The 72,089-nt window shown below is 46.8% G+C and overlaps 1 protein-coding gene across 1 annotated transcript; it reads left to right on the plus strand.

Annotated features, from left to right (window-relative positions):
• The first annotated feature begins 25,789 nt into the window (after positions 1-25,789).
• Positions 25,790-26,164, plus strand: LOC147975581 (protein FAR1-RELATED SEQUENCE 3-like). The gene has a single exon (XM_087520495.1). The coding sequence runs from the start codon at positions 25,790-25,792 to the stop codon at positions 26,162-26,164; it is 375 nt and encodes a 124-aa protein (XP_087376621.1).
• The last annotated feature ends 45,925 nt before the right edge of the window (positions 26,165-72,089 follow it).

Consider the following 72,089-nt stretch of genomic DNA (forward strand, 5'->3'; position numbering starts at 1 on the left):
CACATAAGGGAAAGTCTCAATGAATTCAACCCATTTAGCATGTCGACGGTTCAGTTTTGCTTGACTTTTAATGTGTTTCAAAGATTCATGATCAGAATGTATAACAAATTCCTTGGGCCATAAATAATGTTGCCATGTTTCTAAGGTCCGAACAAGAGCATATAATTCTTTATCATAAGTAGAATAGTTCAGACTAGGCCCACTCAATTTTTCAGAAAAGTATGCAACAGGTTTTCCATCTTGTAATAACACACCTCCTAATCCAATTCCACTAGCATCACATTCAAGCTCAAAAGTCTTATTGAAATTAGGAAGTTGGAGTAAAGGAGCATGTGTCAACTTATCTTTCAATACCGTGAAGGCTTCTTCCTGTGCGGTACCCCAAACAAAAGGTACATCCTTCTTTGTAAGCTCGTTGAGAGGTGCAGCAATGGTGCTGAAATCTCTCACAAAACGCCTATAAAAACCAGCGAGGCCAAGGAAACTCCTCACTTGTGTGACCGTTTTGGGCTGCGGCCAACTCTCAATAGCTTCAATCTTGGCTTTATCAACTTCAATTCCCTGTGGAGTAACAACATAGCCAAGAAAAGATACTCGGTCGGTGCAAAAGGTGCACTTTCCAAGGTTACCAAACAAACGTGCATCACGTAGAGCAATAAAAACAGCACGTAAATGTTCCAAATGTTCCCCCAAAGATTTGCTATAAATCAATATGTCATCAAAGTAAACTACCACAAATCGTCCAATGAAAGCACGTAAAACTTCGTTCATTAACCTCATGAAAGTACTAGGTGCATTAGTTAACCCAAAAGGCATGACTAACCACTCATATAATCCAAACTTAGTTTTAAATGCTGTTTTCCATTCATCTCCCAATTTCATACGAATTTGATGGTAACCACTACGCAAATCAACTTTGGAGAATATTGTAGAGCCACTCAATTCATCAAGCATATCATCTAGCCTAGGAATAGGATGACGATAACGAATAGTAATATTATTAATGCCTCTACAATCAACGCACATACGCGACGTACCATCCTTTTTCGGCACTAAAATGATAGGAACAGCACAAGGACTAAGGGATTCGCGTATATAACCTTTGTCGAGCAGTTCTTGTACTTGACGCATAATCTCCTTCGTCTCCTCTGGATTGGTACGGTATGGTGCCCGGTTGGGTAATGATGCACCGGGAATTAAGTCAATTTGATGCTCAATCCCGCGAATAGGTGCTAATCCCGGTGGCACGTCTTGTGGAAAGACGTCGGCGAACTCCTGCAAAATGTTAGTGACAGCAGGAGGCAAAGAGGAAGGCACGTCCTCGAATGAAAATAATGCCTCTTTGCACACAAAAGCATAGCAAACAGATTTGCTAAAATCTAGATCATCAATATCAGATTTGGTGGCAAGTAAACATGCACTTTTCAATTTAATTTCAGAAGCAACACTAGATTGTTTATTATTAGTAGGCTGCATTTGTTGCTCAAATTCTTTTGCCACAATCTGATTTTCACTCTTAGTTTTCTCCTGTTTTGCTTTATTAGCTCTATTAATATCATCTTTCAAAATGGAATCAGGAGTCATAGGAAGCAAAGTAATATTTTTATCCTTATGAACAAGAGTATACTGATTGTTTCTACCATGGTGAATAGAATTTTTATCAAATTGCCATGGTCTACCAAGTAATAAGGAACATGCTTGCATCGGTACCACATCACAATCAACATAATCAGCATATGTAGAGATATTAAAATGCACACGAACAGTACGTGTTACCTTAACCTTGCCGCTGTTGTTGAACCATTGGATGTAGTAAGGATGTGGATGTGGTCTTGTGGTGAGAGATAGCTTCTCCACCATCTCGATGCTAGCCAAGTTGTTGCAACTCCCTCCATCTATGATCACGCGAACAGAACGTTCCTTCACAACTCCCTTTGTATGGAACAAATTATGCCTCTGATTTTGCTCAGCTTGTGTAACCTGCACACTCAAAACACGTTGAGCAACTAAACATTCATACCTGTCAGCATCTTCAGGAGCCATGTATTGCGTCTCATGATCAGAATCGTCTCCACCGTGTTCGTCATGTGTAATAAGAGCCAAAGTCTCCTCATCATAGTCACTAGCGGACTCATACCCACCATCCTCAGTAACAATCATCACACGCTTAGATGGGCATTCTCTCGCATAATGACCTCCACCCTTGCAACGTCGACAAATAATATCATGTGTTTGCCCTGTTGATGCCATGGATGAAGAAGAGCTCTTTGCAGGCCCAGAAGGTGTGCTCTTGGCAGATAGTGGTGATTGTGCCCGCTTTATTGTATCACGGTTGGAGGTGGCAGCCGACGGAGGCGCCGGTGAAGCAGAACGTGTGGAAGTAGATGATGCACGTGGTGTCCATGAAGAAGGTCGACCTGCAGAAAAGTTAGTCCGCGCCAATGCCTGTCGATCCTGCACTTCACGTTCAGCTTTACAAGCAAGATGGAATAAACGAGTGATATTAGTATGCTCCTTATACTCTAGAATCGTCTGAATCTCTCTATTTAATCCACCCATAAAACGTGCAAGCATAGCTTCATTCTCCTCAACAATACCACATCTAATCATGCCAGTTTGTAATTCCTGATAATATTCTTCTACAGAATTTTTTCCCTGTCTTAAGCGCTGCAATTTTTGAAGTAATTCACGTTGATAATATGGTGGAACCCAACGAGTACGCATAGCAGTTTTCAAAGCAGCCCAAGTAGCAGGAATGGGATATAATCTACAATGCTCAGACCACCAAACACATGCAAAACTAGTGAATGCACAAACAGCAGCAGGAACACGTCTCTCCTCGGGATATTGTAAACATGTAAATCGTTGTTCAGTTTCTAACTCCCAAGTAAGATATATATCAGGAACATATCTACCCTCAAATGGTGGAATATTCAATTTTAGTTTAGGGAGATGGTCATGATCTCGTACCTGAGGGTGAGCCCTACCATTGCCATTATTTGCATGTGGACGACCTGATGGTTGCTGTGCTGGTGGTGGCACGTAGTTCTGATTTTGATCAACCTCATCCTCGTAATCGCCAGCAAAATCATCCTCCTCCGCATCAGCAGCAGGAGCCACAGAAGTAGCAACAGCAGCACCAACAGTTTGGCCAGGTGCAAGAGGGAGACGGCTCGCTCGGCGGAGGGCTGTTTCACGATGTGTAGGTAGTCGTCGTTGTTGTTGTTGTAGAGGTGCGTTAGGTGCAGCCGGTGGTGGTGGTGGAAGACGCGTGAGCAATTCATTAAACCTGTCATCGAGCTTTGTTTCGAACGTCTTCTCCATGTCATCTATCTTCTCCATGGCCTCTTCAAATCTGTTTAGCACATCCTGCACCTGTCCATTCATCATTTGCTGAAATTTATCATGCAACTCCTAATTCGTCATGTTCTCCCAGTCAGTCTCGTCGGCTTGTGATCCTGCCATGGTTAGCAACAATAGAAAACACACAAGAATATGATCCTACAAAATACTAACAAGAGGTGGTGGTGGCGGGTGTCACAAATCCGTCAAGCAAATCTCAAATTCTTACCAGTTCTTACCCAGCAGCAGGCGGTGATCGGCAATCGTTGTAGTCAAAACTCTCAAAAGCTTGGATAGAGCGATTGCCAGGGAGAGTCAAACGCACGACGTAGAGGTATGTGGAGCTGGGAAGGCTTATAGTATGGTAGCAAAAAGGGTCAGCAATAATCAATTCAGAGATGCAAAGTTGAATAAACGCTCAACGACGGTACTGTGCTGGTCCTAGGCTAGACCGTGCTAGAGACGCGAGCCTAGAACACTAACAAAATCACGGCGCTGCACGTAAATAAGGGAAAAGCACACTCTGGATCTTTTTTTTTCGCTTTTTTTGCGCTCCTCTTTTTTTTTGCGCTCTTTTTTTTTTGCGAAAAATTACTATAATGGCGAGTGTCTCAAAACTCTTCCCTCGTCAAACTGATAGGATGGGCACGAAAAATTTTTTTTCACTTTTTTTTTCGGAAATCAGGGCAGCGACGACGAAAAAGTGCGACAAAAAATCACTATGATGGCACGTGGCTCAAAAGACTCAGAAAAGCCTAAAAATAGGATAGGGAAAAAATATTTTTGCCCGTGAAATTTTTTGCCTAAAAACTGCCCGGGGGTCTCCAGACTCTTTTTTTTTCCGAGACCTACGCAGGCAAGGAAACACGAATCGGAATTGAGATTGATCTCAAGAACAAACCTAATATGAGAAGAACTCGGATTGGTGGTGGATATATGGTTGTGGTATATGACAGCGGTGGTGGTATATGGTAGCGGTGGTGGTATATGGATAGAGATTGATGGTGGTATATGGATACGGATTGGTAGTGGTATATGGATAAGGATTCAGAGTGGTGGCGGATAAGCAAAAGTGATAGATGGGCGATGATGATGGTGCGGCGGCGGCGTGACAACTTATGACCAGAACTCGAAACTCTAAAAGACTAGACTCTAAGACCAGCAACTTGACACGACGATGCAACCGCAAATTCAACAAAGCAAAAACCCTAAAAAGATTATGCAAAGGCTCAGATTGGTTCGGATATGATGAACTAACCCTAATTTTTTTTGTGTGGCTTTTTCGTGGACTGTAGGTATGAAGAACAGACTCGATCTAATCTACGAAAAACTGTAAAATCTCACCGAGCAACCTGAAAACTGATACCACTTGATAGAGGCAAAGGTGTCCCGATGTTTCGATGAGATGGTGGCTATCGTTTTCTGTGGGAGTCGACCTTGACGATCCGACTACGAACGTGTGAGACGTCGCGCCTTAGCAATCGCTAAACCAACTTCCGAGGGGTTATTGACCACGCCGGAGCACGATCAACCTGACCACGAGGGCCTGTTTCCTGCGAGCAAACGAAGAACAGGCAAGAAACTAAGATTGCAATCTGGATATTGCGAATATAAGATGAAAGCTTTATTGATCAAGGTGGGGTTCTGTGACGTCTTGATAGAGGCTAAGGTGTCCCGATGTTTCGATGAGATGGTGGCTATCGTTTTCTGTGGGAGTCGACCTTGACGATCCGACTACGAACGTGCGAGACGTCGCGCCTTAGCAATCGCTAAACCAACTTCCGAGGGGTTATTGACCACGCCGGAGCACGATCAACCTGCCCACGAGGGCCTGTTTCCTGCGAGCAAACGAAGAACAAGCAAGAAACTGAGATTGCAATCGGGATATTGCGAATATAAGATGAAAGCTTTATTGATCAAGGTGGGGTTCTGTGACGTCTTGGTCTGGTCGTTGGACACAAACGAAGTACGCGAAGTTGCAGCTATGGCGAACTTTTAATCTAAACAAAACCCAAAGTCTAAACGACGCCCTAAGGGCTGTATATATGGAGGAAGAGAGGGGAATTTCGTGGCCCTTGAGGGTGGGGTCCGAAACCAACCCTAACTCTTGTTTCCCCACACATACGGACTCTAAAAATAGCCTATACTTAAGTATTTCGAAATTACATGGGCCTGGCCCATTAATAAGGTGACGCAGCACCTAGAATAGCCTATGGACGAATATTATGAAGTGGCATCTTGTATATTTCGTCCATGGCTTCATGCACTCCTTATGGCGGCTTCAAAGTCCTGAAATCATCACTTGTAACTCCGTTCTTGATCCCCTTGCGCATGCCATCAACTTCATGCGTGTTCTTGCTCCAATGTTCATCCTTCTCCAAGCTAGGCCCTTCATTTGAAAGCAAAACAAATGTATCCAATTTAGGCAGCATCATAATCTCATGAACATTAGAATCATTACCAAGAAACGAAAGTACCTGGTAATTTAATTGGCGTGCGCGAGCTCTAGTAATTGGTCCAGTATATGTAACAGTAGGGGCTGTGGGTGTAACAATGGTATTGATGTCCTCATCATCCTCCCCATCTTGAAATGAAGTCGTCCTCGACGGAAGCTCATCTTCCTCACCCAAATAAGGCTTCAAATCTGCAATATTAAAAGTGGGACTAACCCCAAAATCTGCAGGTAGCTCAAGTTTATATGCACTATCATTTATTTTCTCTAAAACCTTAAAAGGACCATCAGCACGTGGCATTAGCTTTGATTTGCGCAGATTAGGAAATCTATCTTTACGCAAATGTAACCAAACAAGATCTCCAGGTGCAAACACAACATGTTTTCTACCCTTATCTCCAGCAAGTTTATATTTAGCATTCATACGCTCAATGTTTTCCTTAGTTAACTCATGCATTTTTAAAATCAATTCAGAACGTTCTTTAGCATCAAAATTAACCTTCTCCGAAGATGGAAGAGGCAACAAATCAATAGGTGCACGAGGTAGGAAACCATACACAATTTCAAAAGGGCACATCTTAGTAGTAGAATGCAATGAACGATTATAAGCAAATTCAATATGAGGCAAGCATTCTTCCCACATTTTCTTGTTATTCTTCAAAACAGCCCTAAGCATAGTAGACAATGTTCTATTGACTACTTCAGTTTGTCCATCAGTTTGGGGGTGACAAGTAGTACTAAAAAGCAGCTTAGTCCCCAACTTAGCCCATAAACATCTCCAAAAGTGGCTAAGAAATTTAGTATCACGATCTGAAACAATAGTATTTGGCACACCATGTAAGCGAATAATTTCACGAAAGAACAAATCAGCAACATTAACAGCATCATCGCTTTTATGACATGGTATAAAGTGTGCCATTTTCGAGAACCTATCCACGACAACAAATATGCTATCCCTCCCCTTCTTTGTTCTAGGTAAACCTAAAACAAAGTCCATAGATATATCCTCCCAAGGAACACTAGGTACAGGCAAAGGCATATATAAACCATGAGGATTGAGTCGTGACTTAGCTCTTTGACATGTAGTGCAGCGAGCAACAAAACGCTCAACATCCCGTCTCATCTTTGGCCAAAAGAAATGTGTAGCAAGTATATCCTCCGTCTTCTTGACGCCAAAGTGTCCCATTAATCCTCCTCCATGCGCCTCCTGCAACAACAAAAGACGAACGGAGCTAGCTGGAATGCATAGCTTGTTAGGACGAAACACAAATCCATCGTTAAGAACGAACTTGTTCCAAGTTCTCCCTTCCTTACAATTCTGCAATACATCTTTAAATTCAGCATCATTAACATATTGATCCTTGATGGTCTCCAAACCAAATATTTTAAAGTCAAGTTGTGAAAGCATAGTATAACGACGAGACAAGGCATCAGCAATAACATTTTCTTTACCCTTCTTGTGTTTAATCACATAAGGGAAAGTCTCAATGAATTCAACCCATTTAGCATGTCGACGGTTCAGTTTTGCTTGACTTTTAATGTGTTTCAAAGATTCATGATCAGAATGTATAACAAATTCCTTGGGCCATAAATAATGTTGCCATGTTTCTAAGGTCCGAACAAGAGCATATAATTCTTTATCATAAGTAGAATAGTTCAGACTAGGCCCACTCAATTTTTCAGAAAAGTATGCAACAGGTTTTCCATCTTGTAATAACACACCTCCTAATCCAATTCCACTAGCATCACATTCAAGCTCAAAAGTCTTATTGAAATTAGGAAGTTGGAGTAAAGGAGCATGTGTCAACTTATCTTTCAATACCGTGAAGGCTTCTTCCTGTGCGGTACCCCAAACAAAAGGTACATCCTTCTTTGTAAGCTCATTGAGAGGTGCAGCAATGGTGCTGAAATCTCTCACAAAACGCCTATAAAAACCAGCGAGGCCAAGGAAACTCCTCACTTGTGTGACCGTTTTGGGCTGCGGCCAACTCTCAATAGCTTCAATCTTGGCTTTATCAACTTCAATTCCCTGTGGAGTAACAACATAGCCAAGAAAAGATACTCGGTCGGTGCAAAAGGTGCACTTTCCAAGGTTACCAAACAAACGTGCATCACGTAGAGCAATAAAAACAGCACGTAAATGTTCCAAATGTTCCCCCAAAGATTTGCTATAAATCAATATGTCATCAAAGTAAACTACCACAAATCGTCCAATGAAAGCACGTAAAACTTCGTTCATTAACCTCATGAAAGTACTAGGTGCATTAGTTAACCCAAAAGGCATGACTAACCACTCATATAATCCAAACTTAGTTTTAAATGCTATTTTCCATTCATCTCCCAATTTCATACGAATTTGATGGTAACCACTACGCAAATCAACTTTGGAGAATATTGTAGAGCCACTCAATTCATCAAGCATATCATCTAGCCTAGGAATAGGATGACGATAACGAATAGTAATATTATTAATGCCTCTACAATCAACGCACATACGCGACGTACCATCCTTTTTCGGCACTAAAATGATAGGAACAGCACAAGGACTAAGGGATTCGCGTATATAACCTTTGTCGAGCAGTTCTTGTACTTGACGCATAATCTCCTTCGTCTCCTCTGGATTGGTACGGTATGGTGCCCGGTTGGGTAATGATGCACCGGGAATTAAGTCAATTTGATGCTCAATCCCGCGAATAGGTGGTAATCCCGGTGGCACGTCTTGTGGAAAGACGTCGGCGAACTCCTGCAAAATGTTAGTGACAGCAGGAGGCAAAGAGGAAGGCACGTCCTCGAATGAAAATAATGCCTCTTTGCACACAAAAGCATAGCAAACAGATTTGCTAAAATCTAGATCATCAATATCAGATTTGGTGGCAAGTAAACATGCACTTTTCAATTTAATTTCAGAAGCAACACTAGATTGTTTATTATTAGTAGGCTGCATTTGTTGCTCAAATTCTTTTGCCACAATCTGATTTTCACTCTTAGTTTTCTCCTGTTTTGCTTTATTAGCTCTATTAATATCATCTTTCAAAATGGAATCAGGAGTCATAGGAAGCAAAGTAATATTTTTATCCTTATGAACAAGAGTATACTGATTGTTTCTACCATGGTGAATAGAATTTTTATCAAATTGCCATGGTCTACCAAGTAATAAGGAACATGCTTGCATCGGTACCACATCACAATCAACATAATCAGCATATGTAGAGATACTAAAATGCACACGAACAGTACGTGTTACCTTAACCTTGCCGCTGTTGTTGAACCATTGGATGTAGTAAGGATGTGGATGTGGTCTTGTGGTGAGAGATAGCTTCTCCACCATCTCGATGCTAGCCAAGTTGTTGCAACTCCCTCCATCTATGATCACGCGAACAGAACGTTCCTTCACAACTCCCTTTGTATGGAACAAATTATGCCTCTGATTTTGCTCAGCTTGTGTAACCTGCACACTCAAAACACGTTGAGCAACTAAACATTCATACCTGTCAGCATCTTCAGGAGCCATGTATTGCGTCTCATGATCAGAATCGTCTCCACCGTGTTCGTCACGTGTAATAAGAGCCAAAGTCTCCTCATCATAGTCACTAGCGGACTCATACCCACCATCCTCAGTAACAATCATCACACGCTTAGATGGGAATTCTCTCGCATAATGACCTCCACCCTTGCAACGTCGACAAATAATATCATGTGTTTGCCCTGTTGATGCCATGGATGAAGAAGAGCTCTTTGCAGGCCCAGAAGGTGTGCTCTTGGCAGATAGTGGTGATTGTGCCCGCTTTATTGTATCACGGTTGGAGGTGGCAGCCGACGGAGGCGCCGGTGAAGCAGAACGTGTGGAAGTAGATGATGCACGTGGTGTCCATGAAGAAGATCGACCTGCAGAAAAGTTAGTCCGCGCCAATGCCTGTCGATCCTGCACTTCACGTTCAGCTTTACAAGCAAGATGGAATAAACGAGTGATATTAGTATGCTCCTTATACTCTAGAATCGTCTGAATCTCTCTATTTAATCCACCCATAAAACGTGCAAGCTTAGCTTCATTCTCCTCAACAATACCACATCTAATCATGCCAGTTTGTAATTCCTGATAATATTCTTCTACAGAATTTTTTCCCTGTCTTAAGCGCTGCAATTTTTGAAGTAATTCACGTTGATAATATGGTGGAACCCAACGAGTACGCATAGCAGTTTTCAAAGCAGCCCAAGTAGCAGGAATGGGATATAATCTACAATGCTCAGACCACCAAACACATGCAAAACTAGTGAATGCACAAACAGCAGCAGGAACACGTCTCTCCTCGGGATATTGTAAACATGTAAATCGTTGTTCATTTTCTAACTCCCAAGTAAGATATATATCAGGGAACATATCTACCCTCAAATGGTGGAATATTCAATTTTAGTTTAGGGAGATGGTCGTGATCTCGTACCTGAGGGTGAGCCCTACCATTGCCATTATTTGCATGTGGACGACCTGATGGTTGCTGTGCTGGTGGTGGCACGTAGTTCTGATTTTGATCAACCTCATCCTCGTAATCGCCAGCAAAATCATCCTCCTCCGCATCAGCAGCAGGAGCCACAGAAGTAGCAACAGCAGTACCAACAGTTTGGCCAGGTGCAAGAGGGAGACGGCTCGCTCGGCGGAGGGCTGTTTCATGATGTGTAGGTAGTCGTCGTTGTTGTTGTTGTAGAGGTGCGTTAGGTGCAGCCGGTGGTGGTGGTGGAAGACGCGCGAGCAATTCATTAAACCTGTTATCGAGCTTTGTTTCGAACGTCTTCTCCATGTCATCTATCTTCTCCATGGCCTCTTCAAATCTGTTTAGCACATCCTGCACCTGTCCATTCATCATTTGCTGAAATTTATCATGCAACTCCTGATTCGTCATGTTCTCCCAGTCAGTCTCGTCGGCTTGTGATCCTGCCATGGTTAGCAACAATAGAAAAACACACAAGAATATGATCCTACAGAATACTAACAAGAGGTGGTGGTGGCGGGTGTCACAAATCCGTCAAGCAAATCTCAAATTCTTACCAGTTCTTACCCAGCAGCAGGCGGTGATCGGCAACCGTTGTAGTCAAAACTCTCAAAAGCTTGGATAGAGCGATTGCCAGGGAGAGTCAAACGCACGACGTAGAGGTATGTGGAGCTGGGAAGGCTTATAGTATGGTAGCAAAAAGGGTCAGCAATAATCAATTCAGAGATGCAAAGTTGAATAAACGCTCAACGACGGTACTGTGCTGGTCCTAGGCTAGACCGTGCTAGAGACGCGAGCCTAGAACACTAACAAAATCACGGCGCTGCACGTAAATAAGGGAAAAGCACACTCTGGAACTTCTTTTTTTTCGCTTTTTTTTTGCGCTCCACTTTTTTTTGGCGCTCCTCTTTTTTTTTTCTGGAACTTTTTTTTTCGCTTTTTTTTGCGAAAAATTACTATAATGGCGAGTGTCTCAAAACTCTTCCCTCGTCAAACTGATAGGATGGGCACGAAAAAAAAATTCACTTTTTTTTTCGAAAATCAGGGCAGCGACGACGAAAAAGTGCGACAAAAAATCACTATGATGGCACGTGGCTCAAAAGACTCAGAAAAGCCTAAAAATAGGTTAGGGAAAAAAAATTTTGCCCGTGAAAATTTTGGCCTAAAAACTGCCCGGGGGTCTCCAGACTCTTTTTTTTCCGAGACCTACGCAGGCAAGGAAACACGACTCGGAATTTAGATTGATCTCAAGAACAAACCTAATATGAGAAGAACTCGGATTGGTGGTGGATATATAGTTGTGGTATATGGCAGCGGTGGTGGTATATGGTAGTGGTGGTGGTATATGGATACGGATTGGTGGTGGTATATGGATATGGATTCAGAGCGATGGCGGATAAGAAAAAGTGGTAGATGGGCGATGATGATGGTGCGGCGGCGGCGTGACAACTTATGACCAGAACTCGAAACTCTAAAAGACTAGACTCTAAGACCAGCAACTTGACACGACGATGCAACCGCAAATTCAACAAAGCAAAAACCCTAAAAAGATTATGCAAAGGCTCAGATTGGTTCGGATATGATGAACTAACCCTAATTTTTTTGTGGCTTTTTCGTGGACTGTAGGTATGAAGAACAGACTCGATCTAATCTACGAAAAACTGTAAAATCTCACCGAGCAACCTGGAAATCTGATACCACTTGATAGAGGCAAAGGTGTCCCGATGTTTCGATGAGATGGTGGCTATCGTTTTCTGTGGGAGTCGACCTTGACGATCTGACTACGAACGTGCGAGACGTCGCGCCTTAGCAATCGCTAAACCAACTTCCGAGGGGTTATTGACCACGCCGGAGCACGATCAACCTGACCACGAAGGCTTGTTTCCTGCGAGCAAACGAAGAACAAGCAAGAAACTGAGATTGCAATCGGGATATTGCGAATATAAGATGAAAGCTTTATTGATCAAGGTGGGGTTCTGTGACGTCTTGGTCTGGTCGTTGGACACAAACGAAGTACGCGAAGTTGCAGCTATGGCGAACTTTTAATCTAAACAAAACCCAAAGTCTAAACGACGCCCTAAGGGCTGTATATATGGAGGAAGAGAGGGGAATTTCGTGGCCCTTGAGGGTGGGGTCCGAAACCAACCCTAACTCTTATTTCCCCACACATACGGACTCTAAAAATAGCCTATACTTAAGTATTTCGAAATTACATGGGCCTGGCCCATTAATAAGGTGACACAGCACCTAGAATAGCCTATGGACGAATATTATGAAGTGGCATCTTGTATATTTCGTCCATGGCTTCATGCACTCCTTATGGCGGCTTCAAAGTCCTGAAATCATCACTTGTAACTCCGTTCTTGATCCCCTTGCGCATGCCATCAACTTCATGCGTGTTCTTGCTCCAATGTTCATCCTTCTCCAAGCTAGGCCCTTCATTTGAAAGCAAAACAAATGTATCCAATTTAGGCAGCATCATAATCTCATGAACATTAGAATCATTACCAAGAAACGAAAGTACCTGGTAATTTAATTGGCGTGCGCGAGCTCTAGTAATTGGTCCAGTATATGTAACAGTAGGGGCTGTGGGTGTAACAATGGTATTGATGTCCTCATCACCTTCCAAACTCCAACACAGTCTTCGGACGTACCGATGTGTCCGGACCTGTAACTCACACCACACACAACCATGGAGAGAATATAATTTTTCATGAATCCAGTCCGCTGACAACTTTTTACAACATGACATCACGTCTGCCAGGTCACTATATCAAACCGTTTTGTCTGCCATCCCGTGTTTCGAGATGCGATTTCCATTGGCACATCTTGTCAAAGCAGAGATCGTGTCCCCTTATTACGGGATTCTCATCAATATAGGCGTGGGTAACCCAACCGTGCCGTTTACACAGCCCTTGGGAATAGGTGAGTGCTAAGGCGAGTAGGGAGGCGTTCGACATTCGCAGTCTTTATAAGGGAATAAGGATTCGTTCTCAGTCACCCATGCCTCCTTCTTCCTCTGTCCATCCATTCTTGAGCTCCAGCACCCAAGCTCTAGCTTCCCATGCTGGAGAAAGCACTCCAACCATGTCTGGATCCAGAGCTGGTGGCAAGTGGATGCCTCCACTGTTAAGAGGAAAGACATCAAGGAGCTCCGAGAGGCCGGATACTTGGCCAAGGAGATCGTTCACCGTCTCCTGGCCGAGGGACAGACCATCCCTACCCCAGAGCCCCATGAGAGGGTTGTGTTTCTCGCACATTTCGTCCACGGGCTGGGATTCCCTCTCCACCCATTGGTCCGCGGACTGATGTTTTACTACGGGCTGGACTTCCATGATCTAGCCCCCAACTTTATCCTCAATATCTCGGCATTTATTGTTGTGTGTGAGGCCTTTCTCCGCATCCCGCCTCACTTCGGCCTATGCCTAAAGACTTTCAATGTAAGGCTGAAGGTGGTGAGAGGCCAACAAGCAGAGTGCAGAGGCGCCATGGTGGGCAATATACCCAACGTTACATGGCCCGAAGGCTCCTTTGTGGAGATGGTGAAGGGGTGGCAGTTGGGGTGGTTCTACATCACCGAGCCGCTCGACACCAATTGGGCGGCGGCCCCCGAATTTCAATCCGGAGCTCCGCTATGGCTTACCTCCTGGAAAGAGAAGGGCCTTGCCTGGGGCTCTTCGAGCGAGCTGACTGGGCTCTAGACGTGCGTTTAGAACATGATAACCTAGAGGATCAAACTCGTCAACGTGATCCAGGTTATGCTCATTCGCCGGATCCTTCCGTGGCAACACCGGACTTGCTATTTGTGTGAGTTCGATCCGGCCAAGCACCAGACGCTACTAGAGCGCTTCGGCACAATGCATGAACTTACCTGGAAAGTGCTCTTCAAGGCCGGCGAGACACCACCGCCCATGACCGAATATCATGGGCTCAGCTTAAAATGCCATGCCAATTCGGTAAGTTCTTTCATGTATGCAAGATATAGCCTTTACTGGCATATTTTGAGAAGGAGCCTAAGCCTTCCTATCAATTTGTAGGCCTAGATCGACATAGTGGGACGGATTAATTGTCCAGCTCCACTACCCGAAGATGAGGAAACCCCAGTCCTAACGAAGATTCTATTTCCGGCGCCTTATGATGTGCCGGAGAAGAAGGCCAAGAAGACGGCGAAAGGAAGTAGGAGTGGCCTTCGCCGAAAGGGTACTTCGGACATGTCGTCCGAAGACGAGACTGACTCTTCGGCCGCCGAAGACGATGGCAAGGAGGAGGAAGAAGGCAGCTTCCCCCCCCCCAGAGGGGGAAGAAAAGAGAGGCCTCCATGAATCTGGAGGCGAAGGCGCCCAAGAGGGGGAAGGGCTCCCTTGCGGATAACTCCGCATGGGATGTCGAAAGCAGTTCGGAGTGAATGCCCCGGACCAAGCCTCGGGCTGCCTCGTAAGTACCAAAACCCTATGCACCTCCCAATACCTGGCCTTTCCAGTTTACAATATTAATATGTTTAAACTATGCCATTACAGTCCGTCCCGCGACGGCTCCCCGCGAACCTCGATAGAGGGTTTGCTAGACTCAAAGGAGATGGCTAGCATGTCTCCGCCGCCTGCTCACTCTGCCTTACCCAAGGGTAATGACGATGTGGCATCCCAAAGGACCTTCCCAGACCAGGGGGAGATTCCAGAAATCGTTAAGGTGGCGCCCCAGGATGACTCCTCGGCTGCCAGACAAATGGGGGAAAAAGCCCCCATGGGGAATGGCAATGGGGGCCAAGTTCCCTTCGGCCCTCAGCCGGATACCATTCCGGAGACCTACACGGCTCCAGAGTCCAACGAACGGCCTTCCCCGAAAGGAGGAGGTGTGCCTGTTCCACTGGTGACCTCTGTCCATCCAGAGGCACCGGATAGTCTGCTGGAAGCACTGCGAGGCGCCTCCATTGTGGACGAGCACCATGTCCTGATGGGTATGATGATCGAAAAGGTTCAGTCCACCAAAAGCGGACTGACTGAGCCTGCGCTAGCCTTTTAACAGGCTTTGAGGTAACAATTGTAGAAAAAATATCACAATGTGGATAGTAGCCCCTGATGCTCTGTTCGGTGTCTGGAAAGGAAAAGCCGAACAGGGGTCTAACATAAGGTGTCTATTTGAATAAGCAGGTGTCGCTGCTGGCTGCTGCTGCTCATACCGCGGAGGTCTCCGGACTGAAGCAGAACCTAGAGCGGGCCGAGAAAGTGCTTGGCCTCGTGAAGAAGCAGCTAGAGGACAACAAAGGTATGTAGTAACCTACGTTTATATTTAGGAAGGATGAATGGCTCGTGCTGACTAAAGTGCCATGAACTTTATTAGGGGCCACGACCGAGGTGGCGGCCCTCAACAAGGTGTTAGGGAAGACTGAGGAATGCGCGGCGCGCGAGAAGCATGAGGCCTGGGTCAGCGAGGTTCAGCAAGAGCTCTAGGACGCCGTCAAGAAGTACAAGGCCTTGGCGCAAGTGTCTGAACATGCGAAGGCCCGCCAAAGCGTACAAGAGGCTCGAGCTGAAGACCAGAGCGCCCTTCAGGAAATCCAGGAGGCCTGGAAGATCGTAGCAGGTAAGGCTTTCATTATGCAAAGCAAGTCTGTGAAGGAAGCGTTCCTTTTACTTACCCGAATTTGGAGCTCTCCGGGGGCGTTCACGGATTTGCCACGCAGCGTATCAGACGCTGCCGAGTTCTATCGAGCCGAGGAAGGGAGTTCTACGGAGAAGCTGTTCTGGTCTCAATATCTTGGACCCGAACATCTGGTTTCCTTCAGCGACCAGCTGAAACAGTTGGTCAAGCTGCACAAGGCGGCCGAGCTAGCCATGAAGGAGATGATAGTCCGACTATGGCTTGCCGCGTCGATACCTAGCAGCTATTTCGGACATGTGAAGCGGCTTGTTAATGCCTGCCCCCGGCTTGAGGTTATAAAGTGGTCAGTCTGTATCGAAGGGGCCGCCTGAGGGCAAGGAGCACCGCCGACCCGAGTTGTATTTTGATGGTGTCCTGGAGGGATCCCGCATTGTTGTAGATCACTGTGCGAAAGACACTATCTTTGAATGAATGTATTCGAGCTCCCTCTGCCTTGTATGATGATACAAAGTGTTTATGCAATATAATGCTTGTTATATTTTTAATTTTTTACTTCTTGTGCAGCCGTGTTGTATGAAATCTGAGGGTTAACCAGTCGCCGGCTTCTGCCCCCACGTAGGTAGTACGGGGGTGTTCGGGATGGAATCTAAACAATCTTGATCCAATTAGATGGTCCTTGAAGGAGTTGTTTAGCGCAACGAACCAGGCAACTAGACTATGCGACTGTAACACCCTGACATAGCCATAGGAGTGCGACAATAAAAATATGGGCGCAGCCCCTAGTACCCGAACTAGAGTTCTATACGCGTCTGATCGGGAAGTACCAATCCTTCGCGTAATGCGGAAGAAATCTCCAACGATTTGCAACCTCCGAACAGCTGACCGGCTCTCGCCGCATCGTGATAGTCAGTTTTCGGCTTTCTCTACTGAGGTGCTCCTTTGGATAAACCAAGGAAAAATCGCAGTAGTTCTCCCTTTACTACCTTAGCCGATATAGTGGAACGTAAGTTAGCAAGCACAGGAGCCGGGCAACCCAACTATTGTCCAAAGACATGATTCGGAGCCAATGCATATAATGCTAAATTTGGGGTACCGAACTATACTTATAAAATTGTTCGGACTTTTGTTGCCGTCGTGTGGGGTGCTATGAAGCCCCTGGAAAACATCAAGCATGCCAAAGTGTAAGGGTGCTACCTGATAGGGTTATCCACAGGGGAGCTGAAAAAGAGAAAGAAAATAGAAAAGGTACGAAGGTAAAAAGCTGGAGTCCTACAGCTCCAGCCGCAAACTGTTCTCATTGTAATTTAATTAGTACGTCAAGGCGCATTGATACAGGTAGTGCGATAAGCAACATGCTATTTGACATGCCGAAACCAAGGGAGAGCTGCATGTGGGTCCGGAAAAATAGGTAGAGTTATCGTTAACAGAATCACCTAAAAAGTCCCCCATATGTCTGCGTTTCTCGCCATCTTGGTGTGTTTATCCTTCAAGAGGACCGATGACCAGACCACCAGATGGTGCCTGTGGGATTGAGACCTGAAAAGGAAACAAGTAAAAGTGAAATTATGTGTGTATCCGATGTTGGTTGAGCCACACTATGGACCACAAGCTAGCTATGCCCATGGTATTTTGAGTGCGTAGTTATGTACATGCGACACGAATGCCACCACTTGATCGGGACTGAGACAGAGGCCAGATTGCTAGTCGAGCTCCTGACGAGTCGAGCTCTCCTACTGCAGAGTAGTTCAGACCCTCTTAACGGTGTCCGTGGGCTCGGCAGCCGAATTAAGGTTCTGCTTGAGAAGGCCGCTCTGTGCTTCTGCTGCTAAGGCAGATGTGTGCTCTTCTGTACAGAGGGAGCGTTCCGTTTTTCCGTTGACTGTTATGACGCCGCGTGGACCGGGCATCTTGAGCTTGAGATAAGCATAGTGTGGTACTGCGTTGAATCGAGCAAATGCAGTTCGTCCGAGTAGTGCGTGATAGCCACTGCGGAAGGGGATGATGTCGAAGATTAACTCCTCGCTTCGGAAGTTGTCCGGAGATCCGAAGACAAACTCTAGTGTGATTGAGCCCGTACAGCGGGCCTCTACACCTGGTATGACTCCTTTGAAGGTAGTCCTTGTGGGCTTGATCCGAGATGGGTTAATGCCCATTTTTGCGTTGTATCCTAATAGAGCAGATTGAGGCTGCTACCACCGTCCATAAGGACGCGAGTGAGGTGGAACCCATCAATTATTGGGTCTAGGACCAGTGCGGCTGAGCCACCATGACGGATACTGGTCGGATGATCCCGGCGATCAAAAGTGATCGGGCATGACGACCATGGATTGAATTTTGGGGCGACTGGCTCTATCGCGTAGACGTCCCTGAGCGCATGCTTGCGCTCCCTCTTGGGGATGTGGCTAGCGTATATCATGTTCACCGTTTTGACCTGGGGGAAACATCTTCTGTCCCCCTGTGTTCAGTTGCTGGGGTTCTTCATCATCGTCCTCGCTTTGCAATTCCTTTTCCCTATTCTCGGCGTTTAATTTGCCGGCCTGTTTAAAAACCCAGCAATCTCTATTTGTATGATTGGGTGGCTTGTTTGGGGTGCCATGAATCTGGCATGGACGATCAAGTATGCGGTCCAAGCTGGATGGGCCTGAATTGTTCTTTTGGAATGGCTTCTTCCGCTGACCGGACTTAGAGCCCTTGAATCCGGCATTGATTGTCGTGTCCTCGGTGTTATCACTGTTGTTTCGACGCTTGTATCTATTGCGTCGAGACTTGTCTTTGCTAGTTTTAGCTTCAGGGGTGCCGGTGTCGCTTGCATTGTTTTTTCCACGGGCCAACCGACTGTCCTCGCCCGCACAAAAGCGGGTCATGAGTGCCGTGAGGGCTGCCATGGATTTTGGCTTTTCTTGGACGAGGTGGTGAGCGAGCCATTCGTCGCGGATGCTGTGTTTGAAGGCTACTAGGGCTTCGGCATCCGGACAATCGACAATTTGGTTCTTTTTTGTCAAGAACCTAGTCTGGAATTTCTTGGCGGACTCTCCGAGCTGTTGAACTATGTGGCTTAAGTCATCAGCGTCCGGAGGTCGAACATATGTACCTTGGAAGTTATCGAGGAAGGCCTCTTCCAAGTCCTCCGAGCTGCCAATAGAATTTGCAGGCAGACTGTTGAGCCAGTGCCGAGCTGGCCCCTAGAGTTTTAAAGGGAGGTATTTGATGGCGTGGAGGTCATCGCCATGGGCCATATGAGTGTGGAGAATGAAGTCTTCGATCCACACCGCGGGGTCAGTGGTTCCATCGTATGATTCTATATTCAAGGGTTTCAACCCTTCTGGGAATTCATGATCCAGGACCTCATCAGTGAAGCAATTACGGTGTGCGGCGCCTCTATATCAGGCTGTATCGTAGCGTAGCTCTGATGGAGTCCGTCTGCGGTTTTCAGCCCACACATGACTAAGTTTGTCACGTCCGAATAGGTGGCCATCGTCGCGTGCCGAGGCACGTCCTCGCGATCCGTAGATTGATCTAGTATGTCCTGCTTAATTGTTCAGGTTTTGCCGGAGGTCATATGTATGACCGTGGGCTAATTTACCTCTACCTATGCGATGAGGCGGGGCTGGCTAGTGTTCGGCGTGAGTTGCCGTTTTGTCACGTGGTCGGTCAGCCGCATTGTACGATGGAGCTATGTATTTCGGGGCCTCCTCGTCAAACTGAGGTAGCAATTTGCGCTTTGGGTAGCTTTTAGTTGGGAGCTTGAGGCCATATTCTTCGGCTTCTAGGACATTGGACCATTTATCATTGAGCAGATCTTGGTCAGCTTGAAGCTGCTGCTGCTTCTTTTCAGGCTCCTTGCAGTGGCGATTAGTTGGCGCTTGAAGCACTCCTGATCAAGAGGTTCCTTAGGCACAATGAAATCGTCAGTGCCGAGGCTCACCTCATCCTTGGAGGGCGGAAGATAACTTCCGTCCTCTGAGTCTTCAGGTGTGGCCTGCTTACCAGGGCTAGCTCGCCCATCTTCCCGTTCATCTTGTTCATTAGCTGTGTCAATGGGGTCTTCGTTGTCTTCGGCACCTTGTGGAGTGTTATCTTCTCCTGTGTCGGTGTTGCTGTCTTTGCTGCGGCGTGACTTAGAGCGGCGCCGCTGACGCCGGCGCTTGGATTGTATTTCAGAAGGTTTATCCTCAGCTGGATCTTCCTTATCATCGCCTCTATTCTCCTTTGGTGCATCCACCATGTATACATCATATGAGGAAATGGCCGTCCAGCGTCCGGTGAACGACGGGTTCTGGGCCTCTTCTTCTCCGGCATCGTCGTCCATACCGTCGATGTCCTCGGAGTAGTAATCAAGCGTGTCGGTCAAATCCTCGACCATGGCTATGAAGTGGGTGGCGGGTGGGAAGCAAAATTCTCCCCCATCAGCCCCTAGTTCAAACCGGATAGTTTGGCTATGAGTCCTCCGCCAAGGATAGGTTCTTTAACGAGTTTAGCACATCGCCCAAAGGCGAGTGCTATAAGATGTCTGCGGGGCTGAACTCAAAGATCGATAAGCGATCAAGTTCGGCGTCCGCGGGCTCACGTGGTTCGGAACTTACGGCCGGAGATGAGTCCGGAGTTCCAGTGACAAAGACATTGTGAGAGTTTGAGTCTATGTGCGGCTCCAATGCCGTGGAATCTGTGGCCTCCATGGTGTGGTTGACCCTCCCGTCCTTGGATGGCATAGTCTGCTCCTGCTCTACGGCCAGAGCTGTTACAAGAGCGATATCCTGGATGTGGTCTGGTGACAGATTTAGGTCATGATCATCGGGGTGACCGGGAGCGGTCGCTGCGGTCTCGAATCCGGCGAAGATTAAATCTCTACGGATGTCCGCCACGTAGTTCAAACTCCCAAATCTGACTTGATGGCCAGGGGCATAGCTATTGACCTGCTCCAGGTGGCCAAACGAGTTGGCCCGCAGTGCGAAGCCGCCAAACGCGAAGATATGTTCGGGGAGGAAAGTTTCTCCTTGGAAAGCGTCACTATGGACGATTGAAGGGGCCATCGAACCTTTCGTTGACGGCACAGTGGAACTCTCAATGAAAGCACCAATGTCGGTGTCAAAACCGGCGGATCTTGCGTAGCGTGTCCCGAACTATGCGTCTAAGGTCGATGGTAACAAGAGACAGGAGACACGATGTTTACCCAGGTTCGGGCCCTCTCTATGGAGGTAATACCCTATGTCCTGCTTGATTGATATTGATGAGTATGAGTATTTCAAGAGTTGATCTACCTTGAGATCGTAATGGCTAAACCCTAGAGGTCTAGCTTCTATGGCTATGATAATGAATCTCTCCCCTCCGGACTAAGTCCTTCGGTTTATATAAGCACCGGGAGGATCTACGGTTACACAAGGTCAGTTACAAAGAAATGAATCTACATATCCGGTCACCAAGCTTGCCTTCTACGCCAAGGAGAGTCCCATCCGGACACGGGTGCAGTCTCCGTTCTTCGTATCTTCACAGCCCATCAGTCCGGCCCATGGCTAACAAGCCGGACGCCCGAGGACTCCTTAGTCCAGGACTCCCTCAGGCACCTCTTCCCATTGCGATAAATAGATCAAGTTGGCCAAACCAAATCCAAATATCGGAGAAGAAATACGAGGCTATAATAGATCATGCATATAAGAGATCAAAGAACCTCAAATAACTTTCATGGATATAAAAAGATATGACTGATCACCAAGTCAAAGTTCATTAGATCCCAACAAACACACCGCAAAAGAGTTACATCATATGGATCTCCAAGAGACCATTGTATTGAGAATCAATAGAGAGAGATGAAGCCATCTAGCTACTAACTACGGACCTGAAGGTCTACAAAGAACTACTCATGCATCATCGGAGAGGCACCAATGGAGGTGGTGAACCCCATCCGAGATGGTGTCTAGATATGATCTGGTGGTTCTGGACTCTGCGGCGGCTGGATGAATATTTCGTCGACTCCCCTAGGGTTTTGGGAATATTTGGGTATTCATAGAGAAAAGAGGTGGTCCGGGGGCACCCGCGGTGGGCACAACCCACCAGGGCGCGCCCGGGCCTCCTGGCGCGCCCTGGTGGGTTCTCCCCTCCTTGGGACTCCCCCCATGTGCTACCAGGGCCCAACTTGTTCCTTCTGGTCCATAAAAGATCTCCGTAAAGTTTCGTGGCATTTGGACTCCATCTGATATTGATTTTCTGCGATGTAAAAAACACAGAAAAGATAGGAACTGGCACCTGGCAATATGTCAATAGGTTTGTACCAAAAAATGATATAAAATTACTATAAAATGATTATAAAACATTCAAGATTGATAATATAACAACATGGAACAATCAAAAATTATAGATACGTTGGACACGTATCACCCAGCACCGGATTCCTGAACGATGACAACCCGGCCCCACGGCCCTGAAACATTACCATTGTACCCCTGGGAGGTTGGCCTAGAAAACCCCCAGGAGCCCTCATGCATACGGGGATGACGGGAACGATAGCGATCACACAACAAACCAGACTAGCCACACTAGTAGAGGGAGCAGCCTTGGCCTGCCTTCCTTCTTCCTCCATAAAGCTCTAGGAGCAACTTTGTACTATTACATATAAATCACACTCGGCAGGACAAGGGGTGTTATCTCTCCGGAGAGACCCGAACCAGGGTATGTTTTACGTCCCGCGCTTGCTCATGCCGACCTCGTCTCCGGAGCCCACTAGTGCCCTCAAGCCTCCTCCTCTCTTTAGCCATCCCTTGGCTTCTGCCGTGCGCCCACCATGATAGTTGGCGCCCACCGTGGGGCAGCTCGAGGTCCTGGCTGGAAGCATGCTCCAGACGGGGCTCCTCTCCGACTCCGACGAGCCCGTCACGCTGGCGGACGATGTCATCGACGCGCTCGCCGCCTCCTTCGCCGCGCTGCACATCTCCGATGCGCCCATGGCTGACGAGTACCCCAGCGAGGTACTTGACTTCTCCAACTCCCCCCTCTCCCTCGGCGGCTGCGTTCCCGCCAGCGGAATGGACTTCTACGTGGAGGTCTTCGTCACCGACACCGGTGATTCTTCCTCGTCCAGCGCGAGAGGAAGGCCGCCGAAGCCAGGAGATACACCAAACGCCTGAACATGGCGAGCTAGCATATTATTCTGTTAACCCTCGGCCCTATAAGGGCGTGACGCGCCAAGAGCCTATGGCGTAGAAACTCCCCAACCACCCCAACCTAACCCGCCTCCTACTGCCGGAGGTAGTAGTCGCGGGCGAACGAGCGACGGCGGCAGCCGAAACGTGGGAGCCCATGGTGTCATGACAGGTCGCTCTTCCACCGTCGGATCCGTGACCTACTCTGCCGCCTCCTCTCCTCTTCTGTGGATATCACCATGAAAAAGCGAGCAACGACGGTAGCTTGAGAAAAGGGAGGCCTCGACGGCGTGGAGGGTCACCGTCGGATCCGGCAACGTCGTGAAGGTGGTTGCATATCCTCCCCCTCCAACCAAGCTCCATACGTCGGGATCAATGGCGCCGCCTGCAAAACTCATCCCAAAACACCGTCCCCACCAGCAAGAAGACCACACCGCGATTAGTGAGTAGGACGACAGGTTTGTCGGTGTCCGTTTACAGGTGATTCCTTCTTTCCCCTACAAAATCTTGAAAAATTTCTGATTTGAGAAACTGTTGCCGTTGAATCTGATTCACAAACAAAGCCTAGTCCAATGCTAATGCATGTGACTGTGTGAGAAAAAGCACGCTAGATCACTCAGTTCAAACACTAGATGCATGTGATGTCGCACTATAAGTTCATCAGTCCCACTTTAAAAAATCATATACCCCCGTGTTGTTCTGCAAGTTCTATGATGCAGAAGCAGATAGTACGTCGCATATTCTTACATCAGTTCATTTGGTCCTTGCTACTTGATACACAATTTTGATATCGAGGTTACAGTCAGTACCTCTATTGTGCTTGCATCAGTTTCAGAAAAAAGACATAAAGTTATGCATTAGTTCAGGTAGCTTAATAACACATAAAAGGTTCAACTACCACTGCAAGTCATATGTTGAGATTACTAATAGTACATGTCATGTAGATGCATTAGTTTGAACAAGGAAAGGAATGTTGCTAAAAAGATTAAATACACATGTTACACAGTAAGTTATGTGATAAAGAAACTGGGAGTACTTCTAATGTAGATGCATTAGTTCAAGTGGAAAACAAAAGACATGCATCAGTTTCATAGCTGCCAACTACTCCCAAGTACAATGTTCAGGTTTGCCAGCAGTGCACCAAATGTGCATACATCAGTTTTAGGGGAAAACATAAAAAACATGCATAAGTTCATTAACCTACAGCGATGCATTAGTGCTAACAGTACATCAGTACATTAGTGATCAACATGTCCATCCATCAGTTTAACTAAAAGTACATCAGGGAGAATAGACAACAAAGTTTAATAACGTCTAGTGTTGCAAGTTCAACTTATATGTTACCTTTCAGTACATGACTTGTTACCCATCAGCTGTAGGAAAAAATGCAGAAAGAATAATTCGAAAACTGTTGAATGTCATTGCAGAAACATGCAATGGAGCACACACAGGGAGGGTTTGGTGATGAGCCAAGCGGATATGAGGCGCCACCTGGTTGGGTAACACCAGAAATAGTCCCCGGATACTTCAACAATTCAGGCAAATTTCAAACTAGACCAGAATCATAAGAAGCACAGTCTGGTTCTTCTCTTTAGCAAACCCCGCTTACTGGGAATGCAAGCTTTGCCACTGCCGGGGTGAAACAAGGTCCACAATGTCCCCAACAACAAATATTTTCCTTCATGGGGCATGCTGAAAGGCAAGGACACTCAGGATTCCACCAATCGCTTCATCAACATCAATCATCCGTGCTACAAAAGCGATTGTGACAGGAAGACCAGGTCAAAGAGACAGGAATGTTCACCACTCTATCAGGGTGCAAAGTTACAGACATGAGCCGTATAGGCAGGAGCAACCTCACAACAAATCTGCGCAAATACGTCCATACAATGAAAGATGGAGAGCTTCATCAACATTGCTCCCTCCAAGAGATGCATTGCTGCATGTGCCGAGGGTGACACCACCTGCACCCATACACCAGGGTGAACAACAAACACTGGATGCAACATAGAGCTATACACGTGTAAGTATCCATTTAGAAAAAACATACAAGCACGGTCCATACCATAGTATTGTGACCACCCCATCTAACATTTTCATCACTGTCTTTTATGTGCTCACTGTTGCGTGCAACCCCCTACCATTGAAGCTTATGTTCTGCCAAGGCTAGAGATGCGGTTCGATAATTTTAAAGAAGCAAAGGACTTCTACAACTTCTATGCAAAGCACACGGGTTTTTCTGTCACGGAAGGTTCTAAGGTTAACAACATCTTCTACCTTTATTTTACATGCTATGGAGTCTATGAATCAAAGGTTTTAGATGTGAATAGATAGAGGAGCAAGACCACTGCCAGGACTAACTGCAAGGCTAAAATGAGGATGAAGAAGGAAAAGGATGGAACACTTTTCGTAAAGGAGATATGCTGGGAAGACAACAACAAGCTAGTGGTCAGCCCCCTGATGCTTGTCTTCTTGCACTCCCACAAAAACTTTGACAGCACAATCCTGGAGTACGTCAAGTACGTGCAGTTCAAAGGCATTGCACACATGCAAATCATGAGCATACTGGGCGGCGATGACCTCAGTGGCTACCTCCTCGTAATGAATGCCAAAGACATGATTAACGCATAAGAACAAACTTGTTCTCCTCCCAGACCACCTCCCTCTTTTTTCCTCTGTCAGTACAAACCGATTACGCAACGCATGACCTGATGCTAGTTCAACATGTATTTTTCATTGACTGTTCGCTTTTAATATGCTGGAGAGCAAAGAATTCAAGGATGGATGATGTGGACAATGTCCTAAAGACTATCAACTTCTTTAGGGAGATGAAAGCGATAAACAAGGAATTCTTCGACGACATACAGCTTGATGAGTCCGACAAAGTGAAGAACAAGTTTTGGGCGAACGGATGCTACCGAGGGGCATACCAAGACATTGGTGACTGCATGACGTTTGACACCACATTTAAGAGCAACAAGTACCATGTACCACTTCGGGTGTTCGTGGTTACTAACAACCACTTGCAAACTACATTCTTTGCTTTCACCCTGATAAGAGATGAGGATGCAGATTCACTCAGGTGGCTGTTCAAAACAATTTTAAGGTGCATGAGAGGGAAGGTGTCGGTGTCCAAACCGGTGGATCTCAGGTAGGGGGTCCTGAACTATGCGTCTAAGGTCGATGGTAATAGAAGACGGGGGACATGATGTTTACCCAGGGTCGGGCCCTCTTGATGGAGGTAATACACTACCTCCTGCTTGATTGATCTTGATGAATAGGAGGATTACAAGAGTTGATCTACCATGAGATCGTAATGGCTAAACCCTACATGTCTAGCATGTATGATTGTGATTGCCTCTACATACTAAACCCTCCGGTTTATATCGACATCGGAGGGGCCTAGGGTTGTACAGAGTCAATTTTGTAGAGGAAGGAATCTTCGTATCCGAACGCCAAGCTTGCCTTCCACACAAAGGAGAGTCCCATACGGACATGGGAGGAAGTCTTTTGTCTTGTATCTTCATGGCCCATCAGTCCGGCCCACGTCACATAGCCCGGACGCCCAAGGACCCCTTAATCTAGGCCTCAATGACAATGTGTCCGGCGCGTAGACTGTCTTCGGCATTGCAAGGAGGGTTCCTCATCCGAATACTCCAAGTAGACCTCGGACACAGAAAATGTGTCCGACTCTGCAAAACAAGTACCACACACAACCGTAGAGAGTATAATATTTCATGGGTCCCAGCTACTGACAACTTCTGTAGCGAGACGCCACGTCCCTGCCTGGTCATTATTTTGTACTGTTTTTTAGCCTCCCGCTCCATGTTTCGAGATGAGGTTTTCATTGGCACATCTTGTTGAAGCAGAGATCATGTCCCCTGATTGCGGGATTCTCATCAATACGGGCGTGGGTAATCCAACCGCGCCATCTGCATGGCCCTTGGGGAATAGGCGTGTTCTAAGGCAAATGGGGGAGGCGCTTGATATTCGCTGCCTTTATAAAGAGATAAGGATTCACCCTTTCACCCATGCCTTGTTTCTCTCTGCCCACCCATTCTCGAGATCCAGCGCCCAAGATTCCATCCTTTCCTCCTCAAAAAATCACTCCAACCATGTCCGAATCAGGAGCGTAGGGCAAGTGGATGGCCTCCTCCGTCACGGAGAAGGACATCATGAAGCTCCGGGAAGCGGGGTACTTGGCCCAGGATATCGCCCACCGGCTTCCGGCCAAGGTGCAGATCGTCCCCACCCAGAGCCTCATGAGAGGGTGGTATTTATCCCCCACTTCGTCCGCGGGCTGGGATTTCCTCTCCACCCATTTGTCGGTGGACTCATGTTCTACTACGAGCTAGATTTCCATGATCTGGACCCAAACTCCTTCCTCAACATCTCGGCATTCATTGTCGTGTGCGAGGCCTTCCTCCGCATCCCACCCCACTTCGGATTGTGGCTGAAGACCTTCAATGTGAAGCTGAAGATGGTGGGTGGTCAACACATTGAGTGTGGAGGTGCTATGGTGAGCAAGATGTCCAATGTCTCATGGCCCAAAGGCACCTTTGTGGAGACTGTCAAAGGGTGGCAGCAGCAGTGGTTCTACGTCACAGAGCCCCGTGACACCACCTGGGCCGTGGCTCCCGAATTCATGTCCGGGGCCCCAATGCGGCTTACCTCCTGGCTAGAAAAGGGCCTGGACTAGGCGTCGTCGGACGAGGAGTCCGCGCTGCAGACTTGCATGAAGATCATGGTGGACAAGAACATCAAGCTTTTCAATGTGATCCAGGTGATGCTTTTTTGCCGGATCCTTCCTTGTCAAAGTCGGACTTGCAATTTGTGGGACTTTGATCCGGCCAAGCACCAGACCTTGCAACAATTCTTCGGTGCTACATACGAATGCATCTGGAAGGTGCTTTTTAAGGCCAATGAGACATGGCTGAAGATGACCGAGGACCGTCGATACAACCTAACCCATCCCGCCAGTCGGGTAAGTTTTTCGTGTTTGAAGGTGTATCCTTCACCTGTACATTCAAGGAAGATGTCTAAGCTTCCCCATGTGTCTTTCCAGGGCTGGACAAGGAAGGCAGAGTGGATCCAGTGTCCGGCTCCGCTGCCAGAAAACCCATCAATCCCACTTCTAATGAAGATGCTGGTTCCGGCACCCTACCATGCACTGGAGAAGAAGGCCCATAAGAAGGGCCAAGAAGGAAGAGGCGGCCTTCGCCGTAAAGGCACTTTGGCATGATGTCCGAAGACGCCGAAACCCACTCCTCCCCCACCACCGAGGACGACGAGGAGGAGGCGGAAAGCAACTCTCCCCCTGAGGGGGAAGGAAGAAAAGGACAGCCTCCACGAATCTAGAGGCAGAGGCATCCAAGAAGGGGAGGGTCTCCCTCACGGATAACTCCGCGTTGGACACTAATACCAGCTCCGAATGGCACCCCAGGGAGAAGCCCCTAACTAAATCGTATGTACTCAAAGGCACTAATATACACATATATCCCACTTTTTTACTTCGTGGTTTTAATATGTGGAATCATGCGCTGCAGTCCGGCCCACGCCCCCAACAATCCTCATCTTTGGGGAATTGACTGGATCCAAGTGTGCTGGACATCGGGTCACTTCCGGCGACCTCTTCTCCCAAGGCCACGGATGATGCCGAGGTGTTGTCCCGAAGGACCTTCCTAGGCCAAGGAGAGGTACAGGAGGCCGTCAGGGTGGCGCTAGAGGGTCACACCTCAGCCGCCGGACACATGGGGGAACAAATCCCCCTGGAGACTGGCGATGGTGGCCATATCCAATTCGCCCCCAGCCGAATACTCTTCCGGAGGCCCATACGGCTCCGGAATCAGGCAAGCAGCCTCCTTCGAAAGAAGGAGGTGCACCTATTCCGCCGGTGAATCTAGAGGCAGAGGCATCCAAGAAGGGGAGGGTCTCCCTCATGGATAACTCCGCGTTGGACACTAATACCAGCTCCGAATGGCACCCCAGGGAGAAGCCCCTAACTAAATCGTATGTACTCAAAGGCACTAATATACACATATATCCCACTTTTTTACTTCATGGTTTTAATATGTGGAATCATGCGCTGCAGTCCGGCCCACGCCCCCAACAATCCTCATCTTTGGGGAATTCACTGGATCCAAGTGTGCTGGACATCGGGTCACTTCCGGCGACCTCTTCTCCCAAGGCCACGGGTGATGCCGAGGTGTTGTCCCGAAGGACCTTCCTAGGCCAAGGAGAGGTACAGGAGGCCGTCAGGGTGGCGCTAGAGGGTCACACCTCAGCCGCCGGACACATGGGGGAACAAATCCCCCTGGAGACTGGCGATGGTGGCCATATCCAATTCGCCCCCAGCCGAATACTCTTCCGGAGGCCCATACGGCTCCGGAATCAGGCAAGCAGCCTCCTTCGAAAGAAGGAGGTGCACCTATTCCGCCGGTGACCTCTGTCCATCCGGAGGTACCAGATACTTTACTGGAAGCGCTGCAAAGTGCTTCCATTGTTAAGGAACACCATATCCTCATGGGTACGGTGGTTGATAGGGTTCAGTCTGCTAAGAGCGGACAGACTGAAGCCTGCACCAGCCTTCTAACAGGCTGTGAGGTATGTGACGTAATTATGCAAAAAAGGATGTCATAGTATAGACAGTAGCCCCTGAGACTCTGTCTGGTGCTCGAAAAGAGAATCCGGACAGAGGATCAAATAATTTTCGCAGGAGACTAAACATATATGTCTATGTGAATAAGCAGGTGTTGATGATGGCCGCGACCTCCTATTCTGCCAAAGTCTCCAAACTAAAGCAGAGTTTGGAGCAGGCCGAGGAAGAGCTCGGCCATGTGAAAAAACCACTAGAGGACAAGCAAGGTATGCAATGGCCTATTCAGATGTAGAAATATATGAATTGTTTGTGTAGATCATGTTATCATGATATTTCACAGGAGCTACGACCAAGGTGGATACCCTTAAGAGAGCGCTGGCCGAGGCCCAAAAGAGAACAGCAAAGGAACAAGCCAAGGCAAGGGGCGGGGAGGTCCAGCGGGAGCTCCAGGACGCCGTAAAGAAATGCGAGTCCTTGGAGCGTAAGATTGCGGTCCAAGAGTCCGAACTTGCTAAGGCCCACCAAAGCACACAAGAGGCCCGGGTTGAAGCCCAGGGCGCCCTCCAGGAAATCCAGGAGGCCAGGAAAATCGCGGCGGGTAAGGCCTTTATTATGTAGAGAAAATATGTGAAGAAAAGGTACCTCTTACTGACCCGGATTTGGAGTTCTCCAGGAGCATTTGCGGATCTGCTGCGCAGTGTTACTGATGCTGCGAAGTTCTTCCGAGCCGAAGAGGGGAGCTCAACAGAGAAGCTATTCTGGTAGCAATACCTGCACCAGAGCATCCGGTGCACTTTAGCGATCAGCTGAAACAGCTGACCGAACTACATAGGGTGGCCGAATCGGCCATGAAGGATTTGATAATCTGTCTGTGGCCCGCGGAAGGCATACCCAGCAGCTATTTCGGGCTCGTGAAGCGGCTGGTCGACGCCTGCCCTCGGCTTGACACCATCAAGCGGTCGGTCTGCATCGAAGGTGCGCGGATGGCCTACGCCTGTGTCAAGGTGTAGTGGGCGAAGATGGATGCCGTCTATCTCGCGACCGAGGGACCGCCCGCGGGCAAGGAGCACCGCACACCCGAGCGGTATTTTGATGATGTCCTGAAGGGATCCCGCATTGTAGAGGGCCAGTGTGCAAAAGATATTATCTTTGAATGAAGAGATTCATGTTATCCCATCCTGTATTATGAAACAAAGCTGATATGTACTATAATGGTTGTTGTTTGTTTAAATTTTTTACCTCTTGTGCGGCTGTTTTATTAAATCTAAGAGTTGGCCAGTCGTCGGCTTTAGCCCCCACGTAGGTAGTACGGGGGTGTACGGGTTGGAACCTAAACACTCTTGATCCAAGAGTTTGGTCCTTGAAGGAGGTGTTTAGCGCAACGAACCAGGCAATCAGACTGTGTGGCTTTATCACCCTCACTTAGCCATAGGAGTTTGACAATAGAAATGTAGGCCCAACCCCTAGTTGGTATTTGTGAATCCGGAGTAGGGTGTTGTAGACACGTGATCGGGTGGAGGCCGATCCGTCGCATAATGCGGGAAAAATCGCAAGAGATTTTAACCTTCGAATAGCTGACCAGCTCTCACCGCATCATGACAGTCAATTTTCGGCTTTCTCTACTTAGGTGTTTACCTGGATGAACCAGAAACACAATCGCAGTAGTTCTCCCTTTACTACCCTAGCCGATAGGACGGAACCTTAGGTAGTAAGCACAGGAGCCGGGCAACCCAACTATAGACCAAAGACATGATTCGGAGCCGATGCATATAATGCTAAATTCGGGGTGACGAACTATAATGTAAAAAGTGTTCGGACTTTGTTGCCATAGTATGGAGCACAATGAAGCCCCTGGCGAAAAGCGTACCAAAGTGTACGGGTGCAATCGATAAGAATAGCGAAATAAAATGAAGTAGTAAGCCAGTGCCACATAAGTTGGGTCGCATACTATTTCCATTATAATTTGATTAATATGTCAAAGTGTATTTGTACAAATAGTGCGATAAGCAACAGTGCTATTTAACATGTCAAGACGAAGGGGGAGCTGCGTGCGGGTCCTGAAGACAGGTAGAGTGATCGTCAAGAAGACCACCTAGAGATTCCCCTACCCGTCTATGCTGCTTGCCGCCTTGGTATGTCCATCCTTCGAAAGGATCGATGATCAGGCAGACATGAGGCGCCTATGGAAAAGAAAAGGAGAAAAAAGATAAGGGAAGGTATGTGTGTCCGGGGAAGGTCTAGCCGTATTATGGACCACAATCTAGTTATGCCTCCATCTATGCCCATGGTATTTTGGGTGCATAGTTATGTACGCGCGGTACGTACACCGCCATTTGGTCAGGACTGAGAGGGAGGCCGAATTGCTAGTCGAACTCCTAACGAGCTGGACTTCCAAGCTGCGGAGTAGTCCGGACTCGTTCAAGAATGTCCGGGAGCTTGGCCGCTGAATTAAAATTCTGCTTGATAATGCCGCTCTGTACTTCCGCTGCCAGGGCCGCGGTGTGCTTCTCGGTACGAAGGGAGCGTTCAGTGTGTCCATTGACTGTTATGACACCGCGAGGTCCGGGCATCTTGAGTTTGAGATAAGAATAGTGTGGCACCGCATTGAATCGAGAAATGCAGTTCATCCGAGCAGTGCATGATAGCCACTATGGAAGGGGACGATATCGAAGATCAAGTCTTCGCTTCGAAAGTTGTCCGGGGATCCGAAGACGACTTCCAATGTGATTAAGCCCGTGCAGTGGGCCTCTACACCTGGTATTACTCCTTTAAAGGTAGTTTTTGTGGGCTTGATCCTTGATGGAGCGATGCCCATCTTGCGGACTATATCCTGATAGAGCAGGTTGAGGCTGCTGTCACCATCCATGAGGACTCGCGTCAGGTGGAATCCATCAATGATTGGGTCGAGGACTAGTGCGGCTGAACCGCCATGACGGATACTGGTCGGATGGTCCCTGCGATCGAAGGTGATCGGGCAGGACGACCATGGGTTCAAATTTGGGGCGACTGGCTCTATCGCATAGACGTCCCCGAGTGCGCGTTTGTGCTCCCTCTTGGGGATATGGGTAATGTATATCATGCTCACCGTTTTAACTTGGGGGAGAAACTTCTTCTGTCCCCCTGTGTTCGGTGGACGGGGCTCCTTGTCGTCGTCCTCACTTTGCGACCCCTTCTCCTTGTTCTTGGCATTTAACTTACCGGCCTGTTTAAAGACCCGACAGCTTCTGTTGGTATGATTGGCTGGTTTATCGAGGGTGCCATGTATCTGACATGGACTATCGAGTATGCGGTCCAAGCTGGATGAGCCCGGATTGTTTCTTTTAAATGGCTTCTTCCGCTGGCCGGACTTGGAGCCACTGAATCCGGCGTTGACCGTCGCGTTATTGGTATTGTCACCGTTGTTTCGACGCTTGTGTCTGTTGCATCGGGGCTTGCCATTGCTATTTCTGGCTTCAGAGGTGCTAGGTTCGCTTGCGTTATTATTGCTATGGGATAGCAAGCTATCTTCTCCCGTGCAAAAGCGGGTCATAAGTGTCGTGATGGCTGCCATGGACTTCGGTTTTTCTTGGGCGAGGTGTCGGGTGAGCCATTCGGCACGAATGCTATGCTTAAAGGCCGCTAGGGCTTCGACATCCGGAAAGTCGACGATCTAGTTCTTTTTAGTTAGGATCCTAGTACAGAATTTCCTGGCTGACTCTCCGGGTTGTTGAACTATGTGACTTAAGTCATCGGCATCCGGAGGTCAGTCGTATGTACCTTGGAAGTTATCGTGGAAGGCATCTTCCAAGTCCTCCTAGCTGCCAATGGGGTTTTCTAGCAGGCTGTTTAACTAGTGTCGAGCTGGTCCCTCAAGTTTTAGCGGCAGGTATTTGATGGCATGAAGATCATCGCTGCGGGCCATATGAATATGGAGAAGAAAGTCCTCAATCCATACCGCGGGATCTATTGTTCCATCATATGATTCGATATTCACGGGTTTAAACCCTACTGGGAATTCGTGCTCCATTACTTCATCAGTGAAGCAGAGCGGGTATGCGGCGCCTCTATATCGGGCCAAGTCGCGACATAGCTTAGATGGAGTCCGTCTGCGGTTTTCGGCCCAGACGTGGTTATGCTTGTCACATCCGGCTAGATAGCCGTCGTCGCGCGTCAGGGCACTCCCCCGTGACCTGTAGATCGATCTGGTCTATCCTACTCTATTTTCCAGGTCCTGCCGCAGGTCATATGTATATCCCCGAGATGTTGTGTCCCTACCTTTATGGTGAGGTAATATAAGCTGGTGTTCAGCTTGAGTTGTTGTTTTGTCCCGCCCACGTGGTGGTCGGTCAGCCGCGTTATGCGCTGATGGTACGGGCCCAAGTGCCTCATCGTCGAATTGAGGTAGCAGTTTGCGCTTCGGGTAACTTTTGGTTGGGCGCTCGAGGCCGTATTCCTTGGCTGCCAGGACATTAGTCCACCTGTCGTTGACTAGGTCTTGATCAGCTTGAAGCTGCTACCGCTTCTTTTTCAGGCTCCTTGCAGTGGCAATTAGCCGGTGCTTAAAGCGCTCCTGCTCGATGGGTTCCTCAGGCACGAGAAAGTCTTCGCCGCCGAGGCTCACCTCATCCTCGAAGAGTGGAAGATAATTACCGTCCTCCGAGATTTCATTTGTGGCCAGTTCATCAGGGCTAACTTGCCCATCTTCCCGATCGTCCTATTCGGAGGTTGGCTCGACGGGGTCTTGTTGGTCTTCGGCGTCGTCCGTAGTATTGTTGTCTCTCGTGCTGGTATCGTTGTCTTTTCCACGACGTGATTTAGAGCGGCGCTGCTAACGTCGGTGCTTTGGATGTTTCTCAGGAGGTTTATCCTCGACCGGATCTTTATCGTTATTGCCGTTACCCTCCTTGGGTGTATCCACCATGTACACGTCATACGAAGAGGTGGCCGTCCAGCTCCGGTAAACGGTAGGTTCTGGGCCTGCTCTTCTCCGGGATCGTCGTCCATACCGTCGATGTCTTCAGAGCCGTAATCAAGCATGTCAGTTATGTCATCAATAGTGGCTATGAAGTGGGTGGTGGGTGGGACGTAAAATTCCCGGCTCTCAGCCCCTAGTCTAGGCTGGGCGTAGTTTGGACGTTGCTCCTCTGTAATGACGAGGCTTAAAGGTGAGGTTTGGCCGGGGAGAAAAGAGTCCATGGAGTACGGAGGGAAGGAGACTCCTTGGCCAAGCTCACACGATGCTGACTCCGAGGGTTCGAAGCCAGTGTCCGGAGAAGAGTCCGGCTTCATGATGGTTGCCAGCGACACTACTTCCTCTGGCTCTCCCGTACTGGACTTAGTGGTCGCAGATAGTCCGACGGGCTCAAGAATCCCGTATTCGGACCTGGCAATGCGCTCCGGATCTAAGTCCAGAGCGGAGGTTGGGGTCATGAACCCTTGGAAGATCAAGTCTCCTCGGATATCAGCGACATAGTCCAGATTTCCAAAACTAATCTGGTGACCTGGGGCGTAGCTGTCGATGATAGAGGCAAAGGTGTCCCGATGTTTCGATGAGATGGTGGCTATCGTTTTCTGCGGGAGTCGACCTTGACGATCCGACTACGAACGTGCGAGACGTCGCGCCTTAGCAATCGCTAAACCAACTTCCGAGGGGTTATTGACCACGCCGGAGCACGATCAACCTGACCACGAGGGCCTGTTTCCTGCGAGCAAACGAAGAACAAGCAAGAAACTGAGATTGCAATCTGGATATTGCGAATATAAGATGAAAGCTTTATTGATCAAGGTGGGGTTCTGTGACGTCTTGGTCTGGTCGTTGGACACAAACGAAGTACGCGAAGTTGCAGCTATGGCGAACTTTTAATCTAAACAAAACCCAAGTCTAAACGACGCCCTAAGGGCTGTATATATGGAGGAAGAGAGGGGAATTTCGTGGCCCTTGAGGGTGGGGTCCGAAACCAACCCTAACTCTTGTTTCCCCACACATACGGACTCTAAAAATAGCCTATACTTAAGTATTTCGAAATTACATGGGCCTGGCCCATTAATAAGGTGACGCAGCACCTAGAATAGCCTATGGACGAATATTATGAAGTGGCATCTTGTATATTTCGTCCAAGGCTTCATGCACTCCTTATGGCGGCTTCAAAGTCCTGAAATTATCACTTGTAACTCCGTTCCTGATCCCCTTGCGCATGCCATCAACTTCATTCGTGTTCTTGCTCCAATGTTCATCCTTCTCCAAGCTAGGACCTTCATTTGTAAGCAAAACAAATGTATCCAATTTAGGCAGCATCATAATCTCTTGAACATTAGAATCATTACCAAGAAACGAAAGTACCTGGTAATTTAATTGGCGTGCGCGAGCTCTAGTAATTGGTCCAGTATATGTAACAGTAGGGGCTGTGGGTGTAACAATGGTATTGATGTCCTCATCAGTCGATCTGCTCTAGATGGCCAAACGAGTTGGCCCGCAGTGCAAAGCCACCGAATACGAAGATCTGGCCGGGGAGAAAAGCCTCCCCCACGGCGGCATGGTTGTAGATGACTAAAGGAGCCATCGAACCTTCCGATGACGACACATCATAACTCTCAATGAAAGCACCAATGTGAGTCAAAACCGGCGGATCTCGGGTAGGGGGTCCCGAAATGTGCGTCTGAGGTCGATGGTAATAGGAGATGGGGGACACGATGTTTTCCCAGGTTCGGGCCCTCTTGATGGAGGTAATACCCTACATCCTGCTTGATTGATCTTGATGAATATGAGGATTACAAGACTTGATCTACCACGAGATCGTAATGGCTAAACCCTAGATGTCTAGCCTGTATGATTGTGATTGCCTCTACGGACTAAACCCTCCGGTTTATATAGACATTGGAGGGGCCTAAGGTTGTATAGAGTCGGTTTACAGAGGAAGGAACCTTCATATCCGAACGCCAAGCTTGCCTTCCACGCAAAGGAGAGTCCCATCCGGACACGGGAGGAAGTCTTTTGTCTTGTATCTTCATGGCCCATCAGTCCAGCCCACGTCACATAGCCCGGATGCCCGAGGACCCCTTAATCCAAGACTCCCTCAGAAGGCTCCTACATGCATCCTCACATGTACCACCGTCGTCCCAAATAAAAGGAAAATAGCACAGTAAAATAGTTGTGTTAGTTCTATTTGTATATATGCACTAGAATCTGTTGACCACTCCACGTCTCTTTTCTCATTACCAGACCAGTGCCAGGCAATGGCTTTGGCGGTCCCAGATGTTTTTGGGAACAAAATACACAATCTATGCTGTTGGCACATTATGAAGAAGTACAGGGAATACCTCACATACCTGTACAACCTCCACAAAACCTTTAAGCATGAATTCACAACAATCCACAACTGGCCCCTCATGCCAACTGAGTTTGAGGCTGCCTGGAACACACTCATGGATAAGTATAACGTCCATGACGATGCCATGATGGTGTCAATGTGGAATGTGCCCAAGAGATGGACATCGGCTTACTTCAAAGAAATTTTTGGTGCGAAAATGACATCCACGCAACGCAGTGAGAGCATGAACTATGTGCTCAAGAAGACATTCATAAGTGAGAGACAAAACCTGCACTAGTTTGTTAGCCTGGTAAACACATGCATCAAAACCAGGAGGCAGAAAGAGAACGAGGAGACAATGGATAACTGGGTATAGCTCTATCACATGTCATAAGACAAGAACGTGCTTACTAAAGTAATTCTTTCTTACTTAGAGAAGTTTTTGCTGCGAGAAAACTAATAATTTGTTCATCACTCCTGCTTGTATAGAAACAACAAAACGCACTGACCCTGTATGGGTTCGACAATCAGATGGCAAAGCTTTACTCATGAGGTGTGTATAGTGAGATCAAAAAGAGGCTAAAACTGAGCACCCTCTTCATGGTGACAGAGACGGAAGAGCCTACAAAGTACCTTGTGCCCTACAACAAACCACAAAAACAGTTTGCATGGTCTCAACATGCGTTCTAGGTGGTTGCAAACCCTGTGGGAGAAATATACGACTGCGACTGCAAGGTGTGGGAGCGCATAGGTGAGGACTAAACAAAGATGGTACAAACTTTAGTAAAAGAAAATTGCAAGTTTTTGTTTGACTGAAATAACAGAAAACATGCACCTCTTCCAAAAAACAAGTATATTCTGCCTGCATGTCTTATGCATGATATAGACAAATAAGGCTGACAGCGTTCTATAGAAATACATCCTCAGGAGATACAGCAAACACCCGAACATCTAGCCGATCTTCAACAGAAATAACTTGAGGGCAGTAGCGTCAAACAAGGCCTCCCAATACTATATTCAAAGCGCACAGCTGCAGCTGAACATGAAGGTGCATAGAAAAAGCGTGAGAAGCCAAGACCAAATGGCGAGGTCACGGGTCATCATGGAAAGTCTTGAACAAGAACTCGACACCATGCGTTTTGCTGAAAACGAAGATGTCGTGGACAACGAAGCAAAAAAATTGAGCATGATGTCTCTACAATCTTATCCAAGATGAACCATCTGGGAGCTATTGACACATATGACAATGAGGAGGATGAGGAGCAACAGCAACCAGAGCCTACCAATGGGCAAACTCAAGAGCAGCAACATGCTCACATGCAAGATCATGAGCTTGGCAGTGTTGTAGGCAAATGACATGACAACAGGAGATCCTACCACCAGCAGCAAAGGGTAATTAAACCACCCATATTCTCATGCACAAAGGGGAGTAAGAGTAAGACGCAAGCAGCAAATGCAGCAGCTAAAAAGCCGTTGCACCCCGTCAGACGCGTGGAATTCGGCCCGAATGGCAAACCTCTCAGGATAAGGGCATGTGGATTCTGCAATTTGGTGACCAATCATAAGTACCGCACATGCCCACAACGCACAGATGCTGACAATGTCGACAGGAAAAAGTTGCAGAAGCAGACCGGAGCCACCAAGGTTTCTACCAATGGAGATGACACACGTAACAACTACACTTGTGGCAAGTGTGGGGGGACTGACGGACATAATGCCCGCACATGCAAACTGGGCAAGGTCAATGGGGCTGAATAGAAATAGGGCAAGGTCCACAGTTCCAAAAAATCAAAAGAAGAGGATGAAGAAAAAGATTTTCATGAGAATGACGACAAATCAGACGAAAAAATGAAGATGGCACTATTGGGGACAAGGTGTTGGGAAACATAGCATGCAATTTCAAAAATATTCCTACAATCACGTAAGATCTATCTAGGTGATTCATAGCAACGAGAGGTGGAAAGTGTGTCTACGTACCCTCGTAGACCGAAAGCGGAAGCGTTTGACAACGCGGTTGATGTAGTCGAACTACTTCTCGTTCCGACCGATCAAGCACCGAATATACGACACCTCCGAGTTCTGCACACGTTCAGCTCGATGACGTCCCTCGAACTCTTGATCCAGCAGAGTGTCAAGGAAGTAGATGAGCTCCATCAGCACAACGGCGCGGTGACGGTGATGGTGAAGTGATCCGCGCAGGGCTTCGCCTAAGCATTACGAAGATATGACCAGAGGCGTAAACTTTGGAGGGGGGCACCGCACACGGCTAACAATTGTTGGTGTGTTCCCCCCCCCACACATATATATATATATATATATATATATATATATATATATATGTTGGAGGGAAGGAGAGGCAGCCAAGGGGGCACCCCAAGTAGGAGGAATCCTACTTGGAGTCCCTCCCAAGCCGCGCGCGCCCCATGCCATATATAATCGAGGGGGAAGGAAAGAGGGGGGGACAGGGAAGGAAGTAGGAATACTAATCCACATTTTCCTTGCCCTCCCCTCTTTCCTTCTCCTCCTCTGTAACACCCTCGATGCGACTATATCTCCCACGTGTCGAGGCATGACTTAGAGGCATAATCGCATTGAAGGCATATGTCGCAAGTAAGGCAATCTTCACAACATCCCATGTAATATAAATAATAAAGGGGAGAACATAGTTCACTTACACTCGCCACGTCAATCAAGGTACATAAATAACATTACATCATCCAAACACTCATGGCCCGACTACGGCGCCAAAATAAAAGATAACCTAACATGCGACACGGTCCCGATCACCCCCAACAGGGCACCACTACTGATCATCAGGAAAGGAAACATAGTATCGTTGAGAGTCCTCGTCAAACTCCCACTTGAGCTTAAGCGCATCACCTCGAGCAGAATCATCAGGCCTTGCATCTGGTGTAATAGTAATCTGTGAGCCACAGGGACTCAGCAATCTCGCACCCTCGCGATCAAGACTATTTAAGCTTATAGGAAAGGCAAGGTAAAATATGTGGAGCTGCAGCAAGCGACTAGCATATATGGTGGCTATCCTGTTCGCCAAAGAGAGCGAGAAGAGAAGGCAAAGCGCGAGCGAGAAACTAGAGGACAACCTGCGCAAACATTACTCCAACACCGTGTCCACTTCCCGGACTCCGTCGAGAAGAGGCCATCACGGTAACACACTCAGTTGATTCATTTTAATTAAGTTAAGGTTCAAGTTATCTACAACCGGACATTAACAAATTCCCATCTGCCCATAACCGCGGGCACGGCTTTCGAAAGTTCAAATCCCTGCAGGGGAGTCCCAACTTAGCCCATGACAAGCTCTCACGGTCAACGAAGGAATAGACCTCCTCCCGAGACGTTCCGATCAGACTCGGTATCCCGGTTCTTCAAGACAACTCTGACAATGGTAAAACAAGTCCAGCAACACCACCCGCTATGCCGACAAATCCCGATAGGAGCTGCACATATCTCGTTCTCAGGGCACACCGGATAAGCTAAGCGTACGGGAGCCAACATAACCCAAGTTGCCAAGGGACGGCCCCGCACGGTGCTCTAGGTTGGACCAACACTCAAAGGAGCACTGGCCCGGGGGGGTTTAAAATAAGATGACCCTTGAGTCCGTGAAACCCAAGGGAAAAGGCTAGGTGGCAAATGGTAAAACCAAGGTTGGGCATTGCTGGAGGAGTTTTATTCAAAACGGACTGTCAAGGGGTTCCCATTATAACCCAACCACGTAAGGAACGCAAAAATCCGAGAACATAACACCGATATGACGGAAACTAGGGCGACAAGAGTGGAACAAAACACCAGGCGAAAGGCCGAGCCTTCCACCCTTTACCAAGTATATAGATGCATTAAGATAACAAGATAATATAATGATATCCCAACAAGTAAATAGTGTTCCAAAAAGGAACGTCCTCCAATCTTCACCTGCAACTAGCAACGCTATAAGAGGGGCTGAGCAAAGCGGTAACATAGCCAATCAACGGTTTGCTAGGACATGGTGGGTTAGGGGTTTGACATGGCAATTTGGGAGGCTTGAAAGCAAGTGGTAGGCATCGTAGCATTGGCATAGCAAAAGAGCGAGCATCTAGCAAAGCAAAGATAGTAGTGATTTCGAGGGTAGGATCATCTTGCCTGCAAAGTTGTCAGAGTTGACTGGATCCTCGAAAGCAAACTCAACGGGCTCCTCGTTAGCGAACTTGTCTCCGAGCTCTACCCAAACAAGACAAACAAGCAGCAAGGGCACAATCAACCACGTGCAAAGCTCAAACGATAAGATGCAAAGATGATATGCTATGCGGGATGCGATGCGGGATGCATATGCAAGATTTGACAAGGGATGCATGAACCTGGCCTCAACATGGAGGGATAGAGCACTACAAGATTAACAAAACATCCTTACTGATCATCCTCAAAAGAGGCGCGGATCACTCGGAAACAACATGAACATATGGCCATATGAGATAAACAGGTCAAGGACTTAGTGGAAATGCTAAGTCCCTGAAATCAGAATTACCAAGTGCCTCACTTTGCAAGCTTGTGCTAGTCACCACACACATCACAAAAATACATGGGTTGCACCTATGGAAAGATGGAAAAACCCTTAACAAAACATATGTAGAACTCATGGGCATATCATGCACGCAATAATCATGGCAAAACTGACAAATATCTAAATGGAGTAGCAGATCTGACAATTATCTCAAGTAGCACTCTTCTAACAGCATTTCGGGCATCAAGATGAACTCAAATGAAAATGATGCAATGGAACGAAATGATGTGCTCTCTGAGACGAACATTTTGATATGCTAAATGCCCAAAACGGAGCTACGGATGCGGAGTTATGATGCAATGAACAGGAGCATATGAGCTAGGGTTTCGGGGCAAAAGTCAACCCAAACGGGATCTCAGATCCAGATCTGGCGCGGATGTCGGGGATGGCCGGCCGGAGCTAAAGAACTCGCCGGAACAGTGTCGTGTCTCGCCGGAGTTGTCGCGGGGCGCCGGAGTGGAGGGGCTCGCCGGCCAGAGGGAGCACCGGGGCGGTCGCCGGCTTCGGGCGGCGAGGTGGAGCGGCGAGGCAGCGAAGGAAGCGGACACCGGCGCGGGGTGGCGCTCTCCGGTGAAGGGCGGCGCGGCCCGGGCGGAACGGCGGCGAGGGTCGGGCGGGGTCGCGGGGATGGCGCGGCGGGCGGTGCGCGGTGCGGGCCGCGGGGGCCCCGCCTGGGCTCGGCGGGCCAGCGGCGGGGGGAGGCGGCCGGGCGTATGGGGAGGTGCCACGTGGCGGCGGCGGGTGCAGCGGACACGTCCGGCGCCGGCGGACGTTGTCCGGCGCACGGAGGAAGAAGAGGGCTAGGGTTTCGGGGGAGAGATCCGAATTTTTGGAGGAGGACCTATTTATAGGCATAGAGGGAGCCAGGAGAGTCCAAATGAGGTGCGGTTTGTGGCCACGCGATCGTGATCGAACGCTCTAGATGATGGAGAGGGTTTTGGTGGGTTTTGGGCCAACTTGGAGGGGTGTTGGGCTGCAACACACACGAGGCCTTTTCGGTCCCTTGGTTAACCGTTGGAGCATCAAACGAAGTCCAAATGGTACGAAACTTGACAGGCGGTCTACCGGTAGTAAACCAAGGCCGCTTGGCAAGTCTCGGTCCAATCCGGAAATGTTTAATCCCCACACACGAAAGAAAGGTAGAAATGACCACCGAAGGAGAACGAAGCGCCGGAATGCAAAACGGACAACGGAGAAATTGCTCGAATGCATGAGATGAACACGTATGCAAATGCAATGCACATGATGACATGATATGAGATGCATGACAACGATAACAACACACAGAGACAAAGACCCGAACCCTAGAAAATAAAATAACTTAAGTCCAGAAACGGCAAGAGTTGGATTACATATTGGGAAAGTCATATCCGGGGTGTTACAACTCTCCACCACTACGAAAGGATCTCGTCCCGAGATCTAGGACTGAAAGAACACCGGGTACTCAGAACGGAGGTGATCCTCGCGTTCCCAGGTAGCTTCACGGTCGGAATGCTGTGACCACTTGACTTTGAGGAATTTGATTGACTTGTTGCGAGTCTTGCGTTCAGTATCTTCAAGAATAGCAACTGGGTGCTCACGATAGGAGAGATCTTCTTGGAGCTCAATGTCCTCGAAGTTGATGGTGCGGTCAGGAGTCTTGAAGCACTTTCGGAGCTGAGAGACATGGAACACGTCATGAACATTTGCAAAGTTTGAAGGAAGCTCGAGTTGATAGGCGAGATCGCCTCTCTTGCTGACAATCTTGAAAGGTCCCACGTATCTGGGGGCAAGCTTCCCTTTGATACTGAAGCGACGAGTACCTTTCATAGGAGAGACACGGAGGTAAACATGATCTCCGATCTCGAAAGCCAAATCATGGTGCTTACTATCATAGTAGCTCTTCTGGCGGGATTGGGCTGCTTTGAGGTTATCTCGAATGACTTTGCACATTTCCTCTGCCTCTGTGATTAAGTCATTACCTAGAAGCTGACGTTCACCGGTTTCAGCCCAGTTGAGAGGGGTACGGCACTTCCTGCCATACAGGATTTCAAATGGGGCCTTGCCCGAACTTGCTTGAAAACTGTTGTTGTAGGAGAATTCAGCATAAGGAAGACAATCCTCCCACTTCATGCCGAAGGAGATCACACAAGCCCTGAGCATATCTTCAAGAATCTGGTTGACACGCTCGACTTGACCGCTAGTTTGAGGATGGAAAGCTGTGCTGAAGCGGATGTTGGTGCCCATGGCCTTCTGAAAAGAATCCCAAAACTTGGAGGTAAAGATGCTGCCACGGTCTGAAGATATCACTTGAGGAATACTGTGCAGAGAGACAATTCGAGAGGTATAGAGTACCGCCAATTGAGCTGCAGTGATTGACTCTTTGATAGGCAGAAACTGAGACACTTTAGTGAGTTTCTCGATGACAACGAATATAGCATCATTGCCACGCTTGGACTTTGGAAACCCAGTCACGAAGTCCATCTCAATGTGGTCAAACTTCCATTCTGGAATGGCAAGAGGTTGGAGGAGACCAGCTGGCCTTTGGTGTTCTGCCTTCACTCTTCTGCAGACATCACACTCATTCACGAATTGAGCAATCTCGCGCTTCATTCCAGTCCACCAATAAGTCTGCTTGAGGTCCTGATACATCTTCGTGCTCCCAGGGTGGATGGAGAGGAGAGAATTGTGAGCCTTGTTCATGATCACTTTACGGAGGTCACCTTTGGGTACAACAATACGATCCTCGAAGAAGAGAGTATCCTTGTCATCAAGGCGGTAGCACTTGTACTTGGGTTGACTCTTGGCAATCCCAATCTTCACCTTTTTCACCATAGCATCAAGAAGCTGAGCTTGGCGAATCTGGTCTTCCAAGGTAGGAGAGACTTGAAGGTTGGCGAGGAAACCTTGAGGAACAACTTGCAGATTAAGTTTGCGGAAAGCTTCACAAAGCTCGGGTTGATAAGGCTTGAGAATCAGACTGTTGTAATAAGCCTTCCTGCTCAATGCGTCAGCAATCACATTGGCCTTGCCTGGAGTATACTCAATACTCGGATTATACTCTTGAATCATTTCGACCCATCGAGTTTGCCTGAGGTTGAGATTAGGCTGAGTGAAGATGTACTTGAGACTCTTGTGATCAGTGAAAATGTCCACTTTTCTTCCCAATAAGAGATGTCTCCAAGTCAAAAGAGCATGCACAACTGCCGCCAACTCGAGATCATGAGTGGGGTAGTTCTTCTCATTGGGCTTCAACTGGCGAGAGGTATAAGCAACCACTTTCTTCTCTTGCATCAACACTGCGCCAAGACCTTGGAGAGAGGCATCACAAAAGACCTCGTACGTCTTGGATTCATCGGGCGGAGTCAGGACTGGAGCAGTGGTCAATTTCTCTTTCAAATTGTTGAAAGCAATGTCACACTCCGGAGACCAAACGTACTTGACGTGCTTCTGGAGAAGATTTGAGAGAGGCTTCGCGATCTTGGAAAAGTGTTCAACGAATCTTCGGCAGTAGCTTGCGAGACCGAGGAAGCTACGGAGTTGCTTCACGTTCTGAGGAGGTTCCCAATTCACAATTGCAGACACCTTCTCAGGATTCATGGCAATGCCCTTGGCAGAGATGATATGACCAAGATAAAGAACCTCATCGAGCCAAAATTCGCACTTGGAGAACTTGGCGTAGAACTTGTGTTCCCTCAGCTTATCGAGTACCAAACGCAAGTGCTTGGCATGATCTTCCTTGTTCTTCGAGAAAACCAGAATGTCGTCGAGATAGACCAAAATGAAGTCATTGGTGTAGGCGTTGAAGATGAAGTTCATCATGCGAGAGAACGTCGGAGGAGCGTTGACGAGGCCAAAAGACATGACAGTGTATTCATATGAACCATAGCTTGTTCTGAAAGCCGTCTTGGGAATATCTTGCTCACGGATTCGAATCCGATGATAACCCATACAGAGATCAAGCTTGGAGAATACTTGGGCACCTTTGAGTTGTTCGAACAGCTCGTTGATGTTGGGAAGTGGGTATTTGTTCTTGATGGTCTTCTTGTTCAATGGACGGTAATCAACACAAAGTCGGTCCGTTCCATCCTTCTTCTTCACAAAAAGAACACCACAACCCCACGGAGAAGAACTAGGCCGGATGAGACCCATTCTCTCTTGAATATCGAGTTGCTTCTTCAGCTCCGTCAACTCTTCAGGTCCGAGCTTGTAATGACGCTTGCACACAGGTTCCGTGCCGGGCTCAAGATCAATGACGAATTCAACTGGCCGATGCGGAGGCATTCCTGGAAGCTCTTCTGGAAAGACGTCTTGATATTCGCAAACGACTGGAATTTGCAAGATGGCATCCAGTTCACCCTTCTCATTGAGAGAAAATAGACGGATGGTATCGTCATTCGGGGCAAAGACAATTACATCCTCAGACGAATGAGTCAATTGAATCTGCCTGGCTGCACAATCAAGCTGAGCCTTGTGCTTAGAAAGCCAATCCATCCCGAGAATAAGATCAATATCCGAGTTACCAAGAACCATTGGGGAAGCCAGAAACTTGAAATCACCCATCATGATAGAAATATCCGGGACTATTGAAGTAGCCCTCATAGACTTAGCCAGAGAAACCACTCCCATAGGTTTACCCAACATTTGCGAAACGAAGTCATGCTTGGAAACAAATGATCTTGACATGAAACAATGCCATGCACCAGTGTCAAAAAGAACTTTTGCGGGAAAAGAGTTAACTGGAAAGTTACCCATGATGACATCTGATGAGTCCTCTGCCTGAGCTGCATTCAGCAAGTTGACCTTGGCGTGATTGGGGTTATGCTTGACCACAGCTGTACTTGCCGATCTCACAGGAGGAGGAGGGAGACGCCTCTGATTGAAGCACTTGTTGGCATAGTGACCCTTCTGTTGGCACTTGTTGCACGTGACCTCTGAAAGCGGACGGTGGTACGGAGCACTCGATCTTGGAGCTTGAGACGAAGTCTTGTTCTGAAAACCAGGGTTGGGTGGGTGGGAAGATCCACTGCCACCCTTGCTCTTCTGCTGATACGGCTGACGGAACGGAGGAGGAAGCCAATACTTCTGCTGCTTGGCCACTTGAGTAGAGGAAGAAGGAGTAGCATCTCTGACTCGCTTCTTGGAAGCATCACACCTCAATTGAGCGGCCTCTTGCTTCTGTGCCATGTTGTAGAACTCATCGTATCTTAAGGGCTTGAAGAGAACAAGAGCTAGCTGAATTTCTTCTCTGAGACCACCCCTGAACTGGTATATCATGCTCTTCTCATCAGGGATGTCCTGCTTGGCAAAGCGGGCGAGCTTCTGAAACAACTTGTTGTAGTCATAGACAGACAAAGAGCCTTGCTTCAGGTTGCGGAATTCCTCACGCTTGCTTTCAACCACGCTCTAAGGGATATGGTGAGCTCTGAAATCTTGACGGAATTCATCCCAGGTAATAACACGTCCACCTCTGGAATCCTTGTATTGCTGGAACCATTCTGCATCTTGATCTTTGAGTTGGAAGGAACCGAACTTGACAAAGTCCTCAGGCCTGACGTTACTGCACTCGAAATGCTTGCACAGATCCACGAGCCAATCGTCAGCATCGGTTGCCTCAACACAATTGCTGAAAGTCTTTGGCCCGTTAGCAAGGAACTGGTTGAGTGTAGCAAAGTGATTCTGATTGTTGCCTTGGTTCCCTTGGTTGCCTTGATTTCACTCTTGAAGAATTTGCATGATCAACTGTGTGTTTGCATTGGTTGCGGCCATCACAGCTTGCCATGCCTCCGGAGGAGGTGGAGATGGTGGCGGATCTTGATTCTGATTCTGATTGGTGCTCTTAGCGGGAGCCATCCTGAAGAGGTTGACCACCGTTAGCACATAGACAGATAAAATGAAGCAGAATCCAACGGAATGAAAATTGCAACATATAGTCTTCACATCCGAACAAAATGAACGAATGCATTCCTCTTGAAATGGTCACATATCCATAAATTCAGAAGCCACTTAGAATTTAGGTAGAGAAATAAATCAACAAGGTACGGATCAAGAACGAATACTCGGTAAGAAATCCCAATCTCAAACCAATATCTGTGGAAGAAGAACTAGAGCTACGAGAATTCCCACCTATGAAACTCCCGAACCTTTCCGGTTATGCAATCAGGTGTTGGGGATACAGGGGAAGCATAATATCTCACCCAAATCTAGCAAATCCTACATCCAGTTGTATCCATCCTTCAACACATAACCGAGAAAAACTTCGGAAACCATCTACCTCAACCTTCGAAAAGCATCCGTTATACCAGTTATGGCGATACTCCCGAACTCCCGCCCCAGTACTGGGTGGCGTCGAGGTTATCTCACCAACGAACTGCATAAAAGAGATTTTCAATGTCGGCGTACTAAACTCAGGTATTCCAGAATTGCAACGATAAAATTATGACGACAACACCTCAGAGCTCAACTCCCCGGGACACTTCCACAAAACCCCTGACAGGAGGCACCAAGACAATGTTCTCGTCATAAAGCCATCGGAACGATTCCAAGATACCCGCGTGATCCTAAAATTTTTTTAGTGAAATTTGAGAAGAGAAGAGCCAAAACTCTACGTCAGGATGCCTTACCAGAGCGATGAGGAGACTGGGAAGTAAAAAGAATTCCTAAACTCTCTGATATATAATTCCTAAATGACTCAAAACATTTTTTTCTAGACACAACTCGGCTGCTAAAACGATCAGTCAGTGGGGGCTCCTAAGGTCGGGGAAGGCTCTGATTACCAACTTGTAACACCCTCGATGCGACTATATCTCCCACGTGCCGAGGCACGACTTAGAGGCATAATCGCATTGAAGGCATATGTCGCAAGTAAGGCAATCTTCACAACATCCCATGTAATATAAATAATAAATGGGAGAACATAGTTGGCTTACACTCGCCACGTCAATCAAGGTACATAAATAACATTACATCATCCAAACACTCATGGCCCGACTACGGCGCTAAAATAAAAGATAACCTAACATGTGACACGGTCCCGATCACCCCCAACAGGACACCACTACTGATCATCAGGAAAGGAAACATAGTATGGTTGAGAGTCCTCGTCGAACTCCCACTTGAGCTCAAGCGCGTCACCTGGAGCGGAATCATCAGGCCCTGCATCTGGTGTAATAGTAATCTATGAGCCACAGGGACTCAGCAATCTCGCACCCTCGCGATCAAGACTATTTAAGCTTATAGGAAAGGCAAGGTAAAATATGTGGAGCTGCAGCAAGCGACTAGCATATATGGTGGCTATCCTGTTCGCCAAAGAGAGCGAGAAGAGAAGGCAAAGCGCGAGCGAGAAACTAGAGGACAACCTGCGCAAACATTACTCCAACACCGTGTCCACTTCCCGGACTCCGCCGAGAAGAGGCCATCATGGTAACACACTCAGTTGATTCATTTTAATTAAGTTAAGGTTCAAGTTATCTACAACCTACCATTAACAAATTCCCATCTGCCCATAACCGCGGGCACGGCTTTCGAAAGTTCAAATCCCTGCAGGGGAGTCCCAACTTAGCCCATGACAAGCTCTCACGGTCAACGAAGGAATAGACCTCCTCCCGAGACGTTCCGATCAGACTCGGTATCCCGGTTCTTCAAGACAACTCCGACAATGGTAAAACAAGTCCAGCAACACCACCCGCCGTGCCGACAAATCCCGATAGGAGCTGCACATATCTCGTTCTCAGGGCACACCAGATAAGCTAAGCGTACGGGAGCCAACGTAACCCGAGTTGCCAAGGGACGGCCCTGCACGGTGCTCTAGGTTGGACCAACACTCAGAGGAGCACTGGCCCGGGGAGTTTAAAATAAGATGACCCTTGAGTCCGCGAAACCCAAGGGAAAAGGCTAGGTGGCAAATGGTAAAACCATGGTTGGGCATTGCTGGAGGAGTTTTATTCAAAACGGACTGTCAAGGGGTTCCCATTATAACCGAACCGCGTAAGGAACGCAAAAATCCGGGAACATAACACCGATATGACGGAAACTAGGGCGGCAAGAGTGGAACAAAACACCAGGCGAGAGGCCGAGCCTTCCACCCTTTACCAAGTATATAGATGCATTAAGATAACAAGATAATATAATGATATCCCAACAAGTAAATAGTGTTCCAAAAAGGAACGTCCTCCAATCTTCACCTGCAACTAGCAACGCTATAAGAGGGGCTGAGCAAAGCGGTAACATAGCCAATCAACAGTTTGCTAGGACATGGTGGGTTAGGGGTTTGACATGGCAATTTGGGAGGCTTGAAAGCAAGTGGTAGGCATCGTAGCATTGGCATAGCAAAAGAGCGAGCATCTAGCAAAGCAAAGATAGTAGTGATTTCGAGGGTAGGATCATCTTGCCTGCAAAGTTGTCAGAGTTGACTGGATCCTCGAAGGCAAACTCAACGGGCTCCTCGTTAGCGAACTTGTCTCCCAGCTCTACCCAAACCAGACAAACAAGCAGCAAGGGCACAATCAACCACGTGCAAAGCATAAACGATAAGATGCAAAGATGATATGCTATGCGGGATGCGATGCGGGATGCATATGCAAGATTTGACAAGGGATGCATGAACCTGGCCTCAACTTGGGAATCCAAGTGTGCCACTGGAAAGATGAGATGAAATCGCTTGAAAACGATATAAAGAACGCCGGAATCGGAGTTACGGTTTGGAAATGGCAAGCAATTCAAATATGACCACATTCTGCGATTTACCACAAGTAGTCATCTAAATGCAATGAGATGAACATGCTACAGCATTCAAACATTACAACAAAATACATGCAAGTGATGCATTCATGATGCTTAACAAAAGTCTAGCACTGAGCTACGGCCAATTCATCCATTAACAGGTTCAAACAAGCATGACAAAAATGCATATGGTAAACAGATCTCAGACTTTGTGAAATTAACACTTGTCTGGAATTTCAGATCAGGTAGCACACTTCGGAGCAACAAAACTATATGCTACAGGACCTGAACATGACAAATTAAAGCATGGCATGGAGCTACTCAAAGAGCTTAACAAAAGTCCCTTAGTGACCTTGAGCCAAAAGGGATCAGAAAATACAATTGCAAGCATGTGAACATTGCAAACAAGGACATGGAGGGATAGAGCACTAGAAGATTAACAAAACATCCTTACTGATCATCCTCAAAAGAGGCACGAATCACTCGGAAACAACATGAACATATGGCCATATGAGATAAACAGGTCAAGGACTTAGTGGAAATGCTAAGTCCCTGAAATCAGAATTACCAAGTGCCTCACTTTGCAAGCTTGTGCTAGTCACCACACACATCACAAAAATACATGGGTTGCACCTATGGAAAGATGGAAAAACCCTTAACAAAACATATGTAGAACTCATGGGCATATCATGCACGCAATAATCATGGCAAAAATGACAAATATCTAAATGGAGTAGCAAATCTGACAATTATCTCAAGTAGCATTCTTCTAACAGCATTTCGGGCATCAAGATGAACTCAAATGAAAATGATGCAATGGAATGAAATGATGTGCTCTCTAAGACGAACATTTTGATATGCTAAATGCCCAAAACGGAGCTACGGATGCGGAGTTACGATGCAATGAACAGGAGCATATGAGCTACGGTTTCGGGGCAAAAGTCAACCCAAACGGGATCTCAGATCCAGATCTGGCGCGGATGTCGAGGATGGCCGGCCAGAGCTGAAGAACTCGCCGGAACAGTGTCGTGTCTCGCCGAAGTTGTCGCGGGGCGCCAGAGTGGAGGGGCTCGCCGGCCGGAGGGAGCACCGGGGAGGTCGCCGGCTTCGGGCGGCGAGGTGGAGCGGCGAGGCGGCGGAGGAAGCAGACGCCGGCGCGGGGTGGCGCTCTCCGGTGAAGGGCGGCGCGGCCCGGGCGGAACGGCGGCGAGGGTCGGGCGCGGTCGCGGGGATGGCGCGGCGGGCGATGCGCGGTGCGGGCCGCGGGGGCCCCGCCTGGGCTCGGTGGGCCGGTGGCGGAGGGAGGCGGCCGGGCGTATGGGGAGGTGCCACATGGCGGCGGCGGGTGCAGCGGACACGTCCGGCGCCGGCGGACGTTGTCCGGCGCATGGAGGAAGAAGAGGGCTAGGGTTTCGGGGGAGAGATCCGAATTTTCGGAGGAGGACCTATTTATAGGCATAGAGGTAGCTAGGAGAGTCCAAATGAGGTGCGGTTTGCGGCCACGCGATCGTGATCGAACACTCTAGATGATGGAGAGGGTTTTGGTGGGTTTTGGGCCAACTTGGAGGGGTGTTGGGCTGCAACACACACGAGGCCTTTTCGGTCCCTCGGTTAACCGTTGGAGCAACAAACGAAGTCCAAATGGTACGAAACTTGACATGCGGTCTACCAGTAGTAAACCAAGGCCGCTTGGCAAGTCTCGGTCCAATCCGGAATTGTTTAATCCCCACAAACGAAAGAAAGGTAGAAATGACCACCGGAGGAGAACGAAGCGCCGGAATGCAAAACGGACAACGGGGAAAATGCTCGAATGCATGAGATGAACACGTATGCAAATGCAATGCACATGATGACATGATATGAGATGCATGACAACGATAACAACACACGGAGACAAAGACCCGAACCCGAGAAAATAAAATAACTTAAGGCCGGAAATGGCAAGAGTTGGATTACATATTGGGAAAGTCATATCCGGGGTGTTACATCCTCATAGGGATGGCCTTTGTAGGCGCGCACCAGGGCAGGTGTGTTCCCTCACTTGGCCTATAAGGCCCATATCTTTATCGGGGGTGCCCAAAACTCCTTTCCGGTGACCCGATAAATACCAGGTACCCTCCGGAACACTTCCGGTGACCAAATACCACCGTCCTACATATCAATCTTTACCTCTCGACCATTTAGAGACTCCTCGTCATGTCCGTGATCTCATCCAGGACTCCGAACAACATTCGATCACCAAATCACATAACTCATACAATACTAAATCATTATCGAAAGTTCAGCAAGCGGACCCTATGGGTTCGAGAACTATGTAGACATGACCGAGACACCTCTTCGGTCATGATGAGGACATCAATACCATTGTTACACCCACAGCCCCTACTGTTACATATACTGGACCAATTACTAGATCTCGCGCACGCCAATTAAATTACCAGGTACTTTCGTTTCTTGGTAATGATTCTAATGTTCATGAGATTATGATGCTGCCTAAATTGGATACATTTGTTTTGCTTTCAAATGAAGGGCCTAGCTTGGAGAAGGATGAACATTGGAGCAAGAACACGCATGGAGTTGATGGCATGCGCAAGGGGATCAAGAACGGAGTTACAAGTGATGATTTCAGGACTTTGAAGCCGCCATAAGGAGTGCATGAAGCCTTGGACGAAATATACAAGATGCCACTTCATAATATTCGTCCATAGGCTATTCTAGGTGCTGCGTCACCTTATTAATGGGCCAGGCCCATGTAATTTCGAAATACTTAAGTATAGGCTATTTTTAGAGTCCGTATATGTGGGGAAACAAGAGTTAGGGTTGGTTTCGGACCCCACCCTCAAGGGCCACGAAATTTCCCCCCTCTTCCTCCATATATACAGCCCTTAGGGCGTCGTTTAGACTTTGGGTTTTGTTTAGATTAAAAGTTCGCCATAGCTGCAACTTCGCGTACTTCGTTTGTGTCCAACGACCAGACCAAGACGTCACAGAACCCCACCTTGATCAATAAAGCTTTCACCTTGATCACCCTAGCCACGAGGGTGGGGGCGAGCCTGCCCCCCTAGGGCGCGCCCCCTACCTCGTGGGCCCCTGGAGCTCCTCCGACCTCAACTCCAACTCTATATATTTGGTTTCGGAGAGAAAAAAATCAGAGAGAAGGATTCATCGCGTTTTACAATACGGAGCCGCCCCCAAGCCCTAAAACCTCCCGAGAGGGCTGATCTGGAGTCCGTTCGGGGCTCCGGAGAGGGGAATCCGTCGCCATCGTCATCATCAACCTTCCTCCATCACCAATTTCATGATGCTCACCGTCGTGCGTGAGTCATTCCATCGTAGGCTTGCTGGACGGTGATGGGTTGGATGAGATTTATCATGTAATCGAGTTAGTTTTGTTAGGGTTTGATCCCTAGTATCCACTATGTTCTGAGATTGATGTTGCTATGACTTTGCTATGCTTAATGCTTGTCACTAGGGCCCGAGTGCCATGATTTCTGATAGAGGCTAAGGTGTCCCGATGTTTCGATGAGATGGTGGCTATCGTTTTCTGTGGGAGTCGACCTTGACGATCCGACTACGAACGTGCGAGACGTCGCGCCTTAGCAATCGCTAAACCAACTTGCGAGGGTTATTGACCACACCGGAGCACGATCAACCTGACCACGAGGGTCTGTTTCCTGCGAGCAAACGAAGAACAAGCAAGAAACTGAGATTGCAATCGGGATATTGCGAATATAAGATGAAAGCTTTATTGATCAAGGTGGGGTTCTGTGACTTCTTGGTCTGGTCGTTGGACACAAACGAAGTACGCGAAGTTGCAGCTATGGCGAACTTTTAATCTAAACAAAACCCAAAGTCTAAACGACGCCCTAAGGGCTGTATATATGGAGGAAGAGGGGGGAATTTCGTGGCCCTTGAGGGTGGGGTCCGAAACCAACCCTAACTCTTGTTTCCCCACACATACGGACTCTAAAAATAGCCTATACTTAAGTATTTCGAAATTACATGGGCCTGGCCCATTAATACGGTGACGCAGCACCTAGAATAGCCTATGGACGAATATTTTGAAGTGGCATCTTGTATATTCGTCCAAGGCTTCATGCACTCCTTATGGCGGCTTCAAAGTCCTGAAATCATCACTTGTAACTCCGTTCTTGATCCCCTTGCGCATGCCATCAACTCCATGCGTGTTCTTGCTCCAATGTTCATCCTTCTCCAAGCTAGGCCCTTCATTTGTAAGCAAAACAAATGTATCCAATTTAGGCAGCATCATAATCTCATGAACATTAGAATCATTACCAAGAAACGAAAGTACCTGGTAATTTAATTGGCGTGCGCGAGCTCTAGTAATTGGTCCAGTATATGTAACAGTAGGGGCTGTGGGTGTAACAATGGTATTGATGTCCTCGTCATCCTCCCCTTCTTGAAATGAAGTCGTCCTCGACGGAAGCGCATCTTCCTCACCCAAATAAGGCTTCAAATCTGCAATGTTAAAAGTGGGACTAACCCCAAAATCTACAGGTAGCTCAAGTTTATATGCATTATCATTTATTTTCTCTAACACCTTAAAAGGACCATCAGCACGTGGCATTAGCTTTGATTTGCACAGATTAGGAAATCTATCTTTACGCAAATGTAACCAAACAAGATCTCCAGGCGCAAACACAACATGTTTTCTACCCTTATATCCAGCAAGTTTCTTTTTAGCATTCATACGCTCAATGTTTTCCTTAGTTAACTCATGCATTTTTAAAATCAATTCAGAAGGTTCTTTAGCATCAAAATTAACCTTCTCTGAAGATGGAAGAGGCAACAAATCAATAGGTGCACGAGGTAGGAAACCATACACAATTTCAAAAGGGCACATCTTAGTAGTAGAATGCAATGAGCGATTATAAGCAAATTCAATATGAGGCAAGCATTCTTCCCACATTTTCTTGTTATTCTTCAAAACAGCCCTAAGCATAGTAGACAATGTTCTATTGACTACTTCAGTTTGTCCACCAGTTTGGGGGTGACAAGTAGTACTAAAAAGAAGCTTAGTCCCCAACTTAGCCCATAAACATCTCCAAAAGTGGCTAAGAAATTTAGTATCATGATCTGAAACAATAGTATTTGGCACACCATGTAAGTGAATAATTTCACGAAAGAACAAATCAGCAACATTAACAGCATCATCGCTTTTATGACATGGTATAAAGTGTGCCATTTTGGAGAACCTATCCACGACAACAAATATGCTATCCCTCCCCTTCTTTGTTCGAGGTAAACCTAAAACAAAGTCCATAGATATATCCTCCCAAGGAACACTAGGTACTGGCAAAGGCATATATAAACCATGAGGATCGAGTCGTGACTTAGCTCTTTGACATGTTGTGCAGCGAGCAACAAAACGCTCAACATCCCGTCTCATCTTTGGCCAAAAGAAATGTGTAGCAAGTATATCCTCCGTCTTCTTGACGCCAAAGTGTCCCATTAATCCTCCTCCATGCGCCTCCTGCAACAACAAAAGATGAACGGAGCTAGCTGGAATGCATAGCTTCTTAGCACGAAACACAAATCCATCGTTAAGAACGAACTTGTTCCAAGTTCTCCCTTCCTTACAATTCTGCAATACATCTTTAAATTCAGCATCATGAACATATTGATCTTTGATGGTCTCCAAACCAAATATTTTAAAGTCAAGTTGTGAAAGCATAGTATAACGACGAGACAAGGCATCAGCAATAACATTTTCTTTACCCTTCTTGTGTTTAATCACATAAGGGAAAGTCTCAATGAATTCAACCCATTTAGCATGTCGACGGTTCAGTTTTGCTTGACTTTTAATGTGTTTCAAAGATTCATGATCAGAATGTATAACAAATTCCTTGGGCCATAAATAATGTTGCCATGTTTCTAAGGTCCGAACAAGAGCATATAATTCTTTATCATAAGTAGAATAGTTCAGACTAGGCCCACTCAATTTTTCAGAAAAGTATGCAACAGGTTTTCCATCTTGTAATAACACACCTCCTAATCCAATTCCACTAGCATCACATTCAAGCTCAAAAGTCTTATTGAAATTAGGAAGTTGGAGTAAAGGAGCATGTGTCAACTTATCTTTCAATACCGTGAAGGCTTCTTCCTGTGCGGTACCCCAAACAAAAGGCACATCCTTCTTTGTAAGCTCGTTGAGAGGTGCAGCAATGGTGCTGAAATCTCTCACAAAACGCCTATAGAAACCAGCGAGGTCAAGGAAACTCCTCACTTGTGTGACCGTTTTGGGCTGCGGCCAACTCTCAATAGCTTCAATCTTGGCTTTATCAACTTCAATTCCCTGTGGAGTAACAACATAGCCAAGAAAAGATACTCGGTCAGTGCAAAAGGTGCACTTTCCAAGGTTTCCAAACAAACGTGCATCACATAGAGCAATAAAAACAGCACGTAAATGTTCCAAATGTTCCTCCAAAGATTTGCTATAAATCAATATGTCATCAAAGTAAACTACCACAAATCGTCCAATGAAAGCATGTAAAACTTCGTTCATTAACCTCATGAAAGTACTAGGTGCATTAGTTAACCCAAAAGGCATGACTAACCACTCATATAATCCAAACTTAGTTTTAAATGCTGTTTTCCATTCATCACCCAATTTCATACGAATTTGATGGTATCCACTATGCAAATCAACTTTGGAGAATATTGTAGAGCCACTCAATTCATCAAGCATATCATCTAGCCTAGGAATAGGATGACGATAACGAATAGTAATATTATTAATGCCTCTACAATCAACGCACATACGCGACGTACCATCCTTTTTCGGCACTAAAATGATAGGAACAGCACAAGGACTAAGGGATTCGTGTATATAACCTTTGTCGAGCAGTTCTTGTACTTGACGCATAATCTCCTTCGTCTCCTCTGGATTGGTACGGTATGGTGCACGGTTGGGTAGCGAAGCACCGGGAATTAAGTCAATTTGATGCTCAATCCCTCGAATAGGTGGTAATCCCGGTGGCACGTCTTGTGGAAAGACGTCAGCGAACTCCTGCAAAATGTTAGTGACAGCAGGGGGCAAAGAGGAAGGCACGTCCTCGAATGAAAATAATGCCTCTTTGCACACAAAAGCATAGCAAACAGATTTGCTGAAATCTAGCTCATCAATATCAGATTTGGTGGCAAGTAAACATGCACTTTTCAATTTAATTTCAGAAACAACAGTAGATGGTTTATTATTAGGCTTCATTTGGTGCTCAAATTCTTTTGCCACAATCTGATTTTCACTCTTATTTGTCTCCTGTTTTGCTTTATTAGCTCTATTAATATCATCTTTCAAAATGGAATCAGGAGTCATAGGAAGCAAAGTAATATTTTTATCGTTATGAACAAGAGTATACTGATTGTTTCTACCATGGTGTACAGAATTTTTATCAAATTGCCATGGTCTACCAAGTAATAAGGAACATGCTTGCATAGGTACCACATCACAATCAACATAATCAGCATATGTAGAGATACTAAAATGCACACGAACAGTACGTGTTACCTTAACCTTGCCGCTGTTGTTGAACCATTGGATGTAGTAAGGATGTGGATGTGGTCTTGTGGTGAGAGATAGCTTCTCCACCATATCCATGCTAGCCAAGTTATTGCAGCTCCCTCCATCTATGATCACGCGAACAGAACGTTCCTTCACAACTCCCTTTGTATGGAACAAATTATGCCTCTGATTTTGCTCGGCTTGTGTAACCTGCACACTCAAAACACGTTGAGCAACTAAACATTCATAGCTGTCAGCATCTTCAGGAGCCATGTATTGCGTCTGATGATCAGAATCGTCTCCACCGTGTTCGTCACGTGTAATAAGAGCCAAAGTCTCCTCATCATAGTCACTAGCGGACTCATACCCACCATCCTCAGTAACAATCATCACACGCTTAGATGGGCATTCTCTCGCATAATGACCTCCACCCTTGCAACGTCGACAAATAATATCATGTGTTTGCCTTGTTGATGCCATGGATGAAGAAGAGCTCTTTGCAGGCCCAGAAGGTGTGCTCTTGGCAGATAGTGGTGATTGTGCCTGCTTTATTGTATCACGGTTGGAGGTGGCAGCCGACGGAGGCGCCGGTGTAGCAGAACGTGTGGAAGTAGATGATGCACGTGGTGTCCATGATGAAGGTCGACCTGCAGAAAAGTTAGTCCGCGCCAATGCCTGTCGATCCTGCACTTCACGTTCAGCTTTACAAGCAAGATGGAATAAACGAGTGATATTAGTATACTCCTTATACTCTAGAATCATCTGAATCTCTCTATTTAATCCACCCATAAAACGTGCAAGCATAGCTTCATTCTCCTCAACAATACCACATCTAATCATGCCAGTTTGTAATTCCTGATAACATTCTTCTATAGAATTTTTTCCCTGTCTTAAGCGCTGCAATTTTTGAAGTAATTCACGTTGATAATATGGTGGAACCCAACGAGTACGCATAGCAGTTTTCAAAGCAGCCCAAGTAGCCGGAATAGGATATAATCTACAATGCTCAGACCACCAAACACATGCAAAACTAGTGAAAGCACAAACAGCAGCAGGAACACGTCTCTCCTCGGGATATTGTAAACATGTAAATCGTTGTTCAGTTTCTAACTCCCAACTAAGATATATATCAGGAACATATCTACCCTCAAATGGTGGAATATTCAATTTTAGTTTAGGGAGATGGTCATGATCTCGTACCTGAGGGTGAGCCCTACCATTGCCATTATTTGCATGTGGACGACCTGGTGGTTGCTGTGCTGTTGGTGGCACGTAGTTCTGATTTTGATCAACCTCATCCTCATAATCTCCCACATAAGCATCCTCCTCCACATCAGCAGTAGGAGCCACAAAAGTATCCACAGCAGCACCAGCAGTTTGGCCCGACTGAAGAGGGACACGGCTCGCTCGGCGGAGGGCTGTTTCCCGACGTGGAGGTAGTCGGTGTTGTTGCTGTTGTTGCAGAGGTGCGGCAGGAGCAGCCGGTGGTGGTGGTGGAAAATGCGAAAGCAATTCAGCAAACTTGTTATCGAGCTTTGTTTCAAACGTCTTCTCCATGCCATCTATCTTCTCCATGGCCTCTTCAAATCTGTTTATCACATCTTGCACCTGTCCATTCATCATTTGCTGAAACGTATCATGAAGCTCCTTGTTCGTCAAGTTCTCCCAGTCAGTCTCGTCGGCTTGTGATCCTGGCATGGTTAACAGCAATAGAAACACACAAGAATATGATCCTACAGACTACTAACAAGTGGTGGTGGTGGCGGGTGTCACAAATCCGTCAAGCAAATCTCAAATTCTTACCAGTTCTTACCCAGCAGCAGGCGGTAATCGGCAACCGTTGTAGTCAAAAACTCTCAAAAGCTTGGATAGAGCGATTGCCAGGGAGAGTCAAACGCACGACGTAGATGTATGTGGAGCTGGGAAGACTTATAGTATGGTAGCAAAAAGGGTCAGCAATAATCAATTCAGAGATGCAAAGTTGAATAAACGCTCAACGACGGTACTGTGCTGGTCCTAGGCTAGACCGTGCTAGAGACGCGAGCCTAGAACACTAACAAAATCACGGCGCTGCACGTAAATAAAGGAAAAGCACACTCTGGAACTTTTTTTTTCGCTCTTTTTTTTGCGCTCCTTTTTTTGCGCTCCTCTTTTTTTTGCGAAAAACCACTATAATGGCGAGTGTCTCAAAACTCTTCCCTCGTCAAACTGATAGGATGGGCACGAAAATTTTGTTTTCACTTTTTTTTCGGAAATCAGGGCAGCGACGACGAAAAAGTGCGACAAAAAATCACTATGATGGCACGTGGCTCAAAAGACTCAGAAAAGCCTAAAAATAGGATAGGGAAAAAAAAATTTGCCCGTGAAAATTTTGGCCTAAAAACTGCCTGGGGGTCTCCACTCTTTTTTTTTCCGAGACCTACGCAGGCAAGGAAACACGGCTCGGAATTTAGATTGATCTCAAGAACAAACCTAATATGAGAAGAACTCGGATTGGTGGTGGATATATGGTTGTGGTATATGGCAGCGGTGGTGGTATATGGTAGCGGTGGTGGTATATGGATAGAGATTGGTGGTGGTATATGGATAGAGGTTGGTGGTGGTATATGGATATGGATTCAGAGCAGTGGCGGATAAGCAAAAGTGGTAGATGGGCGATGATGATGGTGCGGCGGCGGCGTGACAACTTATGACCAGAACTGCTCTAAAAGACTAGACTCTAAGACCAGCAACTTGACACGACGATGCAACCGCAAATTCAACAAAGCAAAAGCCCTAAAAAGATTATGCAAAGGCTCAGATTGGTTCGGATATGATGAACTAACCCTAATTTTTTTTGTGTGGCTTTTTTTCGTGGACTGTAGGTATGAAGAACAGACTCGATCTAATCTACGAAAAACTGTAAAAATCTCACCGAGCAACCTGGAAATCTGATACCACTTGATAGAGGCTAAGGTGTCCCGATGTTTCGATGAGATGGTGGCTATCGTTTTCTGTGGGAGTCGACCTTGACGATCCGACTACGAACGTGCGAGACGTCGCGCCTTAGCAATCGCTAAACCAACTTGTGAGGGTTATTGACCACGCCGGAGAACGATCAACCTGACCACGAGGGTCTATTTCCTGCGAGCAAACGAAGAACAAGGAAGAAACTGAGATTGCAATCGGGATATTGCGAATATAAGATGAAAGCTTTATTGATCAAGGTGGGGTTCTGTGACGTCTTGGTCTGGTCGTTGGACACAAACGAAGTACGCGAAGTTGCAGCTATGGCGAACTTTTAATCTAAAAAAACCCAAAGTCTAAACGACGCCCTAAGGGCTGTATATATGGAGGAAGAGGGGGGAATTTCGTGGCCCTTGAGGGTGGGGTCCGAAACCAACCCTAACTCTTGTTTCCCCACACATACGGACTCTAAAAATAGCCTATACTTAAGTATTTCGAAATTACATGGGCCTGGCCCATTAATAAGGTGACGCAGCACCTAGAATAGCCTATGGACGAATATTATGAAGTGGCATCTTGTATATTTCGTCCAAGGCTTCATGCACTCCTTATGGCGGCTTCAAAGTCCTGAAATCATCACTTGTAACTCCGTTCTTGATCCCCTTGCGCATGCCATCAACTCCATGCGTGTTCTTGCTCCAATGTTCATCCTTCTCCAAGCTAGGCCCTTCATTTGTAAGCAAAACAAATGTATCCAATTTAGGCAGCATCATAATCTCATGAACATTAGAATCATTACCAAGAAACGAAAGTACCTGGTAATTTAATTGGCGTGCGCGAGCTCTAGTAATTGGTCCAGTATATGTAACAGTAGGGGCTGTGGGTGTAACAATGGTATTGATGTCCTCATCAATTTCAGATCTGAACCTATTATGTTTTCATCAATATATGAGAGTTCTTGATACTATCTTGCAAGTCTATAGTCACTTATTATGTGTTATGATCCGTTAACCCGGAAGTGACAATAATTGGGATACTTACTGGTGATGACCGTAGTTTGAGGAGTTCATGTATTCACTATGTGTTAATGCTTTGGTCCGGTACTCTATTAAAAGGAGGCCTTAATATCCCTTAGTTTCCACTAGGACCCCGCTGCCACGGGAGGGTAGGGCAAAAGATGTCATGCAAGTTCTTTTCCATAAGCATGTATGACTATATTCGGAATACATGCCTACATTACATTGATGAATTGGAGCTAGTTCTGTGTCACCCTATGTTATGAATGTTACATGATGAACCGCATCCGGCATAATTCTCTATCACCGATCTATTGCCTACGAGCTTTCCATATATTGTTCGTCGCTTATTTACTTTTGCTTTGCTACTATTACAATCACTTCAAAATACCAAAAACATTACTTTTGCTACCGTTACCACAACTATCTTATTACTTTTCTACTAAAGACTTTGCTGCAGATACTAAGTTTCCAGGTGTGGTTGAATTGAAAACTCAGCTGCTAATACTTGAGAATATTCTTTGCCCCCCCTTGTGTCAAATCAATAAATTTGGGTTGAATACTCTACCCTCGAAAACTGTTGCGATCCCCTATACTTGTGGGTTATCAAGACTATTTTCTGGCGCCGTTGCAGGGGAGCATGGCTCTATTCTTTGAGTCACTTGGGATTTATATCTGCTTATCATTATGAAGAACTTGAGAGATCCAAAAACCAAGATTTATCCCTCAACTACGAGGGGAGGTAAGGAACTGCCATCTAGCTCTGCACTTGATTAACCTTCTGTTTTGAGTAAGCTTGCGACACCTAAACCTGCTTCTGCTATTCGTTCTGATATGTCGCATGTAATTGATGATGCCACTTCTGCTGTGCATGATACTTATGATGGAACTACTTCTATGCTTGATACTACTGTGCCACTTGGTGAATTTCTTGATGAACAACTTGCTAGTGTTAGAGAGAAGGAAATTATTGAAACTGATAATATTGATGGCAGTGATGATGAAGACTCTCCCCCTAATGAAAATGAATCACCTGTTATTCCTGAGGGTTATGCTTTTGAAAAATAAGTTGCTTTAGCTATCTTAGCTTGCAAAGATAGATACGAGCTCAAGAGGCTATTAGCTAAATGGAAGCAACAATCTCTTAATGCTAGAATGAAACCTGACCCTGCTTTTGCTACTTCACCTATCTTTGTTACTGATAAGGATTATGAATTCTCTGTTGATCCTGATATAATTACTTTGGTTGAATCTGATCCTTTTCATGGCTATGAATCTGAAACTGTTGTGGCACATCTTACTAAATTAAATGATATAGCCACCCTGTTCACTAATGACGAGAGAACTCGCTACTTTTATATCCTTCAAATATTTTCGTTCTCATTAAAGTGTGATGCTAAGATATGGTTTAATTCTCTTGATCCTGGTTGTGTGTGTAGTCCCTAGGATATGATTTATTACTTCTATGCTAAATATTTCCCTGCTCATAAGAAACAAGTTGCTTTAAGGGATATATATAATTTTGTGCAAATTGAAGAAGAGAGTCTCCCACAAGCTTGGGGGAGGCTTCTCCAATTACTTAATGCTTTGCCTGATCATCCTCTTAAGAAAATGAAATACTTGATATCTTTTATAATGGACTAACCGATGCTTCCAGAGATTACCTGGATAGTTGTGCTGGTTCTGTTTTCAGGGAAAGAACACCGGATGAAGTGGAAATTCTATTCAATAATATGTTGACAAATGAAAATAATTGGACACTTACTGAGCCAGCTCCTGAGCCTATTCCTAAACCAACTCTGAAGAAGAGGGGTATCCTATTTCTCAGTCCTGAAGATATGCAAGAGGCAAAGAAATCTATGAAAGAAAAAGGTATTGAAGCTGAAGATGTTAAGAATTTACCTCCTATTGAAGAAATACATGGTCTTGATAACCCGACACAGGTAGTAAAGGTATATTCTCTCTATAGATATGATAAAGCTGAAATCCCATTTACTAAGTTTGCTAGCCCATGCTTAGATGAGTTTGATAAATTTATGGCTAAGCAAGAAGACTTCAATGCTTATTTTGGTAGAGAATTAAAACACAGTGCTGTTATGCTTGAACACTTGGGTGATTATATGGCTAATGTCAAAGGTGAACTTAAACTTATTAGTAAACATGCTTCTATGGTTACTACTCAAGTAGAACAAGTACTTAAAGCTCAGAATGATTTGCTCAATGAATTGAATAGTAAGAATAATGATAATGTTGTTAGAGTTATGACTAGAGGTGGTAGAATGACTTAGGAACCTCTGTATCCTGAAGGCCGCCCTAAGAGAATTGAGCCAGATTCTCAGAGAAATAATATAGATGCACCTAGTCCTTCTAAAAGGAAGAAAAAGAAAAATGATAGGACTTTGCATGCTTCTAGTGAACCTATTGCTGAACCACCCGAGAATCCAAATGATATTTCTATTTCTGATGCTGAAACACAATCTAGTAATGAACATGAACCTAATGAAAATGTTAATGATAATGTTCATGATGATGCTCAACCTAGTAATGATAATGATATAGAAATTGAACCTGCTGTTGATCTTGATAACCCACAATCAAAGAATCAACGTTATGATAAGAAATACTTTGTTGCTAGGAAACATGGTAAAGAAAGAGAACCATGGGTTCAGAAACCCATGCCTTTTCCTCCCAAACCATCCAAGAAAAAGGATGATGAGCATTTTGAGCGCTTTGCTAAATTGATTAGACCTATCTTTTTGCGTATGCGATTAACTGATATGCTTAAAATGAATCCTCATGCTAAGTATACGAAAGAAATTGTTACTAATAAAAGAAAGATACCTAAAGCTGAAATTTCCACCATGATTGCTAATTATACATTTAAGGGTGGAATACCAAAGAAACTTGGAGATCCAGGAGTACCCACTATACCATGCTCCATTAAAAGAAACTATGTTAAAACTGCTTTATGTGATCTTGGAGCCGGTGTTAGTGTTATGCCTCTCTCTTTATATCGTAGACTAGATTTGAATAAGTTGACACCTACTAAAATATCTTTGCAAATGGCTGATAAATCAACTGCTATACCTGTCGGTATTTGTGAGGATGTGCCTGTTGTAGTTGCAAACGTTACTATTTTAACGGACTTTGTTATTCTTGATATTCCTGAGGATGATAGTATGTCTATTATTCTTGGAAGACCCTTTTTGAATACTGTAGGTGCTGTTATTGATTGCACTAAAGGCAATGTCACTTTTCATGTTAATGGTAATGAGCATACGGTACACTTTCCGAGGAAACAACCTCAAGTTCATAGTATCAACTCTATTGGAAAATTTTCATCGATTATATTTGGAGGTTTTGAATTTCCTCTTCCTACTGTCAAGAAGAAATATGATATTCTTATTATTGGGGATGTGCATATCCCTGTTGAGGTAACATAGTATTATTGGAAATTTCTCCGGTTTCATGTTATTCGGAATGAGTTCGTTAACAAGACTTGATCAACCTTGTTAGTGGATTCCTTTTGATGAGCATGAGATGGATGAAACTAGAAGGCACAACTCTCTGTAACCTCCTTTTACTTTCTGTTATTTATATTAAATAAAATAAAAATAAGTTTGTTTCTGACTGTTATCTGACTATCCGTGCAATATAAAAATACCCTGAAAATAAAAGTTCTCCAAATGCCCTGAAATTTAAATATGATTTTTTCTAGAATATTTGAGAATATTTGGCACTGTGAACACAGCAGGGGGTCATCCACCTGGCCACGAGGGTGGAGGGCGCGCCCTACCCCCTGGGCGTGCCCCCCTGCCTCGTGGGCCCACGGTGGACCTCCTCCACTTATTCCTGCACCCACACACTTCTTCTTCCTCCCACAAACACGAATATCCAGTTCATACCCGAGTCCAAGCTTATTTTGTTGCCATTTTCGATCTCCTTGCTCAAAGCACCTCTCACAAAACTGCTTGGGGTGGATTGTTCCTTGGTATGTGACTCCTCCATTGGTCCAATTAGTTTTTGTTTTAGTGCTTTATTCATTGCAAATTTATGCTGCCTAGGTGACCATGTGCTTGAGCTTGCATGCCAAATTTATATGGTTCCATGTAGTTTCGATGCATGATATCGGCTCTAGGCACTTGTAGGAGTAGTTGCTATCAATATTATTGAGCTTTGTTCACTTTTATTTTGAAGTTACTAAAAATTTCAGAAATTTTCCAGAGGAAGAAATATGTTTAGGGAAATGACCAAGGTGACTCTTCAAGGAAACAAGAGCCCAGGCTTGCAATGCGTGATGCTGATGAAGAGCCAGCAAGAGACGCTCTAGTGCGTCCTTGTGAATGGCCTTCGGAAAACTTTATGGATCAAGCGGGGATTAAGGAAGAATTTAACGCATATTTGCGTAACGCTGATCTTGTGAGCTTCGAGGAAGAAAAATGCCGTCAGTACCACTATCTCACTAGTTCCTTTGTGAGGAGGTTTGAATTTTCATCTGCACGTAATTCTCCAACTGTCCTATTTGATCTTTATGAAAATTCTTACACTATGGACTTAGAGGATTTTACCACTTCTTGCAAACTTCCATAATGGGGTAGTATCAGGGATCCTCGCAAATCTGAATTTAGAGATTTTCTTGCTAGTATAACTGTGGGGGAATCTAGAGATATAACACAAGCTACCATAGGGAGCATTCACTTTCCTGCTATACATTATTTTGCTCTCTTCATAGGTAGATGCATTAATGGTAAAGATGAGGCATGTCACATGTGTGTCCCTGACCTCAGTATTCTTAGGAGTGTTGTGCTAGGAGACAAATCTTATAATTTGGGAGCCATTGTTGCACGTAGGTTTCATCTTAATAGATTTAATGGAGATTTCTTTGGTGGAATTTATGCAACCCGCTTAGCTGATTTTCTTGGTGTAACTATACGTAATGATGATATTGAATTACCTCCTGCTTACCTAGACTTTGATGCTATGGTTCACCACCAATTTGTCGAGAGGAATGAATCACCTCTCCAGTATCGCATAATATTTGACAGACGTCGTGCTGTCCGTATTACTCTCCCTGCTCCTGCCTTCTTTGATTATCAGGCAAAAGGAAGATATGTTATTACCAGAGAGGAGGCAGATGAGTACGAGAGGAGGGCGGAGGCCACTCGTCGCCACGCTACAGCTCAGGAGGCGATAGCCGCTGAATCTCAGTACGACCCCAACTATTATTATGGATATCCGCCAGGCCAACCGTGGCCATAGACCAACTTAGGACAAAATCCTAAGCTTGGGGGAGTACGTATTTCTCACCGACATTACATTCATGTTCACACACTCATTGCTAGATGTCGGTGCTCATACTTTTTCATTGTATCATCCATGATTCGTTTATTTTCCTTTTTATGCTTTCTTCTTGTGTGTTTAATAAACCTTAAGAAAAACCAAAAAATTTAGTTGTAGCTTTTAGCTAGTTATAATTTCCATGCTTGTAGTAGTAATTAAAAAAAACCCAAAAAGATTTCATGTTCTTCTTTTGCTTGTTGGGAGCTTTCCCGTGTAAATAGTTTTATTTCTTTTCTTTTCTTTGGGGGTCAATAGGAGAAGACCATGATTAAATTGTTGAAGTGGCTCTTATATGCATTATTGTTGATCTGACAAAAGAGCCCATATTGCCTTGTCTTCTCCTGTTGATTGAATGCTTGCAGATTTCAGCTTAGTCCAATGCACGTGCACTGTTACTATTATTCACATCATTCGGTCATGCAAGTGAAAGGCAATTATGATGATATATGATGAACTTATTGAGATGAGAAAAGCTGGTATGAACTCGACCTCTCTTGTTTTTGTAAATATGATTAGTTCATTGTTCCTGATTCAGCTTATTATGAATAAACATGTTTGCAATGACAACTAGAGATCATAGTTTCTTGTGCCATGCTTGATTTGCTAGGAGTTTATAATGGTTTACCTTGCGTGCCAACATGCTATTAAAATGGTTGTGATGTGGTATGATAGGGTGGTATCCTCCTCTGAATGATTTAAGTGACTTGACTTGGCGCATGTTCACGCATGTAGTTGAAACAAAATCAACATAGCCTTCACGATATTTATGTTCATGGTGGATTATATCCTAGTCATGCTTGCATTCGGTGTTGACTAATTTTAATGCATGTTCATGACTGTTGTCGCTCTCTAGCTGGTCGCTTCCTAGTCTTTTTCTAGCCTTCACCTGTACTAAGCGGGAATACTGCTTGTGCATCCAACTCCATAAACCCCAAAGTTATTCCATATGAGTCCACCATACCTACCTATATGCGGTATCTACATATCGTTCCAAGTAAATTTGTATGTGCCAAACTCTAAACCTTCAAATAAATATCATGTTTTGTATGCTCGAATAGCTCATGTAGCAACTAGGGCTGTCTGTATCTTCCATGTTAGGCGGGTTATTCTCAAGAGGAGTGGACTCCGCTCCTCACTCACGAGAAAAATGGCTGGTCACCGGGATGCCCGGTCCCATGCTTTATGCAAACTAAATCAAAATAATTGCAAACAAAACTCCCCCTGGGACTCTTGTTAGTTGGATGCACTCGTTGTTTCGAGCAAGCCATGGATTGATGCTTGTTGGTGGAAGGGGGAGTATAAACTTTACCATTCTGTTTGGGAACCGCCTATAATGTGTGTAGCATGGAAGATATCGCCATCTCTTGGTTGTTATGTTGACAATGTAAGTATACCACTCAAAATATTATTCATCTCTATTTCAAAACTGAGCTCTGGCACCTCTACAAATCCCTGCTTCCCTCTGCGAAGGGCCTATCTATTTACTTTTATGTTGAGTCATCATCCTCTTATTAAAAAGCACCAGTTGGAGAGCACCGCTGTCATTTGCATTCCTTACTGTTAGTTTACATTGAGTATGACTTGACTGGATCTCTTTTACCATGAATTACAATGTCTAGTCAGTCCTTGATCTTTAAAGGTGCTCTGCATTTATGTTTTGCGGTCTCAGAAAGGGCTAGCGAGATACCATCTTGTTATATCATATTATGATTGTTTTGAGAAAGTGTTGTCATCCGAGATTTATTATTATTGCTCGCTAGTTGATTATGCCATTGATATGAGTAAACATGAGACCTATGCGTTATTGTGAATGTGGTTAGTTCATAATCTTTGCTGAAAACTTGAATGCTGGCTTTACATATTTACAACAACAAGAGCAAACAGAGTTTGTAAATTTTTTTCTTTATCACTTTCAGTTTGTCAACTGAATGGCTTGAGGACAAGCAAAGGTTTAAGCTTCAGGGAGTTGATACGTCTCCGTCGTATCTACTTTTCCAAACACTTTTGCCCTTGTTTTGGACTCTAACTTGCATCATTTGAATAGAACTAACCCGGACTGACACTGTTTTCAGCAGAATTGCCATGGTGTTATTTATGTGCAGAAACAAAAGTTCTCGGAATGACCTGAAACTTCATGGAACATCTTTTCAGAAATAATAGAAAATCCTTGCAAAAGATGAAGACCAGGGGGCCCACACCCTAGCCACGAGGGTGGGGGCGCGCTTGCCCCCCCTAGGGCGCGCCCCCTACCTCATGGGCCCCCTGGAGCTCCGCCGACCTCAACTCCAACTCTATATATTTGGTTTCGGAGAGAAAAAAATCAAAGAGAAGGATTCATCGCGTTTTACGATATGGAGCCGCCGCCAAGCCCTAAAACCTCTCGAGAGGGCTGATCTGGAGTCCGTTCGGGGCTCCGGAGAGGGGAATCCGTCGCCATCGTCATCATCAACCTTCCTCCATCACCAGTTTCATGATGCTCACCGTCGTGCGTGAGTAATTCCATCGTAGGCTTGCTGGACGGTGATGGGTTGGATGAGATTTATCATGTAATCGAGTTAGTTTTGTTAGGGTTTGATCCCTAGTATCCACTATATTCTGAGATTGATGTTGCTATGACTTTGCTATGCTTAATGCTTGTCACTAGGGCCCGAGTGCCATGATTTCAGATCTGAACCTATTATGTTTTCATCAATATATGAGAGTTCTTGATCCTATCTTGCATGTCTATAGTCACCTATTATGTGTTATGATCCGTTAACCCCGAAGTGACAATAATCGGGATACTTACCGGTGATGACCGTAGTTTGAGGAGTTCATGTATTCACTATGTGAATATGCTTTGGTCCGGTACTCTATCAAAAGGAGGCCTTAATATCCCTTAGTTTCTGCTAGGACCCCCCTGCCATGGGAGGGTAGGACAAAAGATGTCATGCAAGTTCTTTTCCATAAGCACGTATTGTCGGAGTAAATAGCCATGGGTAGCCCAGCCGGCTTCCCCTGGCCCTTCTGAAAAAATTACGAGCCCGTCCGGCTCTCAAGAATTCAAGACATGGGGCCGCCTTCCCCTTGCTGATTGTCACCCAGGGCGGCTTTCGGAAGGCGGCCCGACTTTCGGAAGGCGAGGAGGCCGACTCCAAGAAGCCGGCCGCGAGGAGGCCGACTCCAAGAAGCCGGCTCCCATAAAGCAGTCGAGACTATACCCTCAAAGTTTGCATCCACCTAGCGGCAATGAGACGGGACGTGGCTACAGTAAAGCCTACCACCCCCAAATCCCGGAGCACGCCTGGCACAGTGCGCCGTATGGGCGGCCATGACCCGTCCGGCACAGCACTGTTGCCACGTTGACCCTGATGTCATCCACGACGGGCTACCAGTACGGCCCGCAGGCGGTGGGCCCCTGCGGGCAGAGAGACACCCGAAGGCGGCCTGGCCTCCCCCAGTCGGCCCAAGACAGAGCCGGCTCCCCGCAGCCGGCTTGCCATCTACCTCGAAGGAGACGCCCCATTAAGGAGACAAGACGTGGTGAGGCTACGGTGGTCACCCGCCGGACGGCGGCACTGTAGCCACACTTACCACGGCGAAGCCCTCGTCACCAAGATAGAGCAACAGTAACCAGCCACCGACAAGGCCCTGGACAGTGGGGCCTGCCTGTCGACCAGGGAGCCGGCAGCCGGCGGGACCCACCAGCCGGCGGGCCCCAGCAGCCGGCGCAGAAGCCGGAGAGCGCAGTCACAGACGGCTGGGCCCCGCGCCCAGTCGGATTACCATTGTACCCCCGGGGGGTAGGCCTATATAAACCCCCCGGGGCGCCCATGTAAAGGGTTGGACCCCCAGCTAGTTTTAGACACCACACAAGGAGAAGAAGCAAGCTAGCCGTGCCCTTCTTCCTCCTCCCACTGAACAGCTCAAGGAGCATTGTGTAGCTACTTATCCATCTAGTGATCATGCGGAGACCCCGCAGAGCAGCAGTAGGGGTGTTATCTCCACGGAGAGCCCCGAAGCTGGGTAAGATTCGCTGGCGCTTCGCCTCATCCCGTTTCCGGGCACCGGCGACGTCTTACCGACTCCCACAATGATAAGCCACCCGTTGGCATATGTTGCACCTACCCCCCGACACGTATGGCTATATTCGGAATACATGCCTACATTACATTGATGAATCGGACCGACAGCCGCGATAGTGTCACCACCGAAGTGATGGTCGTCGGCCATGGCGGCCCCGCCGACGAGAGCGCCCACGACGCCCCGCACGCGGCGGCCCACGACTTGTCCACCCCCTCCCGGCTGATGCCGACGACGAAGCACTGGAGGCGTGCCGCCTCGCCCTCCTCGTAGAGGGCCAGAGGCTGGCTTCCGTGAGACGCCTCACTGAGGCCTACCAGCACGAAGCTGACCGCGCCGCCTTCGGCACACCGGCCCCGGGCGGGCCAAGCCGGGCCGGCATTGTCAAGCAACGCGGCACCGTCATCGCCGACATGCTGGGGGTCGACCGCCTGGTTTATGCCACTCCGCTCGAGAACTTGCGTGCCGCCCAGGCGGCCGTGGACGAGTTGGACGGCTTGGAGGCCGAAGAACTCTCCCACATGACCCGGCGCATCCAGCAACTGATTGACGCGGCCGCACGGCGGCACGAAGCCGACGCCCGCGCGGGAAGCCCTCCCCCGCGCCGAGATCACGGCGCGACGTCCCGGACACCGACTACGAGCAACGCCCGCGCGCGGCGCGAGAAAGAACCGGCAGCCAGCCGAAGCCGGACCCGAATCTCCATCAAGCGAGACGCGGACGGCCATCCCCGAGCCATGGAATGGCGGGGCAACCCGCCTCCGCCTCGACCCCGTGGAGAGAGATATCCCACCCCGCCGCCAGTGGCGCACCCGACTCTCAGCGGCCGACTAGGTCGCCGTGAAGGAGTCGGCGAGAACGACGCCCGCCATCGGATCGACCGCCTGGCGCGATCCCTGGCGCTGGAAGAAGAAGACGATGTCGGCCCGCCTTGTTTCGGCCCCCGCATCCGCGACGAGCCTTTCCCCAAAGGGTTCTCACTCCCAAGAGACACGCCCAAGTACAACGGCTCCGTGAAGCCGGAAGATTGGTTGATCGACTACTCCACGGCGGTC

The sequence above is a fragment of the Triticum urartu genome, chromosome 4A, assembly GCF_056163025.1.
Source record: "Triticum urartu cultivar PI428250 chromosome 4A, HENAU_Tu73, whole genome shotgun sequence".
Lineage (NCBI taxonomy): Eukaryota > Viridiplantae > Streptophyta > Magnoliopsida > Poales > Poaceae > Triticum > Triticum urartu.

What these genes read in the sequence shown, in the direction of transcription:
- LOC147975581 (XM_087520495.1), top strand. Translation starts at nt 25,790, where the DNA reads ATGGATGATGTGGACAATGTCCTAAAGACTATCAACTTCTTTAGGGAG.